Source organism: Lissotriton vulgaris, chromosome 10 (genome assembly GCF_964263255.1).
Source record: "Lissotriton vulgaris chromosome 10, aLisVul1.2, whole genome shotgun sequence".
Lineage (NCBI taxonomy): Eukaryota > Metazoa > Chordata > Amphibia > Caudata > Salamandridae > Lissotriton > Lissotriton vulgaris.
The window spans coordinates 434,618,226-434,690,314 of NC_141698.1; positions in this window are offsets into that span (position 1 = coordinate 434,618,226).

The window sequence follows — 72,089 nt, forward strand, 5'->3', positions numbered from 1 at the left end:
GCGGCCACGCCCCTCCCGTTTAGGAGGATATAAACAGCCTACCCGTCTGGCGCAGCGGGACGCGCGCGGGACGAAGCTCGGGGCGAAACCCGGGCAAAGGGCGGGCCCTCTGAGGCCCTCGTAGGCCAGTGTAGGCCGGGCTGGGCCCACTTTCTTTCGCCTACAATATTGGGACTGTACCCAGTGTTAAGGGTGGTGGATATAGCATTGATGCCTGCTGAGGGCTGCATTGGGAAGGTGGGGGGTACACGAAACGGGACCTTGGATAATTACTTCTCAAAGGCCTTGGTTGATAGTGAGAGGGAAACCTCCTTGGCTGAGCGTAGAGCAGAACGTCGGCGCTCAATCGAGAATATGAAAAATAGGCCACTCACTGATACCTTTCTTACCCCTGCCCCTCAGGAGGGTGGCTCTATCAACACTTGTGAGGTTCTAGCATCACTGGAGGATGTTCCGCTCTTACTGCGGGACTGTACCCCTCCTTCCACATGTTTACCAACTGAACAGGCTGCCCCCCCCCCCCATTAGCCCCATTGGCACCTCAGTGGATTTAATAACCCAGCCCTCCTCTGCAGCGAAACCAAGGAAGCCTAGGCCGAAACAGAAAGTTGCAATTGAGACGCATGGTCCCCCCAAGCAAGAAGAGAAGGAAACTGAAGGGTGGGCAGGGTAAAGCTAGAATACCCCATTCCGACTTTGGGAAAGTTATCAAGCCCCATTCCACTTCCGGTATGCTAACCATGGAGGTCACAGAAATTCCTCCACCCCTGACACCATCGCAAGCAGTGACTCCCTCTGTTTCGGGCCCAAACACAACAGATCATGACACCCATCCCACCGCCACTTCACTGGGGAATCTAGAATTCCTACTTAGATCTTTACTCCTTCCCATAAATGAGAGTATCAAAAAAGTGGAGATTAGGCTTACCATCTTGGAGACGGCTATAAGCAGCATGGTTACTTTAGCCAAGGCCCAAGCGACAGGGGTCACTCAACCATCAACCTCTTTTAAGCAACCTCCTAATAATGTTTCTATAGTGCAAAATCAGCTCCCCAAACCTAACCCCCAGCCCCCTGGCAGGGTCCCCGCCGATCATCAAAGACCGCCTCGCCAAAAGCCACAAAACACCCCAGCCCCAGCTCCAGTTGGCGACTCACAGAAGGGACCGACAGGGACACCCATAGGGAACACACGGGAGGACCAGGGTAGCGGCAAACCTTCTAGAGCTCCTGTTACCAAAAGGCCGCAAGTGGAGATCCCACCACAAGCAGTCCCCTTTGTGGTCGTTTTGACTGGGGTCCCTCCTCTACCTGAAAACAAGAGAGAGGGATATGCTCAGCTGAAAAACAAAATAATGCACTGGCTGCGCACTTATAGGCCCATTGCATACAATATCGATGGAGAAATAGTGCACGTCAGGCGGCTCAATTGGTTGGGTAACAGACGTAAGGATATTGAGGGAAACCTGGTGGTGGTTAACTTTAGAGACCCACGGGCAGTGGATTATATATTAAATTGGCCCACTGGAAATGGAGACACTTGCATTACCCCGAGGGCTTTGACATACTTTTACCCTAGAACTGGGATGTTTCCGCCATCCTACACTAACGGTCTGCTACCTCCCCATCCCAACCCCCCGCCTTCACATAATATCAGGTATGCCCCTTATGGACAATACCCCGCACAGGCGGCTGACTTCTCGGGCTGGTCCTCGGTACCCCAGAGAAGCATCAGGAATGCCGATAGAAGAATGGAGCACCTGAGGCCCTTCACCCCCTTGGAGATGGGTAACAGGTTCTCCATGCTATCGGGTCTAGAAGACTGCGACTGAAGTCTACAGTCAATGGGGGAGAAGGGTGGTTGCATAAGTAGTGTCCTCTCACAGGGTATTGTGTTTGAAGAACAAAAGGAGGCAAGAGGAAATGACAATAGTCAGGCGGGGAACAGTAATTTACCACCGACACCACATGGCTATGTGGACGCCCCTGCCACCACTAACGAGGGGGAAAGGAGAGGGAGCAAGGGTATTTCGGTATTGACCTCCATAGACCATAGAGATATCCACCTGATATCCTGGAATGTGGCTGGTTTAAAAAGGAAGATGGAGCTCCCGGAATGGCACACATTCATCGAGAAGTTCGATGTCTGCCTATTCCAGGAAACTTGGAGTCTCCACCCTTTATACAAATCAGGATATACTACATATTCTGCCCCTGCAGTAAGCGGTGGGAAGGGTAGACCAGCGGGAGGACTACTGGTTTGGATCAAAATTGATCTGAACTGGGATATTGCCATAAATAACTCTGTATGTAGGGACCTCCTTCACCTATCTTGCTGGGGATCGGCTGGGGGGATTAGGTTGGAACTTTTCAATGTTTATGCTAGAGGGACACCGGGGGACACATCCTCAGAAACACTAACTAGTCTGGACTTAGTACTAGCGAGGTGTCCACACTTGGCAAAAATCATTGTAGGTGGGGATTTCAATTGTACATTTGAGCCCTTGAGTGGGGACGATCCCCTGGGTACCGAGGGAGAAGATTCTAGATGGTCCATTCCAGCCTTGTCGTTACCCCCTATCCGAAAATGGTCAGCAAGGGCAATCCAAATTAATGCCCTAACCAGGGAACATAAACTAAGAGCTCTTAATGGTAGGACCAACTCTGATAAGGATGGTGCGATGACATTCAATAGGCTCAGCGGCCCATCTAGAATAGATTATATCCTGTTAGACGTCAGACTATGGAAATACCTTCTAGATATGGAGGTGGTGGCTACACAGGATAGTGACCACAATCCCCTTTGCACACAGCTTTGGTGGGGCAACGTTAAGACGGGAGAGTTACGTGCTCCCCTGAGGCTGACCAAAGAGGTGGTCCCCTATAATAGTAATCGTATGCTGAAATGGGACAAGGCCCAATTAAATGAAGATCAACTAGGGAGTATAAAATCACTTGTGGAAGATCTGACCCTGGACCTGTCAGCACGGGAACAGGAACCTAGAAATGTACTAGAGTTACCAATCTCCTTAGAAATAGTTTACAAGAATACAATTGAGCAGGTGAGCCAATATTTTTTAAAAGGGATTAATTTTAAGGCCAGCAATATACCGCCCATCTCCACCAATCCCTGGTACAATGCCCAGTGCAAGGGTAAAAGGAAGGAGCTAGCAGCTGCCCTCCTCAAAAAAGATCTCTCACTAGTTAGAGCGGCTAGGAAGGATTATTCGAGGGTTGTAGCAGCTGCCAAACGAGAATGGGAAGAAAAACATTGGCAGGATCTTTATGGGGCGGTCTCCACGAGGAACTCAAGGCTGTTTTGGGACCTAATTAACAAATCTAGGCAACAGAGTTCACAACCATTAGCCACCCATATAACAAGTAAGCAATGGGTCGACCACTTTTCCGCAATATATGGCGGAAATGAAGCTGACCTTCCTTTAATGGTAGATACGGGGGAGAAGGGGGATATGCAAGGGAGCTTGAGGAGCCATTTCTGCCCTTGGAAGTATTAGCGGCAATTAGACGTCTGACCCCGAAGAAGGCGGCTGGCCCAGATGGGATTCCGGGGGACCTTCTGATAAAGGAACCCAAGGCTTGGGCAGAATTAATCGCCCTCATAATGAATTATATGTGCCGGACTCCTGGAAGGGCGCTGAGGTGGTCACGGTGTTTAAAAAAGGGGATAGAGAGGACCCTGCCAATTACAGACCTATCAGTCTGATAGATGTGATACAGAAAGTGGTTGGCAGGGTCATCATCTCAAGGGTTGGAGTCTGGATGGAAGAGGAACAAATCCTCTCCCACCTACAAGCAGGTTTTCGACAGAGGGTAGGGACGATGGACCAGGTCTTTCGCTTTTTTGGCATCTATTGGAAGTCAGTTACCATCAATAGAGGCAGTCTCTATATGGCTTTCATTCATCTCAGGATGGCTTTGGACCTGGTCCCTCGAGCAAGGCTGTGGGAGACATTAGAAAAGATGGGCGTTCCGGGGCCGCTTCTGAGCTTCATCGTAAGACTCCATGAGGGGAATTACGCGAGGATCAGATGGGGGACCCAGGGTCAACTAACTGAAAGGGTGCCCGTGAAGAGAGGAGTGCGACAGGGATGTGTCATAGCACCGACCCTCTTCTCCCTGTTCGTGAATGGGGTGGTAGAATACCTGAGAGGGTAGGAGGCCGACGCACCATCCCTGGCGGGAGAACGAATCCCCACCCTACTCTTCGCGGACGACACCCTATTGATCTCCAAATCCCCGGTGGGACTCCAAAGGCTTTTAAATTGCTTTAACATCTTTTGTATAGACAGGGGACTTACCATCAATACCTAAAAAACTAAACTCTTGGCCTTTTCACCCTCTAAAAGATTCAGGAACAATTTTACACTCAATGGGGCACCCTTGGAGCTGGTGGAATCCTTCGACTATTTGGGGGTAAGAGTCAATAGTCGGATGAGTTGGAAGGACCACCTGGCTAAAATGTTACTTAGCCATAAAAGAGTGGCAGGGGTGACACTGAGGGAGCACCGGGAATCAACAAGCAAACCCGTGGCCCCAGCTATGGCGATATATGAGGGCCAGATACTCCCGTCTGCACTATATGGCTCCGAGCTGTGGGGGTTTGAAAATGTGTCTGAGTTAGTAACTGCGGAAAATAAGTTCCTTAGGGAATTGATGGCTCTTCCCGTCTCCACTCCGTTAATCCCCCTGCGACTCGATCTAGGTAGGAGACCCATTAAAGATCTGGTGCGGTTGCGCCCTCTACTGTTTTGGGTGAGGCTGCGGAGGACTGAGGAGCTTGCCAATTATGCTGCCGTTCTGGATGAATTGATATTGTTAGACACCGGTAATAAAATCAGATGGTTGTATAATTTGAGGCAGCTGGTGATGCAACTGGGCCTAAGGGATGTATGGGAGAGCCAAATGCCACCTCCCAAATCAGTGATTAAGAAGATATATTGGGAGTGGGCACAGGCTGAGTTAATATGCAGTGGGGCTGGGGGTCCACTTACCGAGCGGTTTTTAAAGATTAAATGGTTCGGGAAGTTGGAACCTTTCCTCGACCTTATAACCAAGCCTTTAGATAGAACCCTTTATTTAAAGTTAAGGTACGGGACCCTCCCGGTACATGATTATACATCGGGGTGGTCTACTGTTGTTGGCCCTGCACGCAAATGCCCGGGGTGCGCGGCCCCGAAGGAGACTGTGGCGCACCTACTGTTTGCCTGCCCCGCATATAAAATTGCTAGGAGGATATGGCTGAAACCAGTATGCAAGGGGTTGGGTTTGAGGTGCCATCGAATGGCTTTAAGAGTTCTCACCACTGACCCTACTTCAACTGCCATGGTGTGCGGGGTGGCTAAATTTTTGGGCAGCGCTTGGCTGACCCGCATCAGGAGGTTAAAACAGCAAACCCCGCTCTGAATAATAGACCACAACCGCTGCCCTTTGGTCCTATGCAAACCCGAGTTAGTATAGCCTGTTGTATTCTCAGCACATTGCTAACACTGTACTGTTGAGAAATTTGACCAATAGTAACATCTGATGTACAGTAATTATGTAATGGTTCCATTTTAATCTTGAATATAACTGTGTAGGTTTTAACTATTGCTTTTACCTTTTTAATGGATTGTATGTATAATTGTTGGAAATGTTACTCTTTTATGGTGAATGTTTTACCGAATAAAGATATTCATTCATTCATTCAATAAAAATATGAACCATAACCAATTGATAACATTGGACACCGATGACCGATTTCAAGATGCAGCTGGGAAAGTAAAATTGCCAAGTGCAATATCCACTAAGGTTAGCTGCACTAAATTCTTGCACATCCTGTTCAGGGATATCCTGTCCAGCATATCAGCATTGCCAAGGCAATATCTTAATCAGAATCGTAGTCTTTCAGTTTGGATAGCTAAGAGTGTGACACAAGCGAACCTCTTTGTTTTCAGGTTGGGAGACGCATAGAGATACCCTGTTGGCATAGGGCGGAAATGTAATGGTTTATCACTGCAAATACCTTGTTTTCACATTGCTGCTGAGAGTTGGTCACAATGCATAACCGAGGCATGCCTAGCTATAGAATCATTGGACATGAGGCAGAGCTGAAGACTCTGACGAATATTGTCCGACAAGCAAATATAATGTGCCAAGAGGCAAAGCAACCAAGCACTCCAATGAGAATGGCATAACATACACTTCATTCTATACACTGCCATAGATTCTTAGCATTAATATTAATTCCACTGATCAGCCTGCATTGATTCCATGGTTCGATAAGGCAAAGAGTTTCAATAAAACAATTTTGATTATCAGATTTATTAGACAAATTTAACTGTTCGAGATAAGAAAAGAAAATATGTGGCTGAGAGAAATGTCTGAGTGTTTGCTCAAGTTAGACCAAATATCTAAATTAAAAGCCAAACTGGTACGGAGACTATTTCCTCTGGCGCCATGAGTAGTATTTACTTTGAACAAGCCACAGCACAAAAGGTATTGGTACCTGAAATCTTGATGGTGTTGCTCTATGGCCCATATAAGCCCTTAGCTGCCAGGTGAATAAGTAAAGCATGAGCCGATAAGATATACCTGCCTTTTTAACCAACAACCTGTTATATTCCAGGACTTTTTTTATCGCTTTTGACATTATTCATGCAGCCACTTTCCAGCTATGACTCAGGATCACTGTTGGTATTGGAATGTTTCCACCATGTGGCCATCCTCAGTTGACACTCTTGAGCGGAGACCTTACTTGTCTCAGAGCTTACCAGATCGAAACTTTCCCGGTCCTAGGCCTCACATTTACAAATCATTACTTACAGGTACCACTTCAACGAGTTCAATCGAATTAAACCCGAATCACCTCTCCTAAAACGCAAAGATTTGACAAATGAAAATCCCAGACTTAGATCCAAGAAGCCCAGAAACAATGAGTCAGTTATCTGGTGACCCTATTTGTCTTCGCCAAGCAAGGGCACGTCTGCCGCCTTCACGATAGTGTATTACATGATTCCTAACTCACTGCACAAGTCAGGATTCCTTGCTTCTGATTCCGCTTCCGGCCCACACGCGGTTAATGCATCATCAGCTCGAGATATTTCCCTGCAAATGTGAAACTCATCTCTTGTGGCTCACGTTCCTTCCGTGTTAGGCCGTTGCTCCTGGTTCTCATTTCCTGTTAACCTTATTTGATTTTATTTGTCAGATTTTTGGAGTCTGAAGAAACGCGAGAACGTCTGGATTGTTTCACCTTTTCCCCTTTTTTGGTTACAGGTACATACACAGAGAGTTCGCTCCATATTATCTGACCAAACTAATATTTTTAGGTGTACTTAGGCCGAGTGAAACTTTGGGCCTTCGAAATATCCTCATTCAGTACTGCTGTGGTATTCTTATTGATATCCCATTTGTCCTTGCCTTTTCCCTTTATCCATATTTTCTCGTCACTGTCGGATTGCGCGTTATTGTTTCCTGGCACCTTGCACAAGCTGATAAAATATTGGAAACTGACTCCTGATGTTCATACTATAGACTTTTTCTAGTGATCACTGCATTTCCAGTCATGTATGCATTGCATATCACATTTTGGCGACGAAACCAGTAAACTTCAGCGTGCTCGCTGGTAATTCTTTTGCTGTCAGAATTGCTGAGAATGTTGTGCGGCCCTAAGCTCAGACAAGTCATCTGCAGGGCCGGCTCTAGGCTCATGGTGGCCCTGTGCATGGAGCGTAGGTGGGGGCCCCGGAAGAGGGGGTCCGGACGGGGCGGAGCTCAGGAAGGTGTTTTAATAATACGTCCAGAAATGTCATTAGATTGACCAGTACCTGCGGCTGCTCCGACCCTTCCGAATTCGTCTCAGAACGATACAATTTAGGAGGAGGAGGGCATTGTGACACATGACATGAGGGACTGGGCGCATCTGTGACCTGCATGGTGCATGCTTCACTTTGCAGCTGGGACATCACATTTAACTCTGTCTCTTTATACTTTGTATGAGTGACTGAGGCCGGCTTGTAACTAATCTGCACACAGATCTCGCCAGTCGCCAGCAAGTGTATTCACCACCAAAGTTATCTTACAGCTACAATGCTTTGGAATTTATTGGGTAAACACAGATCTAGGTGTCTACAGTCTAATCCCCTGCAATAAACTATTTTAAAGTGAAGCCTGCTCAAGAGAAAACAAAGTATAATTTGAGGAGGTATAATACAGCAATATATGGTAGACACTCGAGCACAAACTTTACGCTTGTAGGCAAAGGCAATGGTGGCACTTGTGCAAGTATCAAAGCAAACAAAATGCCATTACCACGCAGTCCCCGGCAACACTCACTCGAAAGATCTGCCAAGGTGCCCTTTTTGTCAACTGGAGAGCATCATTATATTCCCACCCAGCCAGGTAGATTTGTCCACACACGCCCACTGCATTAATCTGAAGAGTATCAAGTGCACAAAATCTGATAGTCTTCAGAGCATCACCCCTATTGGTCACACCATGCCATGCAAGGCGTAGATGGCAAGGGGTCCTCTCTGAGGGGGGGACTCTATGCAGGCAGTAGAAGGCAAGGCGTCTTCTTTTCTGGGAAGTGCTGTGCCGAGAGTAGAAGGCAGACAGAGGTCATCTCTGGATGGCTGGACAATAATAGACCATGGAAAGGGTAAATAACAGGGCAATACATAAGGAAATCATACTACTTCGAACAGGGTAATAATACTGCCTCAGAGGGGGCGTTAAGAGGGCATCAGGGGGCGTAACATGGCATCAGCAAAGACAATGATAGGGCCTCAGGTGTCAATAACAGAGCATCAGTGGCAGGAATAACAGCCAACTACATAAAACAATAATGGGCACCCGAGAGAATAAAGGTGGTGCTTCAGATTGGGTAGTAATAGCGCATCGAGAGGGCAGAGGAGCGAATCAGATGGGCTATAATGTCATCACAGAGGCTAATAAGGCCTAAAAGAGAACAATGGCAAGGCGTCTGTGAGGGTAACCAGACACGACAAAAATATGGCACCACCAGCGAGGGCAATAAACAGTTAATGGGCATCATAGTGTGCAATAATGGAGCATAAGGGAAATGGAGCACCAGGACCAGAAATATCGACATGATACCTACTTGGGCCACTGCCTGGTCGCAGATTAGTCCTAAGGTTTGTGTGTTCGGAGGCTGCAGATGGGTGGCACTTCTAGGCAGCACCCCACTCCGGCCTGCTAGGGCTGGCTGCAGCACTGCAGGCTGCGGCAGGCTGAGCTCAGGTGAGGCTGTGATTCCAGGACTAATTGCCACCCAGCCCATGGCCCCCACACAGTGATTGTGCTGCCCCTGTCCTGAAGTTCAGTGAGGGGACACCCAGTGATACTCTCCTGGCGGCCCCATGGCCCTGAAATTCCCGGTTCACTTCTCCGAATAGGCTGCATTCAGTACTACGCAGGAATAAAATTAATAACAGCTGACGGGGATTCAGCAGAAGGTGTTTTTTATTATTTGTGAAAACACATCACCTGTAAAACTAAAGTAATCGGTTCCAGCAATGGCTGCAACCACTTACAAATAGAAAGAAAGAACGAGCCTCTGCACTGACTGCAAGAAATAAAAGTGAAACCAAACTAACTGAACACTTAGGGGACCCTGCACCACAACTTCAAGACAACAGCTTCAAAAAGCAATACTCTATTATTAAAGAAAACATGTTTCCTACCTTAGAACTCGAACCAGCTTAAAACTTTCGGAAAAGGAGGCCCTGCACTTTGAGGAAAACAAAGCTGAGAGTGTCACACCTCTGTGCTACACCATCCTGCTGCCGTGGCTGCCCTTAAGAGTCGGTCACTGGGAGGACACAATCAAACTTCCGCAGATGGCAGCAGCTCCTGGGGCCCAGGAGCTGTCAATTGGCAGGAAATTAGGGGGAAAAAACCATAGTGATTGATGCCTGAGGAAATTAAGATGCGTGATACTTGGCAGTCCTGCTCGTGGTGGCCCCTGGGGTTTGGTGGCCCTGTGCAGGTGCACACTTTGCACATGCCTAGGGCCGGCCCTGTCATCTGCAACTAGAGAGTGCAAAAGACAGCATCAAGGAAACTGCATTGATAAAAAAGAAAACTGCATGGTTTGTGACAGCACTTTCTGACCCAAAAGGGTTTCTAGTCTGCCTCGCGCAACTGTCTGTCAGCAGCTGCCCAAACTGGGAGGCAAAAGCATGAACAGGGCTTTCCTTTGAAGGACTGGAATCCGCAGCCGCACCTACTGCTGCGTGGAACTTTGCCATGCTGCAGAGAGTACAAGGAAGACTAGACCTAAGACTTGTTTGGGGAATATGGGGGACATCACATATAATACATCTTGGGACTTTTGCCTTACAAAACTAAACCTCACGATACAAACGATTTACTTACATTAAACTACCCCCCACCCATAAAATGCCCACCTCCCACAAACCTAAACCTTCAAAAGTCTACCTCCTCCTGGGCTAAACTTCCTGATTCGAGACCTTCAACCTTCCCTACAGTTTTAATGCAAATATTAACCTCTAACTAAGTTAACTTGTTAATGAACCTTAAACTTCCTGCCTAGGTCAGGAGTGTTCTTGCCTACCCTTTCCCTTCCAGCCTGGATTGCTCATGTCAACAACAATTAACTTGGCTAACACATGCCAACTTCTCGGACAACCGTCGCAGCACCTGCTTCAAAGCGACAACGTACAAAATCCATAATCCCTGCAAACCTGTTCACACAAAGCTGGGCCATAAAAGCCAAAATGACTTAAGTAAAAACCCTAAAATCCCACGCTTAGGTATGGGAGGGTGGGATAAAACCTGCACTAGGTAATGCCAGTCACCAAGCACCATTAATAAAATGGTGGTTGGCCAACTAAAATGGCCTGCTTTATATGCCAGCAGCCCACAGGAGCCCAAATGTAGCTCAACTAGCCCAAAAAGCTTGCTCAGAGGCTGAGTTGCACCATTCCCCAAAATTGCCTGGGGGCAGGCCTCCCGGTGGTCAGCTGCTCCCCAATCTCCTCCTTGGGGACTAGGAGGGGCAGCACAAACCCCTGACACCGAGCTTGTGTGAAAAAGGCTGCTTTTTTGAAATAGGTGCACATCACATATAATTAACCCTGGGCCTTTTGGCTTACAAAACGAAACCTTACTATACAAACGATTTACCTACATTAAACGATTCCACACATCTGAAATGTCCACCCCCCACAAACTTAAACCTTCAATTTTCTATCTACTCCTGTCCTAAACTTCCTGACTTGAGGCATTCAACCTACCGTACAATTTTAATAAAACTATTAACTGCAAACTATGTCAATGAACCTTAAACTTCCTGCCTTGTCCAATCGTGCGTTTACCTACCCGTTCCCTTTAATCCTGGATTGCCACTGTCAACAACAATAAACTTGGCTAACCCATGCCAACTAATCAGCCAACCACCACCCAGAAAAAGGCCCTTCCTTGACTTTTTCTGCCCCTGAAGTATCCTGTAACCTCCAACGCAGGCTGAAAATCTGAGACGCAATCCCACACACTTGCAAAAAATATAGCTCCATGCCAAAAAAAGAAAGACGCACTCCATCTCCACGGAAAACATCCAAGGCATCATACCCCAAATCCTTGTGCTCCATTCTAGTAATACTTCACGCTCTACAAAAAGTCCTCATCTCCCTGTTAATTGTCCTCCTTGTCTTTCCAATGGCAGCTGGTTTAGAGGCACAGCACCAAACTCTTCTTAATATAAACTATGTCCACATTTTGTGGCAACCTGCCCACTGCCTTTAAATTTCCGCCAAATCATCTTTCATCGCTTGTAATAGAGCTACCCCCTTTTGAACCACCTGTTCATTTTTGCCTAAATGTATCAACAATATGTCCAGGCAGGTCCCCCATCTTCAGCCTATTCAACAAGGGAGCAGTTCTAACCACCTAATTCTCCTTTTTCCATGCCATAACACATTCAATATGGAGGGGTCAAAGCTCAAATTCACGCCACGTCTGAAAATGTCCCACTATCTACAGCGACAAATCCGGTGCCTCTTGGCCTGGAACCAAACTTGGAAATTAAAAAACCAATTGGAAACGTAAGTATGGCCTAACAAATCACCTCCCCCTGCACATTTTGCTGATAGCAATTAGAAGTCCATCTACCCAAAGTCAAAATATTCTGTGTGCTCCGGAAACAGCATTTACATTGCATGCTTTACATCGCATTGTTACGTCGGGAACAAGTACATTGCATGTCGTTACAACGACTTGCTGTAGGGGGCAGAAGGTGTTGAATTTACAATCCAACGCCTTCCCTGCTGTTGCACAAACTGGAGAAGGAATTGAAAATGATACTATTCCTAAGTCCAGCGCGCCCCCTACAGCACATCGTTGTAACAACTAACGATGTAATGGTTCGCAATGTAACAACGTGGTTGTTCTAATGACCACGTTGTAATGCATGCAATGTGAAGCATGCATAGTAAAGACATATATTTGTGTGCTCCAACCCTGCCTGCCTGCCTCCATCACCATTGCTATAGAAAATTAATGTGTCCCAAATCCCTTTGAATCGAGTCCTGCTTGCTTTAACACCTTACGCAGAACAGACGGTAACTGGAAGGCAGACACCCGTCTACCATCCAAATGCCTGAAAACCTTACCCGCTCAGCCTGGAAACGTCTGGAGCAAAGATACAGCCCATTTAACTGGGCAGAAGCGGCTAATCTGGGTACCTGCTCAATGGACCCAATCTACCTCGCCCCATTCGATCTGTCTTTGACCTGTTTAGACACACTGTTCAAACTCGCATCACACTGTCACACTTCTGCCCATAGCACTCCTCTACTCCCCTCTACTCCCCAAGAGCTCAGAAACTCTAAATGCCCCAAAACACATCCACAACATTAGAGTGGAAAACAAGACCTCATCTTCACTTGTGCATATCACTCTTAAGTCATCAGTACTGCAAAAAAAAAAATCTCCCAGGAAAGTGGTCTTCTTTTCAAGCTGGCTTATCCAGCTTCTCTGGCCCACCCTTCAAGTATCCTTTTTCCTAGCTTCCTTGCTATTGGGGTATAACCTCACAATAGATTACCCATAAAAGCAAAGCCCAATGGTTTACCTGCATTAGTAATGCTAGACTGCCATTTTTCTATCAATGACAGCAAAAACTGGGCCGCATCTTCTGCCCATTCCCAAACCTCCTCCATCCATTGTGCCTCACTGCTACAGAATTCTACCCAAGCCTGTGTAAGCTATTCTCATCAACACAGCCAGAGATTCTACCACCAGTTGTAGCATCCTCTGTTTCCTACTGTCCACAACTCCTGTGGCATCCTACATCTGTCTGTGTCCACCTCCACCCCATAGAATTTCTCCCACTGTGAACGAGACAAAGCATCCGCAATGCCATTGTCCACTCCTAGTACATGTTGTGCTGTAAATAAGAGATCAAAATGTAGACACTTCAGGACAAAAACCCACAGCAACTTAAAGACCTGCACCTCCTTTGTAGAGTGCCTATTCACTACCGGTACCACCGTTATGTTGTCAATATGAAACAGAACCTTCATATGTGCCAACTGCTCCCCACAGGGTGTTACTGTTACCACTAGAGGAAATAATTCCAAAAACGCTATACTCCTCTCCCCATGCTTCGACACTGCTCCCCACTCCTCTACACACCACTGTCCCTGCCAATAGAGTTCAAACCCTATCCCTCCAGCTGCGTCGAAAAACACCTGAGCATCCAACTTAAATTCATTCATAACCACTATCGGCACTTCATTAAAAAAGTCCAAAAAGAAGCACCACATCTTCAAATCCTCATTTGTGCCTGCTGACAGCTTAATATGGCGGTGCAGCAATAGCAAGCCCATCAATGCCAACCCCAACCTCCAACAAAACAGTTCTCTCCGCTCAAAAGCACCTGAACCTCCCAAACCGTACTTTTGTCTCGTGAATATTGCATCCAACAGTAGCTGCATCATTATTTTCTTGTCCTCTGGTAACTGGGCTTCCATTTCCCCCAAATCAATTTCAATGCCTAAGAAAGACAGAACTGTTCTGGGTCTGACGGTCTTTTCTGGCGATAACGGTACTCGCAACTCCCCCATGATTTCCTGAAAAACCAGAAGCATCCTCTGACAATCCAGTGCCCCATAATCCCCCATGAAGAATAAGTTGTCAAGATAATGTGTGACGTGTGTGTAACCTGTGCACCATGAAAAATCCCATTGCAAAAATGTACTGAACTGTTCAAATAACGCACATGAGATGGAGCACCCCATCAATAACGCCTTATCCACTAATCATTAGCCCTTAAATTGGATGCACAGCAGCTGAAAGTCCTCCGAGTGAACTGGGAGCAAACAAAAAGCCAACCTAATGTCACACTTTGCCATGCTCGCCCCCACCCTAACTTCTCCACGATGGCCATAGCCACATCTACTGAGGAATATGTGACTGCAGACTGGTCTTCTGGGATGAGGTTGTTATTGGAGTTGCCCTACGGCCAGGATAAGTGTTGAATAATGCCAGCCATCGGATACCAATAATAAAGTGGTGGCTAGTGAACTAATATGGCCAGCATCATAACAGCCTGGGTGATGAGGGCTGAAAGCCCGAAATCGGTCCTAGGATGCTTGTTTCCAGTCCAGGGAGGACCTGGACTGGCTGTTCGAGCTGGACTGTTCCCATGGGGAATAGGGTCAAGACTGATTTGCATATGGCTGGGTTCAAACTGGAAGGGCATGCTGAGCAAAAATACAATGGATTTAGGCCCAGATCTCTGTACTGGGGCGAATGTATGACATTGTTCTACATCCTGTCCATCAACTGTTGTTTTTGCATTTGTCACCTGAGTCGGACAGGTATTCTTAGATGTGAGTCCCGTGCTCTCCATGCCACTGAAATCAAGCTATCCTAGCTGATGAGGGCTGAAAGCCCGAAACCGGTCCTAGGATGCTTGTTTCCAGTCCAGGGAGGACCTGGCTTGGCAGTTCCGGCTGGATTGTTCCCATGGGGCACAGGGTCAAGACTGATGGCATATGGCTGGGTTCAAACTGGAATGGCATGGTGAGCAAAAAAACGATGGATTTAAGCCCACATTTCTGTACTGGGGTGAATGTATGACATTGTTCTGCATTCTGTCCATCAACTGTTGTTTTTGCATTTGTCACCCCGAGTGGGACGGGTATGCTCTGATGTGAGTCCCTTGCTCTCCATGCCACTGGAATCAAGCTATCCTGGCTCATGAGGGCTGAAAGCCAGAAACCTGTCCTAGGATGCTTGTTTCCAGTCCAGGGAGGACCTGGCTTGGCAGTTCGGGCTGGACTGTTCCCATGGGTCACAGGGTCAAGACTGTTTTGCATATGGCTGGGTACAGACTAGAATGGCATGGTGAGCAAAAAAAACAATGGATTTAAGCCCAGATCTCTGTACTGGGGTGAATGTATGACATTGTTCTGCATTCTTTCCATCAACTGTTGTTTTGGCAGCTTTATATGCCAGTAGCCAGCAGGAGCCCAAATGTAGCCCAACGAGCCCAAAAAACTTGCTGAGCCCATTCCCCAAATATGCCTACGGAGCAGACCTCCCAGTGGTTTTAAGAAATGATTTACCCTCAAATGCACAAAGAAGTGAAGTCGCACAAAATTTGGTGCTCTAAGTTGCTGAATCATCTGCATTGGAATACACACTGCCTAAATGCTGGGCACAAGATACTGTGACAAAGGAACCACATTTGCATAGAACCAGTACAGAATATAAACATCCGATAGAGAACAAAGCTTTGCTTTGTAAGTGCCTTGGTATTGATTGCTGGAGTCTATTTGACTAAATACCCCAAACAGAGAACGATGAGGAGGAAAAGGGATATGATGTGTATACTGAAGCAAAGAACCAAACAGAAACACATTTCAACACAACAATTAACATTATAGTGGAGAGACCTTATTTCTTAAAGGTGCGACCTATTGGCTATCCAAATAAATATTTTTCAATGAAGGCTTATTGTTGTGCTTTCTTTCAACACTTGTTCATTCTAAATAAAACAGAAAGTCAGCACTGAGGTTGAACTTGGTCAAGGCGTACACCATTCTTATGTTCATAAAGCTGTATTTCTATATTTTCTACTAACAAAATACTACCTTTCATTTTTCGTCTTTGTTAAAGGCTATTTTTCTGTCCTTTGCAGTCATGAAAAGATGTGTTTTAATGCAACATTGCTTTATATGTTGCGTATTCCAAAACTGCCTTTAGAAACCTTACTTTCAATTTTCCTGTAAAGAGAAAATGACATCTCTGCTACCTGAGGTATCTTAGCATTTTCTCATTCCATTCTGTTGCGGTACGCCAAGATAAAGGTGACCCGCGGTCAAAATATTCAACTTTGTTGGGGGTCGAAGATCACAATTTCTATCATGTTTGTAACAATGACATACCTCAGTATGATCAGGAAGATTGAATTCTCCCACATGGTACTGGTATTCATGGCAGGTCCTCTGAAAGAGGAGGACTTTATCCTGTGTAAAGCATGGACAGGGTGCAAGGGATGGAATCCAATTAGTGAGATTCTTGGCAAGGCTGTTGGACTCATGATGAATGCAACAATTGGGTCTCCTAGAAAGCACAGGTACAATTACATAGGACACATGGGGCACAATAATGTCATTTTTTTAGAGTTTTATATAGCACAAACTTGACCCGAATCCGGTATCAGAGCTCTTTACATAGCACAAGTTACGTTACATGAGTATGCACATTCATTTTTGTTAGGCACAGGGAGATTAAGTGATTTGCCCAGAATCACAGGATGTTCAGCGTCATTGCCGATACTCGAACCCAGTTCCCCAGATTCGAGGTCGATCGCTCTAGCCGTTAGGCCAACTCCTCTCCCCAAATAAGAACCCATCGCCAAGGCCACCCAAGTGATGGCTACATGGCTGTAATCTATAAAGTAAGCAATCAGTTTCCCTCGTATCCTTAACCCCTTCCATGCTGGTGATGGAACCGCTCCGTCACCAGCTTTGGTTGCGCTATGCTGGTGACAGAGTGGTTCCGTCCCGGCCCGATCGAGGGCCTGCGCGGTGCTGATTTGGCGCCTGCGTGGCGCGATCTATTGAGCGGGCGGGGCCATGACGGAACCGCTCCGTCACAAGCACAGCGCACCAGAGGCTCGTGACGGAGCGATCATTTTCTCGCCCTATTACCTAGCTGTCGCTAACACCAGTTAGCGACAGCTAGTAGGAGATAGCGATCATCTTGGGGCCCACTTTGCATGTCAGCGATAATTATCGCTAATGACATGCAAAGTGGGCGAGCCAAGATGTTAGCGACTGGAAACACTCGCTAACATCGCTATCTCCTATTACCTACTTTTGGAAATATTCGCGCTAAGCGCGAATATCTCCAAAAGCTAACGCCTGCCCAGGGCAGTTCTTAGCCATGTTATCCAATGGTAGGTGGATAACATGCCTAAGAGCATTAGCTCGGTAATGCATGAATATCGCAGACTTTTCAGCGATATTCATGCATTTCGGCCGATTTTTATCGCTTAGGAGATAAACCTTGATAATAGCAAGGTTTCTAAGCGATAAAAATAGGCGAAGCACGGCGATAAAATTATAGCCGCTAACCAAGCTTAGCGATAATTATCGCTTATTCTTGGTAATATGCCCCATAGTTTTCTCCAGTAGGTTTCCAATTGGGCCAGGGGGAGTCTTGGAGGCCAAAAGACCATGAAATGTATTCACCAAAGTGGTAGTGGTGGAAATGACATTACACACTGCTCAACTCCATTGACATTACAGGCTAGTTAGTCCCTCCCCTACACCTTCAACAGCATCCTATGTGCAAAGGGATTATGGATCGATAAGGAGCGCATACTAAATAAAGAAGTATCTATGGCCTTTTTTGTTTCTCCACTAGCCCAGAGCCGTTTTGACACATAGGCGGCATGGGCAATTCTCCAGGGCCATCAGCTTCCAGAGGCCCCCATATTAAAGTGATTAGGACAATCAGAAGACCCAACTTAATATATTGTGGAAGAAATTGATTATTTTTAATTTGGCCCCAACTACTCTTGTGTTGGAGCTTATCTCTCTCTCTACCGGACCAATGACTGAATGCCAGCCCTTTTATCTCACTTCTATGTCAATTCTACTCTGTGACTATCTATATGTCACCTCTCTCTTCCACCTTGTAACTTACTTTCTCTGCCTCATCAACCTTTCTGCCTCAGGTCTGCTTTACTGCATCTCACATCTTAGGGGTCTGGTGGCTCAGTGGGCGCATGCATCCATTGGGGTGATCTGTTTTTGACCTCATTATCACAGGTTTGAATCCTGGCTGGTCCACTTAGATTACCACCCTTCTGAAGTTGATAGAATTAGTTCTACGGAGTTGGATAACAAAAAATATCTGTCATTTCAGCACCAAGACACCCTTCTGGGTGAATGTGCACTTTACAAATACACGTCATTTTCCCACTCTTACCGGTTCCTCTTTACTGCTACCTATCTCTACATCACTGTATACCTCCCCCTTCTCTCTCTACCTTAACCTTTTCCTTCTCACCCTTCTCACTGCACCTTACTACTCGTTTCCATTTCACTTACTTGTATCTGTCCTCAATCTGCTTAACCTTTCAACCTCATCTCTCTTCACTTTACCTCTCTATACCCAGATCTCTCTAGCACCATCGCTCACTCACCCTTCACTTTCTAACTCATATCTCACTAACACAGTCCCCAACCTCAGATTCCTAGCTATCTCATCTCTATCTCAACACTCTTTATCTCTCACAACCTAACATCTCAATTAACCATTTGTTTGCTACCTCAATTCTTCTTCTCTCCCTCTTTCTACTTCTGTTCCCTGTATCTCACCCTACTCACTATATTACGTCTTTCTTGTTACCGCTCGTTCACTTCTTTTTAGGTCTCGCCTGCTAATGCACTTGCGCATTGCTGGTGATGGAGCGAGATGTTGAATGAAATTTCGTTCAAGCTCGCAAAGTTAAACTTCCATAATAAATGTAACAGTACTAATAGCATGTGTTGAAATAATTAACCAATCTAATTTAAAATTGCATACATTACATGCGGGACTAATGTGCTTTTATGTTGCATTTGCAAGTGTGTGATAAATAATAAACTAATCTTGTCTTTTGTTATTGTCAGTATTAAATGCAGCTGTTTTATTAATGGCATATGCTATATTGGTGTGCATATGTTTTGTCGTGTTTTTTCTGTGGCAAAGACTCGTGGAGAATCCTTGTGGCCTGAAAGAAGAAGGTTATTATACATGCTGCTTTATGTGCTTTGCTAGGTAACATAATTAATGAGTTGATATTTAGCAAAGGGGAGGGTAACAGATTGGGTCTCAATTCTCTAATTAATTACTGTCTTGTGTTTGTTTAAATAATAGTTTCGGTGAGAGGCCTTTTGGGGCCTACAAAAGATGGCGTTTTTGAAACCTGTCCAGAGAAGAGCCTTACACAACACGAGAAGTGGAAAGTTTTATCACGTTGACAATTTTGTCAGAAATTACTGTTGAATAAAGACGTGCATAATATGCTCATGGAGTTTTATCCAAGGACAGGAAGCGGCAGGATTGCCAAAGCAAGGAATCTGAGAATTGTAACTCGAATGAACTAATTTTGAAACATTTTCGAGGAAACTAAATGACACGAACAATAGGGCTAAAGAAGAGCCCGTTCTTGGTTTGAAAGCGGAGATGACATTGAATGGTCGGACATAAGCCAGCCAATGGGAACCCTGAATGGCAGAAAATATGAACATTTTGAGAAGATTAGCTAGTTAGAAAGGTATAAAATCTGGCCCTACAGGCAGGAGGGGCTCGTGCTTCCTGATTCCTGAATGACGTGCTGTTGGACTTCTGGTGCACGTAAGGACAGCTGTCTTTATTAAATATTCTTAGGTGAAGAGAGTTTTAGACAGGGGAAATAGAATTTAGGGAATGGAAACTTTTATTTTGCTTTAATTCATGCTAAATGGTTTACCTAAAAAATGTCAGACTAATACGCCTTTCCTTGAATGACGCTTTCAATTTGCTAATAAAATAATGATTTATGGATAAAAATGCTCTTTTCTTGAAATAAATGAAGCTAATAAATTAGATTTTTGAAATGACAAGCTGGTCTTGTTCATTCATGGTCTAGTTATTATTATTAGATCCATTCGCCTTAGTGACTTAATTAAATGTCGTATGATCAAAAACCATGGTAAGAAATGATAAACTGCAGTTGTATATATTTTTATAAATAGTTTATGTATAGAGTGTTTAATTAGGTCACATGATTCAGTTGCTCAAAAATTGTCTCATTAGTTTATGGGCCTTAGTAGTGATTCATGATTAATGGTGAGTATTGTAGAGATGAGTAGGGTTTTTGAGACAGTTTTTCATTAGGAGTGCTGGATAAATTACTTGGTAGCAGAGTTACGGTTACTATGGTAACTGACATGTTACATGATAATTACATAGGATACATGTCTAAAACTTGTTAAGTTTGTTCAGTTGTTACATGTAGTCGAAAGGTCTTTTCCAGTAGTGTGAAAATTCCTAGTTGTTCTGGCCAGAGCAGAGTAGTGTGACAAGTGAGGTTACACAGTGCATTTGTTCTGTTTCAAATAGTGGTATTGTTATATATCACTAGTGTTGTGGACGTACAGCACAAGTTTAGGGATATTAGGTATGTTAGGTAGAATGTATAGTGAGGATTGTCTGTGAAATTGTAGCTTTTGAGTATAGGGACAACTGTCCTGTTTTTAAAACTCACTGTGAAAAAAGTAGTAGAATCTATCCATGCTTGAGTGAAGGGTAAGGAGGCGTTGTCTATTCTTACTGACAAGTGAGGATTTTTTATGGCAGGTTAAAGTCCTAATGAAATTTCATGTATGAATGGTTAGGGATTCTTTTGTATGAATGCGCGTGAAATATTTTGTGAAAATAGCGTCGTATATTTCACGTAAAAGAATACTCGAATGATTGAAAAGCTATCACTTTATTTTAGCGAAACAGACAAATGGTTTGTTTTTGTGAAGGTACTAACTGAATTCCATTGAAAGATTTGTAAAAATATGGCCGGATGATGGGTCATTTAACATTAAGGTGTTGAAAAACTTGAGAGAAAAAATGATGTCTCTTGTACCAAAACCCACACCTACACAATCTGAGGCTTTAGCTGAATGGGAGGATGAGATGTTTGATTTAGAACGGGAGAACAGAGGTATAACAAGAGGCACTAGAATGAATATTAATAGAGAAACTCATGAAGATAGAATATGTCGTTGGAGACATGCAGATATGTGTAATGGTTTATATCCAGCAAGATTTAGTGAGGAAACAGGTCAAAAAGGTGTTGTTAGGAAAAATAATGTTGGTGAAGATAGTGAATTAGAAGATTCAGTTTTATTAGAGATGTATTTAACAAAACGAAAACCGCCACCTTATCAACCAGTTTGCTCATGGTCTACCCCGAGAATTCCTCAAGGCACTTCATCGAATGCTCCTCCTAGAGAAATTAATGATGAAACTCCATTTAGATCAAATCAAAATAATGCAAAATTTCCTGAGAGAGTAGAAACAAGAACTAATTCTAGTACATCTTGAGAAAGTAGAAATTATACTGAAACCCCAGTTCAGAGAAATGATATCCCAAGAGATATAATAAGAACAGAAATACCAAATACAGAATACATTCGATCAAAAGAAGAATTAATACAGCAGTTAACTAAAGGCATGGAAGCAGTAACGGTTCCAGTAACAATTGGACCTGTTGTTCCAGTTTTTGATAAAAAAGAAATCAGACATTCAGCTCTGACTGTCCCTTTAAATGCAGAAATTCAGAAAGTGGCTGAAAATTTTTATTCAGATTTAACAGAAATCCACCGAGAGAAAAAGATGCCAGACTTAACTTTTAATCACAGTTTTTCAAATGGTCAGACTCCATCTGTTGCAGAATCTGATTCTGGAACACCAGAAAGGAGCATAAATAAAATAGATTTAACACAGACACCACAGCCCACAGAATTTAAATTACTTGATGTTGCTAAGTTGAAAGCGGATTTGGAGGAATTGATTATTGGCACTATTGGACCTGACAGTTAAAAGTTATATCCGGATGATGAATTGTTGTTCATTTGTAAAAGCATACAATGGAAAACGATAACCAAATATGATCAGCTAGAACAAATGGCTGCTGAATTAGAAAAAGATTTGAGTAGACAGAAGAATTTGCAGAAACATTACAGAGTAGATTTCTCTGAAAAAGATATTGAAAACATGAACACCACAGGAAGAATAATTCATATAAAAGAATTAATAGTGTTTCTAAAAAGATTAGGTGAATTAAGCAAATTGAGAGTGAAATGGACAAAGAAAAGAGAGGAAGACAAAAGAGAAAGAGGAGAAATAGCAACTGAATATCCAATGAGAGAAATAGCTGGTGGAGGGTATGTTCATGTTCCATGGACAAGACAGGACATTTTACTGTTTACAAATGATTTTCCAAGACTAAGAGAAAAACCTGTGGAATGGTATCAACAGGTAGAGAGATTTGTTAAGGTCTCAAAAGTTCTGTGGATTGATCTTGATGGATTCTTTGATATTGTTGTTCCTTCAGATCTTTGGACAGAATGTAAAATTTCTATAGATTGGCCTAAAGAAGAACCTATTTGAGATAAAGTAACAGGTGCACCTTCTCCTGATGTTATAAAGCTGTATGATAAAGTGATTGTGTGGCTGAAGAACAAGATTCCCCCAAAAGAAGTAGATTGGGATAAAATTGACAGAACAAATCAAGAGCCAAAGGAGTCAGTACATTCGTTCTATGAAAGATTACTCCTAGTATTTAAACAATACAGTGGTTACGAGAAGCTGAGTGAAAAAGATATGAGCCATTTTATATACAGATTTGTATATGGCTTGAGACCTGAGACTGGTGAGATGATTAGATCAGGAATAGTTGGTTGGCAGTCACTCACAGTTGATGACATCCTGAGAAAGGCAAAATACTGCAGTGATGAGATAGATGCCAAACAAAAGAAGCTGAAAGAAAAAGCTATGTGGGCACAGGTAAAAGTGGCTGACCAACACATTGCAACATTAGAAAATAAAAATGTTCATCAGAATCAAGGGAAATTTAAGGGTAATTTTAATAAGCCAAAATGAATGGGTAATATTGAAGAATTAAAGCAGAATTTGCCATGTTTTATTGCGGCGAAATTGGACACTGGAAGCGTGAGTGTAAGAATCCGCCCAGAAGTTTAAAAAATACATCATTAAATCCACAGATGCAGAATGAGATAAATCAGCAGCAACAGCTACAGCGACAGTTAAATGAGTTTAATCAGCAGCAACAGCTACAGCGACAGGTAGTGAATTAGCAGATTCAGATTCCACAACCGCCACTTCCAAATTGTGTTAATGTGCAAAGATACAATACAGAAACAGGATTCTGCGGAGGTGAACAGGTAATCTGATCACCAAGAGAGAATGTGTCGAATGTTTCTCAACAGTATTGGTTGAAAGAGAATGATGGAAGTGAATCTGAGGATTACTTATGACGGTGCCTGAGAGAGGGGGGAGAGTGTGTGCTTGGAGCCACTCTTGAGGTAGATCAGTCTGGTCCATTTGTAAATGGTAAAGTGAATGATGTAGAAATCACTTTTCTAGTTGACACAGGTGCTACCCGTTATACTGGTAGATCAGTGGAAATGGAAAACCTGCCTCTCTCTGGTGACACCATCCAAGTAGTTGGCGTAGCTAATCAACAAATTAAAACAGACTTAACAGAGACAGTTAAAGTTGAAATTGGTAAATTTAAAGATAAACATAGATTTGTAGTTTGTGATAGCAGTCCTGTAAACCTATTAGGGAGGGACATCCTTTGCAAAATGAATTGCAAAAGATATTGCTCACCGAATGGTATTGAGCTTCAAACCCAAGAAAAAGAGGATGGCCTTTATAAATTAACAATGTTAATGGTTGAAGCAGAAGAAAGTAAATTATTTCCTGCTTTTGACAAAAATGATTTACCTGAAGAATTAAAAGAGACAGTCAATATTAAAATTTGGGACTTATCTGGAGACTAAATGGGTTCGATGAAACATGTAGACCCAGTACAAATTACAGTAAAACAAGGAGTAGATTATCCAAATATTCCTCAGTATAAAATGAAAGCGGAAACAAATGAGGGAGTAATTCCTGTAATTGAAAAATGTATAAAGCAAGGTGTTTTAAAAGAAATTGAGAGCAGTCCATGTAATTCAACGATTATGGGAATAAAAAAGCCAAACGGAACTTTCAGGATTGTTCAGGACCTGAGAAAGGTTAATCAAATAGTTGTTCCATGTTGCCCAGTTGTACCAAACCCAGCGGTAATTTTATATCAGATTCCGCATGATGTAGAATGGTATACAGTTATAGACCTTTGCAATGCATACTTTACTGTTCCATTGCATCCAACAAGCCAACACATTTTTGCGTTCAGATTCTAAGAGCTTATCTTAGCATGGTGTCATATCCCTCAGGGGTATACAGAAAGTCCATCAATTTTTGTCAGTTGCTAAAGAAATCTTTGGAAAATCTAGATTTGCCTGGAAAATCGACACTGGTGCAATACATTCATGATCTCCTTGTAGCTGCAAAAACACGAGATAACTGTGTGACAGATACTATTACTCTTTTGAATCATTTGGCAGATGAGGGACATAAAGTGTCACCTGCAAAATTACAGTTTTGTAAACAGAAAGTAAAATATTTTGGTCACAGGATTACAAAAGGAATTAGACAAGTGACAATTGAAAGAATAAAAATGATTCAAGCAATACAACCTCCAAAAACACAGAGACGGGTAAGAATGTTTCTAGGAATGGTAGGTTATTGTCATCAATGGATTAGTGGATTTTCAGTAATTGCAAAACCATTGCAGAGACTAACAAAAGCAGACATAAAAGACCCGATTACCCTGACAGAAACTGAGTTAGATGCTTTTGAGCAGTTAAAAAAGAGTTTGTGTGAAGCACCAGCATTGGGAATGCCAGACTATGAGAAGGAATTTGAGCTGTATTGCAGTGAAAGGGAAGGATGTGCTTTATCAGTTTTGATTCAGAGACATGGAAAACTGAGAAAGCCAATTGCTTATTTCTCAGCAGTTCTTGACCCTGTTGCGAAAGCATTACCGGGTTGCTTAAAAGCAGTAGCTGCAACAAGTGTAAGTCTAGAACAAAGTGATGGGATAATAATGGGGTTCCCTGTAAAAGTATATGTGCCCCATTCAGTTGAGATTCTCCTCACCAGAAGCAAAACTCAGCATTTAACTAGCAACAGATTAACAAAATATGAAAAAGTTATACTGGGATCAGATAACGTTTCGATTGCAAGATGTGTGAATTTGAATCCTTCAACATTATTGCCTGATTGTACTGTGACAGAAATCAGAAATGAGAATGACATTGACCATGAATGCCTGGATGTTTTAGAATATCGCACCAAACCTAGACAGAACATAAAAGATGTTCCGTTGCCTAAGTCTGATTTTGTATATTTTGTTGATGGCTCATGCTTGAGAACAGATCAAGGTGTTCTGAGTGCAGCATACTCTGTCTGTACAGTTGCAGATGTGGTTGAAGCTTCTTGTCTCAAAGGAATTCGTTCAGCTCAAATAGCAGAGTTGATTGCTTTGATTCATGCATGTGAAAAAGCAACAAGATTGAAAATTACCATAGTGACTGATAGTCAGTATGGGTATGGCGTAGTCCATGACTATGGCCAGCTTTGGTCTCAAAGAGGTTATTTAACTTCTGCGGGAACACCCATCTGAAATGCAAAATTGATCAAAAGGTTGATCGATGGCATTCAGCTGCCAGAGAAAATTGCTGTAGTAAAATGTACAGCACATAAAAAGGGGAATGATTATATGACCAAAGGAAACGCATATGCTGATGAGATTGCTAAATTCTGTGCTAAAAATAATATGTCCATTAATCGGGAAAAAGAAAATAAACATGTTTTGAACTCACTTATGCTAATATCTGTAGTTGAGACTTGGAAAGGAGTGAAAGATTTACAAGATGAGGCAGATGATGAGGAAAAAGACACATGGCTAAAAGCAGGTTGCAGGCAGGGAGAAGAAGATGACATTTGGGTTTACAAAGATGACAGACCAGTAATGCCAAACTGCATGATTGCTGACATGGCACGAATGTATCACGGTCCAGGTCATTTAGGCAGAGATTCAATGATTAGGTTGTTTAGGCAAAAAACACAGTTGATGGACAGAATGTAGAACAATGTCATACATTCACCCCAGTACAAGGATCTGGGCCTAAATCCATCATTCTTTTGCACTCAAAGTCAAAGTCAAATTTTTTTTATTTTGTTTCGGTACTCTTTTGAGGACCACAAATTTGATTAAAATATACATTTAGTTTTTCATACAAATTAATACATTTTCAATGACATTTTCAAAAACTTAAAAATTCTATAGCAAACATATTCATTAGGTGGCATTGTACATAAAGATATAAAATCTTTTGCATTGACAATCCTACAGGACCGATAGATGGGCTCAAGACATGTTAACCTTGCATTTACAACTTTGTTGTTTGGGCATATAAAAAGCAGGTGCTCAAGATTCTGTTTGCCCCCCTGACAAAGGTTACAAAGCGAAATACTGTCTAGTCTCCAGGAAGAGGTAAAGGTTAATACGGGAAGTATACCCAAACGCAACATCATGATTGCACGCCTTGCGCCATGTGTAAGAGTATATTCTAAATACGGCTGTTTTTGCTTATATTCCTGGGAGTCAGCATAAGTCTTGTACACAGATAGTTTAGTACAATGTAAATGATCAAGCTCATAACTCAATTTGGGGGTAAAGTTTTTTAGGAAAAGTTTGAGTTGTGCAGGTGTCCATGATGACAAAATTTCTAAGCTGACTTTTGCTAGCTGAAAAGCCTCTCTCATATTTTTGGAAAAGATAAGATGGGTGGAATCTTTATTGAATGTCTCGATTTTTAACAGACATCGTAGATTACCTTCTTTTGAATGGAGGAGGTTATAGGCCCACCTGATGATACTTGCTACGGCTGTGGCATATGCGCTGGTGATAGTACATTCCAGTCTTAGCGCCTGTACTGGTGTAGAAGTAGAAACTTTCAGTAGTTTTTTTAGTATTTTGCCTTCGTTTAAGTCCATATAGGTCCATTGTTTTAAGGGAATATATTCCGAGGCATATGACAGAACCGGGGGAATCTTAGCTCTTTAGACTTTTATTAATGCAGAAAAATGCCTATTTCCAGTGGCCGTGTACAGGCGTGACATGGCCCCAGCATGTAAATCACTTTTCCTTTTTAAATGGTTAATTTGTTTGATGTTACTCATGTTATGTGAGAAAATTCTACCAAGATAGGTATATTCCTTTGTCTGCTCTAGCCTCTCTCCTCCCAGCTTCCATTGGTACCTCACACCTTTTTTCTTTTTTGAAAATGCAACCACTTTAGTTTTGTTTATATTCGGGATTAAAAAAATTTCCTTAGAGTAGTTATATAAAATATCTAGAAGACTTTGAAGTCCAAAAGGCGTTAGGTCGAACATAACTATATTGTCCGCATACAGCAGGGCATGAATGCGCTGAGTGGCAATCTTCGGAGGTGTGCATAACCCTTGTTGTAATTGGGATGGTAAGTCACTTAAGTACAGAGAGAATAAAATCGGAGCCAAGAGACACCCTTGTTTTAAGCCGTTAGATGTCCGTATTATCTTTGACAAACCCTTATCTCTCCCCATTTGAACTCGGCACCAGGTGTTACTATGTAGATTCACTATTAGTTGTAGTAGTGGTTCCGGGATACCCATCTTTCTTAGTTTTGTCCACAGGGTCGGTCTATCCACTCGGTCAAAGGCGGTAGAGTAATCAATGAACGCTGCATATATGGATTGTGATTTCCCTGTTACATATTTATCTAGGATTGTCTGAAAGATTGCTATATTGTCTGTAACTGAATGATTCGGTCGGAATCCAGCCTGAAACATGGGAATTAGACCCAGCGTAAATACCCAAGATTTCAACCTGTCCAATATTTCTGCAGCAAAAATCTTCCCGGCAGCGTCCATAAGAGCTATTTGTCTGTAGTTTCCTGCTATATTTCTTTTTCCTTTTTTATGTATCGGGATTATTATGCTTCCCTTCCAGGAGTTTGGTATTTTCCCAGAATCAAATATATAATTGAATAGTGGCGAGAGCATCAGGCCCCACACTTTATGGTCAGCTTGGTAGACCTTAATAGGAATCTGATCAGGGCCGGATGCACCCGTACTTCTTGCCTTTCTGATATTCATGGCAATAGACACTGCCGAAGTCTTGGTGATTTTAGTATCTTTGATTTCCATATCTCGTTCAACAGCCTCTCTTACCGTAGTATTCAAATTGGGTTTGTATAAGTCACTTAGGTAGATGTCCCAGTCTTCCTCTGAAACGGGAGTTGCTTAACTTCTTTTTGGTTCCAGTCATTTTCGCAATCAAAGACCAATATTTGCGCTGGTTACATTGCTTGACTGCAAGTTGGATGTCAATCCAGTTAGAGTCCTGCTTCAGTTTTTCCTGTTTGGTTTTTTCTCTTCGTATTTGGTTCTTTAATCTGTTAATTTCCGTTTTATTTACTGACGAGAAACTCAAATACTGGGCTCGAATCAACCTATTAAGTTTTTTTACAATTGGTTGATTCCAGTTTTTATTCCTACTGGTGCATTTACTTTTTATCGGTCTATCCTGTTGTAATTTACTTTGTAAAGCATGCTTAAGTTTGTAAATTATATATTCGAAGTTCATTATGGGGTCGTCTGAATAAATAGTAGTCAACAATTGAGTTTGAGAAATTAGAATATTCAAATAGTCCAAATTTTCTGTACCCCAATAAATCCGACGCTGGACTATATTTACTTCCATTTTAGGTTTATAGAATATTGGCTGGTTCTGAAAAGTAGTCTGTGCCGACCAGAGAGTTGTTAAATGTAAGAGTGCATGATCACTTTCCTCATTAAATTTAATTGAGAGTTGAGTGATTTGTTCCTTTTCTTCAATCCCACATATGAAATAATCAAGAATAGAGGGAGTTCCATTTCCCTGCCTAGTATATGATGCCGGTTTATCTCCATTGGTATTACCGTTTAGTATTGTCCCGTTTATACTAGGAAGGAATGATAGTAATGAGCTTCCTCTCTTATCTGATTTAGCTCCTTTTGGAAATTGCGGGAGTGATATTTCCAAAGATTCCTCTTTAAATAATAGAGCCCATTTCTTAATTTCACTGTTTGAGATTTTGGCGTTTAAGTCACCCATTATGATATATGGCATGTGAAGTTGATCATCAAGGATGTGAGTAATGATCTCCAATAAGTGGTCGAATAATAAGTCGTATTTATTACTGGGGGGAGCCTAGATGTTAAAAAGTAGTATTTTTTTATGAGTAGCTGATGATTGTGTTTTGAATGACACCTTAATACATTGCAGGTTATCTGAGTATGTGTCAATTATTCCATGTGACCAAGAATATTCTTCTTTCAACAAGATTGCCAGACCTCCCTTCGCATGACCCCTTTTGGATTTTTTTGCAGGAGTTTCGTAGACATACTATCCTTTTTGCGTAAAGGTGTGGTAAAATCGATTACCTATACTTAATTTGCTATCAATAATCAATAAGAATAACTCAGAAAAATAAGAGGCAAAATCCGGGATATTGAGGTTAACTCAAAAGGGTTTTATTCCTGTAAAAGGAATTGGGTTATTGGCTCGAGCCAAGGTGGCATAACCATTCCATCACCACACAGGTTCAGGAAGGGCAGACAGACAACATATTGTTTACAGAAGTACATATATATAGTCAATGCATTACAATGTATGAGCATGTAGTAGGCGTAACAACTGGAAAAGAAGAGATAAAACATGGAAACGTCATCAAAAAGGCGGTACAATGGGCGTGCATGAAGGCGTGTACTAGAAACGTCATTAATCATGAGGTCACAAAATGGGTGGATACATAAGAGAATCTTGCAATGTCAGCAGAAATTCATGGCAGAGATGCGCGCGCAGCAGATTGACGTGAGTCTGACGTGTTACTGGAGGGTGAAGGGGACTTGACACTTAGCACTACAAGTGTAGACATAAGTCTGAGATGTCAGATCAACCTAATCCCAAATCAAGTCTGATATCATGTGTTTAAGGAACTGTAGTATCTGGAAGGGAAAAGGTCTCTCGGGCGGAGACTACTCTATACTGTCTGCATGTATGCGTCTACGTGTTGGCATGCAGGGTGAGGGGGCATAGGCCTACCATGGCAACGCAGTCTATGAATTACTTGCACGGAGACAGAAGAGCCGGGCCCTCTGCTCCTGCAGCTGGAAGGATGTTTACTTGAGCTACGAGACAGGAATGTGTTTTCGAGGAGTGGAGCAGATAATTCGAAGGTTGAATACAGTCTTGGCAGGCAGAGGTTAGGCTATGCGCCGGAGCCGCGCAAGGAGTAAGGTGGGGGCCACTGGCACAGAGGTAGCTTGGGCTGAGGCCCTCGGAGTCAGGAAGCAGGAGAAAGGCTCGAAAAAGCTCGATGGCATGATCTGGGCCTACTTCGCCAGAGCTGAAAAACGTGAAAAGTGTACCACAAAAAGACGGTGGCACAGCATACATAGGAACTGAATATACATTCCGTTCATGGCGGATCTGAAAGAGGACAAGTTAGAGATGGACGCAAATGTATTTGCGTCTTCGTAGCAGACACAGGAGGGGAAATAACATGCACTGCAAGCTAGTACATGGAGACGGTGGGGTACTCGCTGGGGAACACTACTCGATCAAAAATTATATTTCCTCATTCCCTCCTTGTTCCCCACGGACCCTTCATGATACATCGATTCTCATTAATTGATCGACTTGTTCACTTAACATCAATTGCTCTTCTTGCTTCTCGTGTTTTGAGTGGGAACTTGGACGTGGAATACATGAAGTGGCACACAGGCCGCAAATTGCCGGTCCACATTGGAGACACAGGCAACAACTGAGCACTACGAGAAAGCCAATACCTAGGAGGGATAGGATCTTCCACCCCCAGGCTGACAACGTTGTCCAGAACCAACCGGACCAAGTCCAGGTGCCTGGAGTCTGATGAATTAAACTTGCAATCTTATGGAGACGTGTAATAGCTTTGTACACGGTTGGCGCGTTATTAGGGATGAAAATACAGCAGCTTGACCCGATGACCTTACAAGCTCCACCCCTATCTGCCAAGATGACGTCAATAACAAGACGATTTTGAAGAACAACGACCCGCATGGCGGACTGCTCCTCCGTTAAGTTACCTAGGGCTGAGGTGGTCTCAAGTACCACAGCTTCGAGGGTTCTGGTTAATCTACGGATTAGCTTACTATTTGAAACAGTACCTAGGTAGGGGAAGAAACCTTTATTGAAATCTGTATATTGTTCCCATGTGGTTTCAGTATAATCGACAAGTGGGAGATCTCGTTGATAACGATGCTTAATCAGGTTAGTGTTTCTATGATAGTCAGGAGGGGCTAGGAAAACAGGTGGCAGAAGGAATGCGATATAACAGGTACCATCCCAATCTAGAGGCAAACGGACATATGCAGTATGACCACAAACAAAATAGGAATGACGTAAAGCCCTGAACGTGGATCTACCTTGATCAGTGAATTCGACTACAGTAGTACATTTACTATGACCTAAGTGTACAGAACCATTCTTGCGAACACATAGTTCACCAGTAACTGGCAAAACTGCCATAGCAGGTAGAACAGGAGCAGCTTCAGATTCGACAGATAAAATCATGAAAGTGACTGTGTAATTATCTAATCCATATACTTCATTTTCTAGATCGGTTCCAGTACTAACGGGGAGTCCCTCCTTGTCAGGGTAACATACTTTAAGCAAGGCTGAGTTCAGGTTTCCCCAAACCCAGTTACCTTCATAAATAGCAGCAGTAGAAACTAGGGCATTGAGCATTTTAAACCATGCGCCACATGTGCCATTGTGTGTGAACGGGTACGGAAAAAGGGGAAGAACTCCCTTGTTTTCTTGGTAGGGAGGGAGTCGACCACATATCCAACAGTTTGTAGCATTTGTAACCTGATGGGAGTGATGCAACATACTAATGAAAGTGTTGTTGCGCAGCGCAAGCCTATATGATAATTCATGTGGCGGTAATTCGCTAAAAGAATGTTCAGCAGTAGCATTATAAGCAGATTGTGCACGCTTGAATATAGGATAATAGATATGTAGAAGAATACCAGCAATGATAACCAGCAAACATAGAAAAAACATAACAAGTAATGTCACTATACAGCGACTACGAAGTGATTTGCAATACGCCTTTTTCTTATGTTGTCTTTGTCTATCTGTCTCTCTATCTCGATCTAGGGGATACATGTCAGAAACTAATTTAACCGATTCACCTAGGGGAGGACTTAAACAATTAAACTGTCTGACTTGCTAGATCGTAACTTTTGTCTGTAATTTTCTGAAGCAGTTTTCTCAACCAAAGGGAGTTTCGTATCAGTTTGTGGAGGAGGGCAGGGCTTAGTGTCCAAGTCCGAAGGAAGTCCAAAGAATTTTTTAATATGACTGGAATGCAGCCATCCCTTCCTGCCCTCTATCTTAACAGCTGTCCTCGTCGTGAGCAGAACCAACTTCGGCGATTGCCAGCGGGGCTCCAGCGGGCTCTTCCGATCAAAATTCCTGACGTAAACATAATCACCAGGAACCACCTCATGGGGCTTCGTCTCGGTGTTGTCGGGAAAGGCTGCAGCTACCTGTGAACGACAAGATTGTAGTGCAGACATCAAGGAGGCAAGGTAATCTGTCAGCATAAGACAATCAACATCAGTTATTTTACGTGGAATAGGCGTCCCCCACATATTCGGTGGCCTACCAAAGACCACTTCGTACGGGGATAGCCCAGAACGGGAATGGGCCACCATCCTCATATAGAAGAGGGCGACCGGCAAGGCGACTATCCAGTCTATACCTTTATCTCTACAGATCTTGGAAAGTCGGATTTTCAGTGTTTGATTATGACGCTCCACGAGACCTGCTGCCTCGGGATGCCGGACACAATGGAACTTCCACTGGTAACCTAACAGAAGTGTAATATGTTTCACAAGTTCGGATGAGAATGGCTGACCATTATCTGAGTACACGATACGGGGCAAACCATACCGCGGGAAGTATTCACGAACCAACTGTTTGGCAGTGGTCGGAGCAGTATAATCGGGAACTGGGTATGCCTCTATCCATCGGGAAAGAGCACACACGACTACGAGGACATACTTGAATCCTCGACACCGTTCCATTTGGATATAATCCATCTGGAGGACTTCAAAAGGGTGGTCGGGAGGCTGAAATCCACCTTGCTCTACGGGGATGCTTTTACCTGGATTGAACTGACCACAAATCATGCAAGTACGCACTTTCTGTTTGGCTGCTGCCCGTAAGTTTTTATTGGACCATATGTGTTGAATACTGTCTAGCATTGCCTTCTCTCCGAGGTGTGCGGGACTATGTATTGTGTTAATGATGACTTGTACCATAGAATCAGGGAGAAACCATGTAGATTTTCCCTTTGTCATCCATCCCTGGTCTGTTTGGACCCCTCCTAGTTTAGTCCATTCCTTAATTTCATCTGGTGTTGCATGTGACTGTATGTCAATTACATCATGTGCGGGATCCCTAACTGACATGCAGTGTGCTGGTACCGCTATTTGTGTCTGATCAGTTACATGAGTTCGGTTTTGAGCAGTTTGCTTTGCTGTTCGGTCTGCCAGGTCGTTACCCTGGGAAATGACATCAGTAACCTTGGTATGTGCCTTACATTTCATGATGGAGATTGCAGTTGGTAGATGTATTGCGTCTAGCAGAGCTTGAATGAGGGGACCATGCTGGATGTTGGCACCGTGAGAAGTTAAGTAACCTCTCTCTCGCCAGAGGACTCCAAAGTCGTGAACGACTCCGAATGCATAACGTGAATCAGTATATATGTTGACTTTCTTATTTCTGGCTTGAATACATGCTTGTGTCAGAGCAATAAGCTCTGCGGCTTGGGCTGACAAAGTGTCAATACAATTGGTTTCAATAACTTCAGTATCTGTCGTGACAGCATAGGCTGCCACTAATTCACCTGTCTTGGTTCTCATACATGAACCATCCACATAAAGTGTCAGGTCTGGATCTGGTAACGGAACATCTGTCAAGTCTTGTCTGGGTTTTGTTGTGATAGTAATAACTTCAATACAATCATGTGCTAATGGATCTACTCCATTTACTGGCAATAACGTGGCAGGATTTAATGTGCTGCAGCGTCTGATTTCAATGTGTGGCTGAAACAATGTCAATTCGTAACCTGTCAATCTTGCTATAGTCAGGTGTTGGGTCTGAGTTCGATTTAAAAGAACTTCCACAGAATGTGGAACCTGTACTGTCAATGGATGCCCTAACACAATAGAATCACTCTGTCTGATTGCTAAAGCTGTTGCTGCAACTGATTTCAAACATGCCGGAAGGGCCTGGGCTACTGGGTCTAATGTGCTAGAAAAGTAAGCACAAGGCTTGTGTGAACCTGCTTGTTCCTGGGTGAGGACTGACAAGGCAGTACCCTCACGTTCTGTGACGAAAAGTGTAAAAGGCTTACTGTAACATGGTGTTGCTAAGACAGGTGCTTGACATAAGGCTTTCTTTAAGTCTTCAAAAGCTTGTGTATGTTCCTGAGTCCAAGGGAGGACAGACGAAGACGCTGCCTCTTGTGTTGTTAACTGAATGAGTGGCTTTGCTAGAAATGCATATTGGGGAATCCATTGTCTGCAGTATGAGGTAAGGCCTATAAAGGCCCGCACTTCCTTTTGCGTTCTGGGTGGCGACATGTTAACAATTAACTGAATGCGATCAGGTGTGAGCTGTCTCCCCACTTTGGACAGCAAGTGACCCAGGTACACAACTTGCTGAACACAGAATTGCAGCTTCGAAGGAGACACCTTGTGTCCCTTGTCGGCCAGGAAGTTCAAAACAATCAGTGATGCATTTTCACAGTCGGGTTCGCTTCGAGCGGTGATCAGCAGATCATCGACATACTGAAGCAGAGCAGTGTGAACTGGCATGTGGATACAATCAAGTTGTTTTTTCAATGCTTGACTATAGATGCTGGGGCTTTCTGTGAATCCTTGAGGTGCACGGGCAAATTTGAAAGATCGTCCATTTAAACTGAATCCGAACAGATATTGGCTCTCTGGATCAATAGGGACACTGAAGAAGGCGTTCTTGAGGTCTATTACAGTAAAGAACGTCGCTTCTGAATCAATAGCAGTCAGCAATGAAGAGATATCTGGGACCACAGGGTACTGCGGTACAATGCATTTATTCAATTCGCGCAGATCAATAATTAATCGATAAACAGGTGGAGCATTTGGGTCAGTACGTTTAAGAACAGGAATGATAGGAGAATTACACACATTGGAGTCGGTTTCTACAACCACTCCTTGTGCAATGAGCTCGTCAATTATTCTCAGTAAAGCCACTACAGCATCTGGGGGCAGCTTGTATTGTCGGATTCGTGGTAATACCACTCCTGCCTTGAGTGTGACTCGATATGGGGTAATGTGCATGCAACCTACATCAGTGGGGCCCTGTGCCCACAAGTGTGCAGGGACGTTCTGTAGCCGGGGATCCATATCTCTCGATACATAATGGCCTTTGAAATCTCGCAAAAACAATCCTACTCCCTCGGGAGAACAGCAAATAATGGCTCCTAGAGCTTTCAGTGTTTTTATGCCTAATAGATTTTCTGGACATGACTTCGTGAGCAATAAATCTGTAGTCCGTGTCAGAGGACCTACTGCAAGAGGGAGGGGTTGTGATACTTCATTAACAATGGGTTTTCCTGAAAACCCAAGGGACACGTTCTGTGAGCCTGAGAGGGGTGCCCCTGGTACTTCACTGTGGCTTATCGTGGTTCTGCTTGCCCCTGTGTCAATGAGAAACTTTCTGTCTTTCCCTAATACTTGACTATGTACATAAGGACCATCTTGATCTACAGGAACTTCAATAAGGGGCAAGCGGAATTCACTCTCTAGGCTGTTTCATGTGTATCGTTGGTAATCAGGGTAATCGTTCTGTGCATACTGATACATTTGCTGTGTCGTGGTTTGTGTTGCAGTAATGGGCTGTTGTTGGGGTATCGCTACGGTCTGTGTAGATGCTGGCATGGGTGCAATATGTTGTATATTCTGGGGTACCTGTTGTGAGGTCTGATCTTGTCTAGGAGGGCGCGGTCTCTCTTTAGTCTTACCCGTGGCGATATTGTGTTTCAGAACTGCACAATCGTTTATATAATGACCTGGCTGTTTGCAATAATTACATACACCCTTTACAGGAACTGATGAATTACTAGATTGATTCGCACCCTTTTTCTGACCATCGGCGGGAGCTGACTGAGCAACTAACATTTTCATTTTTGTATCCTTCATACGTCTTTGTTCATGTTCTTGTTCTTCTCTAAGTCTATTCTGGTGATACTGTAACATTTGTAACATTTGCGAAGGAGTATTAGCTTGCCAAGTACTTTCTACTTTCAGTACTCTATTCTTGACCTGGGGTAAGGAATTCTCGACTAATTTCGTAACAAAAAGATGTGGATATGACTCGCTACTTGCTTTCAGACCGCTATTAATACCAAAACATTTCTCGAATCGTGTATAGAAATCACTAGTGTCTTCATCAGGTTTCTGTTTGCATGCTGAAATAGCACCCCAATCTTCCTTTTTCGTACTCAATAAACGTGGCAACACTTGTACTAATAAACCTGGTAATGCTTTAACTTTGTCTCCAAGCCCTAGGCCTGGCACTCGGGTATTCTCTTCATCTTGTAATGCAGCCCAATCAATCTTTGCGTCTCCCACCTCCCACTCTTTTTCTTTGAGTTTCTCGTATATGCCTGGAGGTAGTAGTACTTTCAGTATTTTCATAAGGTCGGGATAAGTGTAATCGCCCATTAATAACATATCTTTTATTTCGCGGTGAAAACCTGCAGGGTCTTTATCGTGACTGGGTACTAATTTCTTCATTTCCAACAATTCAATTTTAGTTACAGGTGTATACACGAATACGCGTCTAAGCGTGTGGTCTGCATTCTGTACGGGGTGCACTTCTCGTAACGGATTCTGTCTATCCATATAATACATGGTTTTTCGCTCCATAACGGGTGCTGAATTGATCTGCGGACATAGGAATGTACTATACTTGTGACGATGCTCTAGAATTACTTTAATTAGATCAGTACTTAGACCTTTCCATCTGTTCGTGACCAGTTCTATTAGTATATCGCGCAGGGGACCTGGATCAGAATGTTGGCTTTTATATAATACGAGCAGATGCTGTATCATGTACATACCAGCTAAACGCTGTTCACTCGGTGTCAAGTTCAGGAACGTATGCGCTAATACATCATCACCATATTTCTCAGAGTTGTCAGCCCATTGCACGGCTGACCTGGCTAATTCTTGTTCATCCATAGAGTCAAGTGCATGATACCCCATGCGCTCTTGAAGTACTCTGTCAGTGGCTTGGAATAAGTGTTCGGGAGTTCTAGGATTACACATGGCTTCCTGATATATTCTTTTACATTCTGGGCGCACTGGGCGCATCGAATTATTAAACGGTCTTCCTTTACCTACATACGCTATCATTTCTCTAACTGGCAACTGTGCTGGTGTCTCTGGTTCTTCCTCTGCCTCCTCCACTGTGAATTCTTGTTTATCTGCATCTATGTCTGGTGCGGCCTGTCTTTTCTCGTGCATCTTAGTTATTGAAGTTCTGATTCTTCGGTACATGTTATCTATACAAGCTTCTTTGTCATGCTGTCCATCGGCTATATGTCGGCCCCATTTGTGGAGTGCTTTCAAATCTTCCGGGTTCGCACCCGGCCTATCTGCTTCTCGAATAAAACAGTTTATAAGAAACCGTAATAACTTGGCTTTAGTATCCACTTTTTGATGAGCCATGGCCTCCATAATGCTTTCAGGCCCTACTCCTGTCTGCACAAACTTATATATTCGATCCATATGTTCTGTCATTTCAGGTAGTGTCATTAGGAAGTTCGTGACTCGTCGCAAACGTACTGATGCAAGTAACATATCCACGTCGTTCTTTTTACCAGGTACTGGATCATATCTACAATCTGCAAGGCGATCTCCATAAAATGTAATATCTGTTCTAGGTGTACGCTGTTGCGCTATTTCTCTAAGACTCAGGCGATGGGTTGGTGGCGGAGTCTGGTAACCTGCCCCTCCGGACGCGCCTCCTGAGGCACCGGCTCCGAAAGGGTTAGTCAGATCTGTATCAAGGGAAGTAGGAGGAGGTAGATCAGGAGGAGGATTCCGGGGAGGAGTAGCTTGTCGGGGAGGAAGGGCATAAGGATTCTGACCATTTGGCGCAGGCACTGGCGCAGGCAAGGGCGCAGGCAATGGGGTATTAACATAGGTGGGAGCAACATCATCTAAGTAGGAAGAAAGGAAAACGTCCTTTGCTGTCCTCTGGTGCGTTTTAGTCGGGAGCAATGGGGGTGGTAGGCCCTTCGGTACTTCTGGAGAGGCCTTTGGCAGGCCTTTTGACAGGATGGGGAACATGCCATTCATAAGTGTATTTCGCTGTCTGTCTACTTGTTCTAATTTTACTCTGATACCTTCCTCAACTAATGCGTCTTCTCGGGCCTTGTCAGACTCCTCCTTACTCTTTTCTTCTAATCTGTAAGCTTTCTCTGTGCGTCTATGCGACTCTTTACGCCATAACTCGATGGCATCTTTCTGTGACTGTCTGGCTTTCTTTTTCCATAATGCTTCTTCCACTCTCATGATGCAATCCGCATCCCATGTCCCAGCAGCGGGCCATCTCTGATTCTCTGACAGTTCTTTAGTGTAATCTACCCATAAGTCGAGAAATAAAACAGCATCTAGGCCGTGTTTATGGTACATAAAGTACCCTGGAGTGTCCCTAGGTGGAACGGGAACAGCTTCTTCTAGAACCCCTTTACGGGTTTTTATTTGTCTTAGTTTGGAAAACAACGGCATTCTGAAATCTGGCTACTTGGTTCTTACTTAGATATGAACACACTACACATTAAACACGTCTAAGCACAACAATGAAAATCGAACATTCACTCATACCACGACATTTGAATGACACATTAAAACATTTCAAGAACGAACCACATTAATTGAGTACAATGACGTGTAACAGGATGTACCGCTAAACGGCACAGATACACCTTGTGCGGGTGCAAACTAGATATACTGCTATACAGTACAGATGCACTGCTAAACAGTGCAGAACAGGCTCGTGTACCCGAACCCGACTTGACCGGCACAAACTAATGCGCACGTCAGGATGCGTCCCTAGCAACGGTACTCACCAGGAAGCACGGAAACAGAAGGCCTCGGAAACCCTGGACTGGACTCGACGCGGACTGGATTCGGACTCGACTCGCGACGTAGATACTTCGGAACTTCGGAATCTGGTGGGCCTCTGTATACCTCGGATCTTGCTCTCTCAGCTAGGCTCAGGTCGGGATCCTCCGCACTCCTCACCGCCTCGTCTGGGTGTCGATCGCAGCCTCAGTCACCTCCGTTGGCCTGAGGGAGATACAGGAAATCCTGCGGGTACGCGTAGTTGTCCGTCCGGCTGTGGCAGGGGGCTAGGCCTGCAACGCACCTCCGGCGCGTGGGGTGGGGGAGGGGTCCCTATTCGGGCGCCAGAACTGTGGTAAAATCGATTACCTATACTTAATTTGCTATCAATAATCAATAAGAATAACTCAGAAAAATAAGAGGCAAAATCCGGGATATTGAGGTTAACTCAAAAGGGTTTTATTCCTGTAAAAGGAATTGGGTTATTGGCTCGAGCCAAGGTGGCATAACCATTCCATCACCACACAGGTTCAGGAAGGGCAGACAGACAACATATTGTTTACAGAAGTACATATATATAGTCAATGCATTACAATGTATGAGCATGTAGTAGGCGTAACAACTGGAAAAGAAGAGATAAAACATGGAAACGTCATCAAAAAGGCGGTACAATGGGCGTGCATGAAGGCGTGTACTAGAAACGTCATTAATCATGAGGTCACAAAATGGGTGGATACATAAGAGAATCTTGCAATGTCAGCAGAAATTCATGGCAGAGATGCGCGCGCAGCAGATTGACGTGAGTCTGACGTGTTACTGGAGGGTGAAGGGGACTTGACACTTAGCACTACAAGTGTAGACATAAGTCTGAGATGTCAGATCAACCTAATCCCAAATCAAGTCTGATATCATGTGTTTAAGGAACTGTAGTATCTGGAAGGGAAAAGGTCTCTCGGGCGGAGACTACTCTATACTGTCTGCATGTATGCGTCTACGTGTTGGCATGCAGGGTGAGGGGGCATAGGCCTACCATGGCAACGCAGTCTATGAATTACTTGCACGGAGACAGAAGAGCCGGGCCCTCTGCTCCTGCAGCTGGAAGGATGTTTACTTGAGCTACGAGACAGGAATGTGTTTTCGAGGAGTGGAGCAGATAATTCGAAGGTTGAATACAGTCTTGGCAGGCAGAGGTTAGGCTATGCGCCGGAGCCGCGCAAGGAGTAAGGTGGGGGCCACTGGCACAGAGGTAGCTTGGGCTGAGGCCCTCGGAGTCAGGAAGCAGGAGAAAGGCTCGAAAAAGCTCGATGGCATGATCTGGGCCTACTTCGCCAGAGCTGAAAAACGTGAAAAGTGTACCACAAAAAGACGGTGGCACAGCATACATAGGAACTGAATATACATTCCGTTCATGGCGGATCTGAAAGAGGACAAGTTAGAGATGGACGCAAATGTATTTGCGTCTTCGTAGCAGACACAGGAGGGGAAATAACATGCACTGCAAGCTAGTACATGGAGACGGTGGGGTACTCGCTGGGGAACACTACTCGATCAAAAATTATATTTCCTCAAAGGGAACGGTTGACCATGTTTCCTGTAGAGCAAGAATATCTGGGAGATCTTTAGTTGCATCTTTCATTTTTATGGCAGTTTTCCCGGCCAGATTCCATGTCATTAGCGTCAAGCCTTTGCTAAACCAGATGTTGTTGAGGTTTATCCATTTTTTTGCTGTTTAAAGCTTCTGATAGCCATGCCCAAGATTTTACAGAATTCTCTGTATTACTTAGTCCTGTGTCCCGGGACCATACTGACCTTTCACCATGCGTTACTTGTATTTTTAGTGTGTCTTTTCTCATAGTATTTGGTACAGAGTCTCCCCATTTTGAACTGAAATTATCATTTCTTCTGTGAGATTGTCTAATTGAAACGTTATTTTGTATATTTGTTTTGAGTTCTGATACTGAGATTACATCATAGCCATTCTTGTGTAGAATTTCCTTCTCTCTTATAATTATTCCAGGGAGAACTGGGGAAAAGAATGACACTTGTACTAATTTGTCATTTTCTTTTTTCGGAAAGAGTACTAGGTCAATTTCTTTACTTGTAAGAGAGTTCAAAGATGGTATTTCTTGTAAGAGATTAATTATTCTACCACGGTTGAACGGCATATTGTCTGTGGGAAAGAGTTCTTCAATTATTATGTGTTTTGATGGAGTTCCTTCCCACTGCTGTAATTTCTTGTCTTGTAGTTCTTTTGTAACCATGGTCTTTTGCCCTGTTGTTCTTTTTACTGTGGTCGGACAGTATTCTTCTGCTTTTGGGTTCAAAGGTTTCACCAGCTGTGTTATTTGAATAGCTGGAGAGTTCACAAGGTTTGAGAAAGTATGTTTTTGAAATTTAAGCTTGTTCCCTTTTTTCTTCTGAATTCTTCTCAGAGGCATTCTTCTCTTTTTCTTTCCCCTTGCTTCTTCCCGGTCTTTATTATTTTTGGTCTTTCCCGTTTGATTTGGTTCCTGTCCAGCGATAACTCTTATTGAGTCTACTTTATTGTCCCGAGCTATCGGATCTGGATCAGTGTCCATTACTTTATTTGAAAAAATGGGATAGTGCTTAATGTTATTTTCGGTGGTATTTTCTAGATCTTCTCTGAACAGTTTCTTGAGAGAGTAGGTAATAGGAGATTATTTCTTTTTTCTTAATTCCTTAGTTTTAGTCTCAATTATTACCACGTCAGTCGTTTGTGAACTTGCTTCTTGTTTTTTTGGAGACCTAGTTCCATTTTTTTGGCCATCTTCGGATTGTGACGTTTTGACTGTTTCATGTTTTTTTGATGTAACATTAGTAAGGTCTTTTTTCTTTTTTTCTTCCACCAAGAATTTAAGTATACCTATTTGCACATCGAGGGTATCGTCAGGGTTAGCTAGGATTTGACCAAGGTGGGTAAGAACTGATTCCAGAATATCCTGCAAGGAAAAAAGTGCTTTTGACAGGGGAGAAACAGTGATTGCGGAAGTTAGATTTGGAAAATAGGGGTCAGTGAGGTTAGCTTGATTAGAATAGAGGTTGGGTGATTTTGCTGGGGAACTGGTAAGTGGCTGTTTTTGACTTAACGGAATTTCTAATTTTTCTTCTTCTGTCTTCGTAATGTTACTTGCAGAGACCTCCAGACATAGTTCACTATCCCGATGTTTTATAGGTGTTATTTGTGACGTCTCTAAGATCGATTTTTGGTGCTCTTCAGAGAAGGAGATCTTTGCCAAGTTGCTCTCTATGTTTGTTGATCCTTGTTTATGAATGCTTTGTTCAGAGGAAAGTAGCAACTGATGTTCAGTCTTGCTTATTGAAAGATTTAACTTATTTTCTTCTTCTGGTGTAAAAAGAAATGAATGTTTTTTCGTAGAAAGGGTAGAAAAATATTTATTTATAGCTGGAGTACAGGATATTTGTCCAGGTTTCATCGATTTGTCTGTGGATTTTCTGACGGCTGCGTCAGTACCCATGCGCCTCATATAGATTGTTCGTGAGCGTAGTTTTTTTAGTGCCATCATAAAGGGGCTAGAGATCAGTTGATGATATAAGTAATTACTACTGATTCTATGTAAATTTAATGTTTTTAGTTCAGTATCTGATATAAGAGATGTTTAGTATAGTTTAAGTGATTCTTAGGTGAAATGTGAGAGATATGGCTAGGCGAGTTCCTCAGCTTTAATCAACTCCTAGAGGTATGCGTATATTGGTATACAGTCTCACCTAGAAAGTATTACGTCCGAATCTTTTTTCTCATGTGTTCCAGTACTCCTAGACGAGATGAAAATGGGGTGGCCCGTCCCGTCCTCGGTCGTCCCCGGACGGCCACAGACGGCCCGCCCTTTGCCCGGGCTTCGCCCGGCGTCCCGCGAGTCGGGACGAGTGATGCTTTTAAGACTTTGTAGGCGGTGGGCGTGTCAGTGGGCGGTAGCACCGGGGGAAGAGGAACCAGCTGGTGATTCTGGGGAATGCTGGTCCTCGCAGTCCCCCGGCTTGCTGCAGGTGATTGTAAGGTGCCGAGCCTCGACCCGTGAGACTCGAGCTGGAAGAGTGTCACCAGCCCTGCCGATTGCAGGGCTCGCTCTCACCAGCGAGTCTTCGTAAAGGGGAGGCTTTGAGGCACAAGCAGGACGTGGCGCTGGATTCAAACAAACAGTCAGGTGCTCCACACTTGTAAACAGCGGTGAGTGGCGCCCGCGAAGCGGGGGTCACGAATATTTATCCACCGAGTAGGCGGTGGGCGTGTCAGTGGGCGGTAGCACCGGGGGAAGAGGAACCAGCTGGTGATACTGGGGAAAGCTTGTCCTCACAGTCCCCCGGCTTGCTGCAGGTGATTGTAAGGTGCCGAGCCTCGACCCGTGAGACTCGAGCTGGAAGCGTGTCACCAGCCCTGCCGATTGCAGGGCTCGCTCTCACCAGCGAGTCTTCGTAAAAGGGAGGCTTTGAGGCACAAGCAGGACGTGGCGCTGGATTCAAACAAACAGTCAGGTGCTCCACACTTGTAAACAGCGGTGAGTGGCGCCCACGAAGCGGGGGTCACGAATATTTATCCACCGAGTAGGCGGTGGGCGTGTCAGTGGGCGGTATCACCGGGGGAAGAGGAACCAGCTGGTGATACTGGGGAATGCTGGTCCTCGCAGTCCCCCGGCTTGCTGCAGGTGATTGTAAGGTGCCGAGCCTCGACCCGTGAGACTCGAGCTGGAAGCGTGTCACCAGCCCTGCCGATTGCAGGGCTCGCTCTCACCAGCGAGTCTTCGTAAAGGGGAGGCTTTGAGGCACAAGCAGGACGTGGCGCTGGATTCAAACAAACAGTCAGGTGCTCCACACTTGTAAACAGCGGTGAGTGGCGCCCGCGAAGCGGGGGTCACGAATATTTATCCACCAAGTAGGTGGTGGTCGTCTCAGTGGGCGGTAGCACCGGGGGAAGAGGAACCAGCTGGTGATACTGGGGAATGCTGGTCCTCGCAGTCCCCCGGCTTGCTGCAGGTGATTGTAAGGTGCCGAGCCTCGACCCGTGAGACTCGAGCTGGAAGCGTGTCACCAGCCCTGCCGATTGCAGGGCTCGCTCTCACCAGCGAGTCTTCGTAAAGGGGAGGCTTTGAGGCACAAGCAGGACGTGGCGCTGGATTCAAACAAACAGTCAGGTGCTCCACACTTGTAAACAGCGGTGAGTGGCGGTGAGTTTTTGCACTCCACACCACCCTGGGTTAGACACTGGCTATATGCAAATCAGCTCTGACCCTGTGCCTCATGGGAACAGTCCAGTCCGAACTACCAAGCCATGTCTTTCCCAGACCGGAATCAAGCATCCAAGGACCGGTTTCTGGCTATCAGCCTTCTTCAGCCTGGTTAGTTTGACTCCATTGGTGTGGGGAGCCTGGGACTCACGTCTGAGTATACCCAGAACACTCGGGGTGAAAATTGCAAAAAACACAGTTGATGGACAGAATGTAGAACAATGTCATACATTCACCCCAGTACAAGGATCTGGGCCTAAATCCATCGTTTTTTTGCACTCCACACCACCCTGGGTTAGACACTGGCTATATGCAAATCAGCTCTGACCCTGTGCCTCATGGAAACAGTACAGTCCGAACTACCAAGCCATGTCTTTCCCAGACCGGAATCAAGCATCCAAGGACCGGTTTCTGGCTATCAGCCTTCTTCAGCCTGGATAGCTTGACTCCAGTGGTGTGGAGAGCCTGGGACTCACGTCTGAGTATACCCAGCACACTCGGGGTGAAAATTGCAAAAAACACAGTTGATGGACAGAATGTAGAACAATGAACACGACCGGCCCTATCCAGCTCCCCTCCCTGCCGTCCAGCCCTCCCCGACCCCTACTTAATGGCGGCAACTGCGGGGACAGGCGAGCAAGACCACTGACTCATTGTCAGTGAAATTGCTCTCCCACCCTCGCAGCTCTACCATTAAGTGAGGTGCCCCTGCCCCTGCACTCTTCAGTGTTGGTGATCGAGGCCCTCCTCCACCCGCAGGTTTCCCTGCGCCTCATCCCTGGTGGTCCAGTGGACCTCTGTCTCCTTTCTTTCTTTCTGCTCCTTCACTCGTTTTTCTCCCTTTTCTATCTTTCACCTTTCTGCACCTCTGCTCTTTTGCGCCTTATTTCTGCCCATTCTCCCTTTCTCTCCCTCTGCTCCTTCACTCGTTTTCACTCGTTTTTTTCCCCTTTCTATATTTCACCTTTCTGCACCTCTGCTCATTTGTGCCTTATTTCTGCCCATTTTCCCTTTCTCTCCCTCTGCTCCTTCACTCGTTTTCACTTGTTTTTTTACCCTTTCTATCTTTCACCTTTCTGCTCTCTTCTGCATCTCTGCTCTTTTGTGCCTTATTTCTGCTTATTTTCCCTTTTTTCTTTATCCCTTCTTTCCTCCCTTTACCTTTCCCTGCCGCTGCTGCCCCCGCGGCCCCTCCCCCCCCAGCACGACCGGCCCAATCCAGCTCCCCTCCCCGCCGTCCAGCCCTCCCCGACCCCTACTTAATGGCGGCCACTGCGCAGCGGCCGCGGGCTGCGGGCGCGCCGCTGGTGCACCGAAGGCGCATCAAAGGCAAGCACGTCTGCGCCCGTCTGCGACCCGTCCGCAACCAGCACCAGGAACCCTGGACCTCCGCCCCACCAACGCTACGACCCAGCAGCACTCCACGCACTCAACCCAGGCTGCAACAACTGCAAGCTAGCATCACCAGCCGACACCCATGGACCCTTCAGCTGTCACCGCTGCCGGCACACCTGCAGCACCGCCAGGAACACGGATCCAGCACAACCCGCCCACAAGAACACAACCGAACCGAAGACCCTGCAATGCATCCTCCTCAACGTCCGATCCCTCCACAAACACGCAACAGAAATCTGGGACCTCCTCGACAGCACCACCCCAGACGTAGCATTCTTCACCGAAACCTGGACCAACACCACCTCGGGACCGGACATCGCCATCGCCATCCCCCAAGGATACAAGATCTCCAGGAAGGACCGCCCCATCCACCCAGGAGGAGGAATCGCCATCGTCCACAAATCCAGCCTCCGCCTGAGCACACTCCCTGACGAGTCCACAGAACTGATGGAACACCTTCACTTCAAGATACTGGCCAGCCCCACCGCCACCCTCCGAGGAACCCTCATCTACCGACTCCCTGGACCCCGCGGACCCTTCGCCAACTCCATCACGGACATTATCTCCCCGCAGGCCATCGCATCCACCAACTACACCCTGCTGGGAGACCTCAACTTCCACCTCGACAATCAACTGGACCCCAACACCACATCCCTCCTGGACAACCTCCACAACATTGGACTCCGCCAGATCGTGACCGAGCCCACGCACTCAGCAGGACACACCCTCGACCCCCTCTTCACTACAGGAAACTCCATCACCTTCAGCCACACCACCAAACTCCCATGGACCGACCATCGTTGCGTCCACTTCACCTTCAGAACACCCACCATCCACAGACACCAGCACCTGCTTCCACAAAGAAACTGGACCAAAATCACCGATGACCAGCTCACCTCCTCACTCAGCAACTCCACCCCAACCATCGCGGAAAACGACGACCCCAACACCGCAGCCCGAACCCTGCATAGATGGATCTCGAACAGCACCAACACCATAGCCCCCCTCAAGAAAAACAATGCCCGTGCCAAGAAAGCCAGATGGTTTACCACTGAACTTCGAGAGTCCAGGCGCACATGCCGCCGCCTTGAAAAGGCCTGGAGAAACACCAAATCCACAGAAGCCCACAACAACTTCAGAGCCGCCACCAACGCCCACCATCAACTCATCAGAGAAACGAGGAAAAAAGCGATTGAAGACAGAATCTCCACCCACGCACACAACAGCAAGGAACTCTTCAACATCATCAAGGAGTTCGCCCAACCCACCAGCGGGTCTACCGACATCCCTCCCTCACAAGACCTCTGCGACAAACTCAGCATCTTTTTCCACCACAAAATCAAGAGCATCTACGACAACTTCGACGAAGACAACCAATACACTGAACCCTCACCAACCACCCCCGACACCCGGAAACCAGCGATTGATGACTGGACAGCCCTCACCACCGAAGACACACTGAAGAAAATGAAGTCAATCCACTCAGGGGCCCCCACGGACCCCTGCCCCCACCACATCTTCAACAGAGCTGCCAACACCATCGCACCCATGCTCCGCCAAACCATCAACCGCTCCCTGGCGACCGCCTCGTTCCCCGACGACTGGAAACACGCCGAGGTCAACCCCCTCCTAAAGAAACCCTCAGCGGACCCCACTGACCTAAAAAACTACAGACCCATCTCCCTGCTCCCGTTCCCAGCGAAAGTCATCGAGAAAGCCATCAACAGCCAACTCGCCACATTCATTGAAGAACACAACATCCTCGACTCCTCCCAATCCGGCTTCAGAAAAAACCACAGTACGGAAACCGCCCTCCTCGCCCCAACAGACGACATCCACACCTTTCTGGACAAAGGAGAAACAGTAGCCCCCATCCTCCTCGACCTATCAGCGGCGTTCGACACAGTCTCCTACCGCACCCTAATACGCAGACTCTACGATGCAGGAATCCAGGACAAGGCCCTCGACTGGATCTGCTCCTTCCTCTCCGGCAGGACGCAGCGGGTCAGACTCCCCCCTTTCCTCTCGGACCCCACACCGATCACCTGCGGAGTCCCCCAGGGCTCCTCCCTCAGCCCAACGCTCTTCAACGTCTACATGGCTCCACTTGCCCCCATTGTCAGAACCTACGGACTCAACATCGTGTCATATGCAGACGACACCCAGCTCATCCTCTCCCTATCCAACGATTACTGTAACTCAGTGTACGCCGGGGCCAACAAGGGCTTGCTCCAGCGTCTACAGGTCATACAGAACGCTGCAGCGCGGTTTGCTCTCGCTTTGCCCTGGTTGTCATCTATGACCTTAGCGAGGAAGAACCTCCACTGGCTCCCCATTCCGTCAAGGATCACTTTCAAACTTCTTTGCCTCACATATAAGGCTCTAACTGCAGGCTCGGCTGATGCCCTTGGTTCATTACTTACCAGATATGTTCCGAGCAGATGTTTACGATCCAGCGAGCAACACCAACTGGTAATCCCCAGAGCCAAGAAGGCCAGATGGGGGTCCAAAGCTTTTTCCATACTGGCACCTCTGATGTGGAATTCACTCCCCCTTGAAATCAAACGACTTCCCTCCCTTGACCTCTTTAGGAAGTCATTGAAAACTTGGCTCTTTATTAAGGCATACCAGTAGGCTCTGTTTCTGTCTGCTAACAGCTTTATATTTTGGTGTAAGCGCCTTGACGCCCACTGGGCATAGCTGCGCGTTACAAATAAAATTTCATTCATTCATTCATTCAACGAGCCCAACACCGCCAGGCGCAACTTTCGAGAAGGCATGGAAGCCGTCGCCAAATGGATGAAAAACAGCTGCCTTCAACTAAACACCAACAAAACAGAAGTACTCATCATGGGCCCAAACCCCGACGCCTGGAGCGACACCTGGTGGCCCACCGCCCTCGGAAACCCGTCAACCCCCACAGACCACGCACGCAACCTGGGAATCATCCTGGACTCCGAGCTCAAAATGGACCGCCAGATCAACTCTGTCTCATCTTCCTGCTTCCACACCTTCCTAATCTAAAAGTTGTAAATAGCTTAAACAAAGTGAGACCTGCGAAACAGATGAGGGAATTTTTCTTAGTGACAGGTGAACTCAATTATGAGTATGCCTTTAAAAATAATTTAACATACAAGTTGAGAACGGAGGAAAAGACATTGTTAAATATGGTGGAAGAGAGAAGGGCAATATATAAGAGAAATATGATGACGAAACATGCCAAGTCTAAGTTTTGGCAGATGAGGACGAGAAACTTAATGGAAGAAATGAAAATGTTGCTAATAACATAGATAAACCTGTTAGTGGAAAGCTTTGCATAAGAAGAGATAATACACTATATGATAATTTCTTTGTGGGTGCAAGTCAATGTGAAGATACCTATTGTATTATAGGGGGTTGGGGATTTAAAGGAGGCAAAGATCTCATTTTTCCTGGAATGTATTTCATTTGTGGGAATAAAGCTTATTACAGTCTCCTAGACCACTGGTATGGGACCTGTTTTGTTGGTTTAGTTTTTCCAAAAATATTCCATGTAGATAGAAATTCAAAGGGTTCATTTGAAATTGGTGATCACCTGAGTAGGTTTAGAAGAGAAAGCTTTTCAGAAATTATAGGAGATATATTTGGTGCAATAATACCTATGGTGGGAATTACCCTGAATGCAAATAAAATCAGAAAAGTATCTACAATAGGTGACAGATTGTCAACAGACACTGCAAGTGGATTTCAATTAGTTGACACTGAACTTGCTGCCATGAGATCCATGGTAATGCAGAACTGTCTTGCTCTAGACATTCTGCTAGCTAGAGGAGTTTGTGGGATATTGCATCTCCAACACTGCTGTACTTTTATTCCAGATAAGAGTAGGGATATAGAAATGTATATAAAGAATTTAAAAGAATTACATGCTGAAATTGAACCTGTTGAAGATGAGAGTTTTACAGAGCACTTGGCTAAAAGATTCGCAACAATAAAACACTGGTTCCAAGAGATTGGTAGTTCAATTATTGGGAAAATACTTTATCCTGTAATAGTTATAGTCATAGTGATACTTTTGTTAAAAATTAGTTGCATGTTACACAAGAGAAAGAAATTTGTAAGGAAAAAGAAAAGAATTTATAAACTCAGAAAAGAACAGGAGAAGGAAATAGAACTAGAAGAGTTTTGTAGAGCTCAATAAGAGAGTAGTAGACAAACTGCTGAATCTAAGCTTTAGAAAAACTAATACAGTGGACGTTCAAAATATGTTCTGATAAATTAAAATTTTTGCTGAAAATTTTGGGTGTAGTTTGGTGATATAGAAATCACCAGATGAGGGAGTTGATGGAGCGAGATGTTGAATGAAATTTCGTTCAAGCTCGCAAAGTTAAACTTCTATAATAAATGTAACAGTACTAATAGCATGTGTTGAACTAATTACTAGAAGATCGGACGTTTGAGGTCTGGGAAGGCCACGAGAAGTCAACATCAGTTCCCCTCCAGTGTGGTGTGCCACAGGGCTCATCGTTGAGCCCCACACTATTTAATATCTATATGGTCCCACTGGAGAGTGTGGTACTGCCACTGGGTATCAAGATCATCAGCTATGCTGATGATACCCAGTTGGTGGTTGGGCTTCCCCAGCCGGCGAGCAGAACCCGACCTGCTGCACACATGTTTAGCCAGGGTCTTCACCTGGATGTGCAACTCAGCACTTAAACTTAACAGTTCAAAAACCGAACTGATGATGCTGGGGAACTCCCCTCCCTCCTTGTCCCCAAGTAGCTGGCCTAGCTGTCTGGGAGCGCCACCTACCCCAAAACAGGAGATTAAGAGCTTGGGGGTGTGGCTGGAGCAGGACCTATCCTTCAAGACACACGCAAAAAAGACCGCAGGCGTGTGTTTCGGCCTGCTCTGGTCAGCCGTGAAGATCCCACCCCTCCTCCCGATGGCCACTATGAGGTTACTAATCCAGGGTCTCATCATTTCACGGCTGGACTACAGCAATGCGCTGTTTCTGGGGGCTCCAGAATCAACTCTAAATAAATTGCAACAAGTGCAAAATGCTGCCGCCAGGCTTTTGACGGACCTTCCCAGGCGGCAGTCAGCCCGACCTGCGCTGAAGGCGCTCCACTGGCTCCCTGTGAGAGAGAGGGTGAAGTTTAAACCACTCTGCATGGCTCACAAAATCTTGCAGGGAAAAGGGCCCCCTATCCTGCGGAGTATGGTCCAACCTTATAAGGCCCCCGCGCCCTCCGCTCAGACCACCAACATCTCTTGCAAGTCGCGAAAGTAAAAAAAGCCAGGACTGGCGGTAGAAGATTTTCCGTCAACGTGGCAGCATTATGGAACTCCCTTCCGCATGCCCTTCGCTCCGAAACTGGCACCTTGCGATTTCGCAAACTTTTAAAGACTCATCTGTTCCCTGCTTAGTGCTCTGCTGTTTTGGCGGGTACTGTGGACGAGCGCTGGGATGCCCAAGGGTAACCACGCGCTATACAAGACTCAATAATAATAATAGTAATAATAATTACCAATCTAGTTTAAAATTGCATACATTACACGTGGGACTAATGTGCTTTTATGGTGCATTTGCAAGTGTGTGAAAAATAATAAACTAATCGTGTCTATTGTTATTATCAGTATTAAATGCGGCTGTTTTATTAATGGCATGTGCTATATTCGTGTGCATATGTTTTGTCGTGTCTTTTCTGAGGCAAAGACTCGTGGAGAATCCTTGTGCCTGAAAGAAGAAGGTTATTATACATGCTGCTTTATGTGCTTTGCTAGGTAACATAATTAATGAGTTAATATTTAGCAAAGGGGAGGGTAACAGATTGGGTCTCAATTCTCTAATTAATTACTGTCTTGTGTTTGTTTAAATAATTGTTTTGGTGAGAGGCCTTTTGGGGCCTACAAAAGATGGCGTTTTTGAAACCTGTCCAGAAAAGAGCCTTGCACAACACGAGAAGTGGAAAGTTTTACCACATTGACAATTTTCTCAGAAATTACTGTTGAATAAAGACGTGCATAATATGCTCATGGAGTTTTATCCAAGGACAGGAAGAGGCAGGATTGTCAAAGCAAGGAAACTGAGAATTGTAACTCGAATAAACTAACTTTGAAACATTTTTGAGGAAACGAAATGACACGAAAAATAGGGCTAAAGAAGAGCCCGTTCTTGGTTTGAAAGTGGTGATGACATGGAATGGTCTAACAGAAGCCAGCCGATGGGTACTCTGAATGGCAGAAAATATGAACATTTTGAGAAGATTAGCTAGTTAGAAAGGTATCAAATCTGGCCCTACAGGCAGGAGGGGGCTCTTGCTTCCTGATTCCTGAATGACGTGCTGTTGGACTTCTGGTGCACATAAGGACAGCTGTCTTTATTAAATATTCTTAGGTGAAGAGAGTTTTAGACAGAGGAAATAGAATTTAGGGAATGGAAACTTTTATTTTGCTTTAATTCATGCTAAATGGTTTATTTAAAAAATGTCAGACTAATAAGCCTTTCCTTGAATGACGCTTTCAATTTGCTAATAAAATAATGATTTATGAATAAAAATGCTCTTTTCTTGAAATAAATAAAGCTAATAAATTAGTTTTTTGAAATGACAAGCTGGTCTTGTTTATTCATGGTCCAGTTATCATTATTATATCCATTCGCCTTAGTGACTTAATTAAATGTCGTATTATCAAAAACCATGGTAAGAAATGATAAACTGCAGTTGTATATATTTATATAAATAGTTTATGTATGAAGTGTTTAATTAGGTCACATGATTCAGTCGCTCAAAAATTGTCTCATTAGTTTGTGGGCCTTAGTAGTGATTCATGATTAATGGTGAGTATTGTAGAGATGAGTAGGGTTTTTGAGACAGTTTTTCATTAGGAGCGCTGGATCACTGGCGAGTGATTTTGGGGCTTAACCAGAGCTTAACCATCGGGCGATTCCATGCAGTGCCTGTGAAAAGCGCGTGCACATCAAAGCCATCTGCCTCCCTCCCACAGGCATCCCCCAGCGTGCGCTCTGCCTCAGGCATTTCTCCTCCCCCAATTATTTGCTGCCCATGGCCGGCCAGCCATACTTTCACTTTCACGGCCGCCAGGCCGTGCGACAGAGACGCTCTTATCAAAATGTAACTTAAGTTCGGCATCCTGCTGCAACTGTGCTCCTTCATTCCCACAGCACTCCAGGCTTGTTTAATAGGAGTCCTTTTGTTTCTAACCATCCCCATTTTTTCAGCGGAGTTTAATGAGACATTGTTCGGCTTTTTATAGTACGTTGTTCCTGGTTTCCGTGGAGCCATGAGGCATCTCAGCCCCTCCCATTCCCCCTTGTGCCCGGTGCTCCTGCCATGTTCCTCACCTCTCCCGCCACATTACTTGCTTGTTGGGAGCACCCCGAGCTGGATTCAGGAGTGTGCAGCCACTCACATGCGTAAAATAAACATAAAGCAAACATGTTTGCTCATTTTTACAGCCTGCAGCACAGTAGTACTTCTGCTAGTGAACAGATACACAAAGCAAACTCTTTCACTTTCATGGCCACCAGGCCGTGCGACAGAGACGCTCTTATCAAAATGTAACTTAAGTTCGGCATCCTGCTGCTACTGCGCTCCTTCATTCTCGCAGCACTCCAGGCTTATTTAATAGGAGTTCTTTTGTTTCAAACCATCCCCATTTTTTCACCGGAGTTTAATTAGACATTGTTCGGCTTTTTATAGTACGTTGTTCCTGGTTTCCGTGGAGCCATGAGGCATCTCAGCCCCTCCCACTCCCCCTTGTGCCCGGTGCTACTGCCCTGTTCCTCACCCCTCCCGCCACATTACTTGCTTGGTGGGAGCCCCCCGAGCTGGATTCAGGATTGTGCAGCCACTCACATGCGTAATAAACATAAAGAAAACATGTTTGCTCATTTTTACAGCATGCAGCACAGTAGTACTTCTGCTAGTGAACAGACACACAAAGCAAACTCTTTCACTTTTACGCCCGCCAGGCGTGCGACAGAGACGCTCTTATCAAAATGTAACTTAAGTTCGGCATCCTGCTGCTACTGTCCTCCTTCATTCCCGCAGCACTCCAGGCTTGTTTAATAGGAGTCCTTTTGTTTCTAACTATCCCCATTTTTTCACCGGGGTTTAATTAGACATTGTTTGGCTTTTTATAGTACGTTGTTCCTGGTTTCCGTGGAGCCATGAGGCATCTCAGCCCCTCCCACTCCCCCTTGTGCCCGGTGCTCCTGCCCTGTTCCTCACCCCTTCCGCCACATTACTTGCTTGGTGGGAGCCCCCCGTTCTGGATTCAGGAGTGTGCAGCCACTCACATGCGTACAATAAACATAAAGCAAACATGTTTGCTCATTTTTACAGCATGCAGCACAGTAGTACTTCTGCTAGTGAACAGACACACAAAGAAAACTCGTGCTATCATGGCGCCTTACACAATTCCCCACGGCAGCGCTTGCAGCCATGTCTGCTTCATGGGTTACAACCAGCGGCCTTCGGGTTTACTACAGATCTCTGCAGTAATGCCCGCTTCCTGTGACCGCTGTAACAGAGCGTCCCATGCAGCTTCAGTGCAGCCAAGTAGTTTATTCCTGTGTGCCTTTGTGCCTCTGTGTTTTGCATGTGTCGAGACTGTGAGCCTGCCGCTTTTGTCCCCAAGTACTTGGAGAAGGTCTTCAGAAATGCACTCTCCTTCACCTGGTATTTGACCTATGCTTACGTGACTATCTGTGAAAACTCACAAGAACTTTGCGCTATACAAACGTCAGGCTTGTACATCTTCCTCCCGGTTGATGATCTGACACGTCAGCAGCATAGATGCCTAATCCTTAATGGAGTTTCCTAATGGAAGAGGGGAGAGTTCCTGCGGCAAGTTCCTGTGGTGAAGCCAGCGCAAGAGCCTGCTACAACAGCAGTGATGGGTTTTCTGGGCTTCGGTTTAAGCTATCTTGGTGACGCCTTAGGATTTGATGACGCTGAAGCTACACTGATTATAGGTCACTTAGATATTTCAGGATAGAGGTCAATCAAGACTACATCTGTCATGTTAGTCGAAGGCACATTTTGTGGTTTGGTCTGATGGCTGAGTTTTTTTAAAATCATAGACTCGTTTTTTGTGCCTTTGTGCCCTCTGTTAGACTCGGTTTTTGTGCCTTTCTGCCCTCTGTTAGACTCGTTTTTTGTGCCTTTCAACCCTCTGTTAGACTTGTATTTCCCTTGTTTTTCTTCCCTTCTGCCCTCTGTTAGACTAGTTTTTTGTGCTTTTCTGCCCACTGCATCACCAGAGGGCAGAAAGGTTGACGCTACCCCAGCATCACTCAGCACCACCACATTATCACTCAACACCACCACATTATCACACAGCACCACCACAGCACCAACCAGCGCCAACACAGCACCTCCCAGCGCCACCCCAGCATCATCTAGCGCCACCCCAGCATCACTCAGCGCCACTCCAGCATCACTCAGCGCCAATACAGCATCACTCAGCAACACCGCAGCTTCACTCAGCACCACCACAGCATCACTCAGCACCACCACAGCATCACTCAGCAGCACCACATTATCACTCAGCACCACCACAGCACCACTCAACACCACCACAGCACCACTCAGCACCACCACAGCATCACTCAGCATAACTACAGCATCACTCAGTGCCACCCCAGCATCACTCAGTGCCACCCCAGCATCACTCAGCACCACCACAGCACCACTCAGCACCACCACAGCACCACTTAGTACCACCACAGCACCACTCAGCACCACCCCAGCATCACTCAGCGCCAACACAGCATCACTCAGCGCCACCACAGCACCACTCAGCGCTACCCCAGCATCACTCAGCACCACCACATTATCACTCAGCACCACCACATTATCACTCAGCACCACAACAGCACCACTCAGCACCACCACAGCACCACTCGGCACCAACACAGCACCACTCAGCACCACCACAGCACCACTCAGCACCACCACATTATCACTCAGCACCACCACAGCACCACTCAGCACCACCACAGCACCATTCAGCACCACAACAGCATTACTCAGCACCACCACAGCATCACTCAGCACCACTACAACACCACTCAGCACCACCACAGCATCACTCAGTGCCACCCCAGCATCACTCAGCACCACCACAGCACCACTCAGCACCACCACATCACCACTCAGCACCACCACAGCATCACTCAGCACCACCACAGCACCACTCAGCGCTACCCCAGCATCACTCAGCACCACCACATTATCACTCAGCACCACCACATTATCACTCAGCACCACCACATTATCACTCAGCACCACCGCATTATCACTCAGCACCACCACAGCACTACTCAGCACCACCACAGCACCACTCAGCACCAACACAGCACCACTCAGCACCACCATATTATCCCCCAGCACCACCACATTATCACTCAGCACCACCACAGCACCACTCAGCACCACCACAGCATCACTCAGCACAACCCCAGGTTATAGGTGTCACATTTGCGAAAGTTATAACTATCGGCATTGTAAATGACAAAGCTATTAATTTAGCTATTTTCAAAACCAACACATAAATAAAAAAATTGTCGTTTACAAGAACAATAGCACAAACTTTCCTAATGCGAGACCTATTGCATTGCAAATGCTTGTTTTACATATTATTACCTTCTTCTTGTTTTTTCTCTATCATAACCTCCTTGATCTCAGTACATCCTTCTCTATTTCAACTTACTCTGTCTACCTCAGCTCCCTACATCTCATTACATCTATGCATCTACCACCTCCTCTCTACCTCAGCTCTATTGCCCATCCCTCTTCACCCCACTGCTAACTTTCAATCACACATCACTGTATATCCCTTCAATCTGCTTCACCTCTCTCTCAACCTTGTCGCGCTTAGCCTTACCTTTCTCCATCTCTTTATCTCTCACCTACCTCTACCCTCCTCTCATACCTCTCTCTAACTCACCTCGCCCTTCCTCACCTCATTTCCTTCCGTACCTCACATCTGTCTGACTGACGCATCTATACCTAACATCTTTTTATCTTTCACATCCAAATATCTCAACATACCTCACCATTCAATTGGTACCACACCCCACCCCACCTCTTCTCTCCCCTTCCCTGTCTCTTCTCTCTCTGGCTGCAACCCTTTTTTTGCTGTGCTTCATCTCTTCACTATCTTACTTATTTCTCACTACCTGTCTACCTTTTCGTAAGTGTCTTTCCAAAGTTTCTCTCGTAGGCCTGCTTCATCTGGAGGGGGTGTGGGTGGAGGGGCGACGATTTAATTCTTCCAGGACAGGCAGGTGAGTCTGGTACCAAAGGTAAGTGAAGCATTGGAGAGGCACATGCTTCGGGACGTTTTTACAAAGAAGTGAGAGCTTATTTACTTGTGTGATTAGGACCAGTAGTTGCAAAATCATCTCTGACTGTAGCTGCAAATTCAAGAAGCTCTGGTTGTGGGTAAAGGCAGGTGTGGCGGCTGTAATAATGCTCATGTCAATGGGGCTAAATTCATGTTAAGATAACAGTGGCTTGATTCCAACATTGTTGACCAAAGTCACTATATTTCGAGTAACACAAAGGATTGAGGCAGAATTTCAGTTGCTTCTAAGTCAATTATATCGCTGAATCTTTCAACTCCTCAGTTAAATAAGACAGGTGCCAACAAAGCCAATTGGTGTGTGGCTATGGCAGCAGGAGGATGCACTTCACTTATCAAAATGGAGAGAACTGGAGGCAATGGGGCAGATCGGCCAATCATATCAATAACATGGTTAGTCCACAAATAGGTATTTCCCATGGCTGCCAGGGTAAATTTGAAAAAATAACACACTACAGAACCCTCTGGTCTAAACTATAAACAAAAGCAAGAGAGACTGTCCCAAGAAAGCCGTAAGCGTCCCTTGGGGAGTCTCTTTATTAGGACAAAAGCCCTCGCCCACCATAGGTGGCATGCTTCATCATTGGGATTCTCCTCATGATGGGAAGCCGAGTCCCACCACAGGCTACAACCCCCTCTCTGAGGAGTTCAGGGGTGTTTTTTATTCCTAGTTAAGGATAAAATAAATTCAACAATTATGAATAGCAAACTAGGTTAGGTGAGATATGCAGTGCAAATTGGTATGGTGATAGTGAAAAAACAAATTAAAACCTGCTGCCAGGTACGTAATTTATCTTTATTAACACGTCCTGGGGCCTGGATTAAAAACACAGCACTGACAGGGGTAACATATACCTGTGAGTTAGTAATGACAAAAGGTCTACCTGTTTCAGCCTATTGACCCTCAAAAGAGGTGTTGTGGCTTTCGTCAGGACCAACAGGTGCTGCTGCTTAATATGATCATTTTTCACAATATTTGTGTAGAGTTGTAATCTATAGACATACAAAAATGTTCAAATCAATGGAGAAACAGTGAAGAGGAAAACAAAAACAGTGATCTTATCTTTTTCTTCTCTGAAGAATCACTGGTGGTACCCTTGTGTTGCGGGAAAATAACCTCACCTTAACTTGGCATGCAGCTCGGGGAGGGGGTGATGGAGCAAGGATTCGCACGTAAAGCGACTTGCTCTGATTCAAGAACCTCGCCTAACTTGTAATCATATTAATTCAACCTGTCCGTCATTTATTTAGCATTTTCCCCCAACACGCGGGTGTCCCCAGGAGGCTTGCCTGTGCGTCTTTTCATCCTAACAATGCTTGCACTACGGAAATGGCTGCTTCGCAGAAATCCAGTCTGCGCATGCGTCAGTCATACCCATGTGATGTGACGCACTCGCATTTTGGAGGGATATTGTTGCACATGCGCATTGTTGCAAACATGGCCGCTTGTCTCTAACCATGCTCTCTGCTTGCCACTGCTGCTTCTGCATATCTGTCTTTTTGCACTAAACCTTAATGCCATAGATATTATAAAGTAAAGGGGTGCAGTGAAGCTTTTAATGGTGTACAGTGTAATCATTTTTACGTGTGATTCTAATTTGTTCTCGCTTACTTTTCATGTACCGCGTATCTATGGGCCGGGGAACGGGGAGCCGCTCCATATTGAAGCTCTTCTAAACCCTGTCACGTGACATGGGAGAAACCCCACTGCGCAGAAGCTGAAACAAGCCAGCTGGCTCCCGAAGCACGATGCGCCTGGGAACCCACCTCGAAGAAGCTGCAGTCCACCTTGACTGCGCAACATTGTTGCTATATACTGTACACTTTCATTGTTTTCTATATTCCTATGCCTGGGAACGTGAACTCCAAGGGGCGGGTATGAAAAATTACATATTAATGATGAGAACAGTGAATTATAGGTGGTGACAATGACAAAGTAACCTCTCCTGACCAATCATAATGTGGGAATTTGTCACTTGCAACATTTGTGGGTGGTCTAGGGGTCCCAAAACAGTATAAGTAGCTTAGTGTAGCTTAGAGAAATTGTCCGACTTGTCCGAGTAGCAGACCTGTCACTGACCCTACGAACAAGATAGGTGATTGATGCAGAGTGCTGCGGAGCACTCTGTCCATACTTTCCACAAGCTCCTAGGGGTGGAAATAGTCTTAAGTGCTGGCGAAGCACTTTGCTGGGGAAATTCAAAAACCCAATCGGGGTTACTGGCGGATTACTTGCAGAGAGGGGGTAACGCAGGCGTTGCATCCGAAGCTGTAGGTGTTGGTCGTACCTTGGTGAGCCCAGCCCTGACCCAAATCCTGAGGGGTATCCTGTCCTGACTGTCCGTGAACTGTACCTGCTCGCATTCTGGTATTCCAATCCTTGAGGGTCCTTGTCCCCGTCTTTCCAAACTGACCCGTGGCCAGGGTTAGTCCTCATTTTTGCCTAGGTAATTATTAACTGTGGGTGTACGTCTCTCTATCACTCTTTCTTCTTCTCTTAATAAAGCACTCTTGCCTGTGATATTGCCCTATCACCTTTGAAGGAGTACAAGGGGAGCTTGGCCCTAGTGGACAATTCACTTTGTTGTAGGTAGTTCCATTCCCTTGGACCCCTCTACAATCTGCACTGCCATACGTTCAATGATTTAGCCTCCTTCAAATAGCGGTAGGTCCTTTATGCTGAGTGTCACTACACAGGGAGACTTTGTCCCTTTCTTTAAGATACTCATACATTGTTTTTTTTGATAACTTCACAGACAGAAAAACCATGCCCTGAAGAGAATCCGGAAAGTAATTCCCAGGATTCGAAACGCGTCGGCTAATGTGAAAAGACAATTCATACACCAGCTACCACTGGTGTCATAAGATTCTCGAATTCAATTTTCGCGTCTCTTCCTTTAACTTCTTTCCTTTCTTCTCCATTTTTTCATTTTGCTTCAATCAAATGTCAAAATCTATTCACTATTTAGTGTGATGTATGTTTAAATGTCACTGTCTGTTTTTTCATACATTGTTTTTTCATACATTGTTTTTTATACATTGTTTGTTTGTTAAATTGTGCTTACACTGTAGTGTATTCAAAAGTCTTATTTTGGTTTGAACTTATGTTTAACACAGGTCTTGTCTGCATTTAATATGTTTTGTTCGACAAATGAAATATAAGTGTTTAATTGAATGGTATAAATAAAAGTACCTTGTTGGAAATGACAGTTTGCGTTTTCAATGTCCCATGAATAGGGGTGTCACTGAGTTGTGGAGAGGCACTCCTTTTTCTGATTCTATCACCTTTGAAAGCAAATTATATGAAATTGTTTATTAGAAATGTTCCACTTCTCTCCCTACCTGTAGGATATTATTAAATTGTCATATTATTTTAGTGTGTTCCATTTTTCCCTTTCCTTTAGCATGGTTGCAGTGAACTTAGTAAGAATAACATAAATAGCCTAGTTTAAGTGCGTATTTTAGGTCCTGCTCATGTCCCATGCCCTAGTTTAAACTTGTGGTGAATAGCTTGTTCCTTAATACTCTTACCCTGTAGTGTTCCCAATTACACTAATGGTACTTGCCCTAATCCATAGTTACATTGTGGCATTTATCTTAATAATTGATGTGTTGATTTGTATTTGCCTCATTATCTTGGCATATTCATTCTGAAATTTCTTTTATAAACTTTAAAAACTCATCAGGTGTCTGTGGTCATTTTACAGTATAACGTGTGGATAAATGTACTAAGAGTATAAGAGTTCTACTCCCTTTAGGAATCTTGTCACCTGTCCACTGCTAGCTCCTGATCCATCAGGAGTAATGTGCCTGTGGTAAGTCAGGTACATGAATAGTAAGTGGTGTAAGAGTCACCCCCCGAATTACTCATAGTAGCGTGGAAAGGTTTCTCACCCGGTTCATGCAAAGCATTTGTCATCGTAGACACGCCAGGGCCCAGTGCGTGGAAATTTGGTAAACTCAGTGACCCGGGTGACATGCGCGCTCTATCAGTAATTTTCTGGTAGCAGTAGTATGGTTAGGACTAGTTAAGATAGGTAGGCAAGATAGTTAATAAACAAACCGTGAAAATAAATGTGCTGCTGTTCTATTGATTGCATTGATTCAAATATTGCGCAAATGTTTTAAAGGATTTATATGTATATGTAAACGATTTTTGCATTGCTGCTATAAGTATTATATGTGATATTAACCAAAATTGTTTGTAAGTGTTCAGTGTAGTCCGAAACCCCGGGGAAGTATATAGCTAACGGTGAGCAGAATCCGGTTAGCTGGTAAGGTCACTTGTCGTGAGTCATTAGTGCAGGGTTAGGAATACCTGGAAGCACTAATTAGGATCTTCTTGCATCTGAATAAATGATAGCTACGAGTCCTTTTGTATAACAATTCCATTGTGATATCACCTAGTAAGGGTCACATGCGGAAGGAGTAATAGGGTCTCCGAGGCTTGAATGGTAAGTAAAATAGTCCGCTGGTGAAAGCCTGACTTAGTATATATCCCAGAAAGAAGTGGATGAGTCAGAGGGGTAGCAGGTTCTATATTGCTCGTGTGGGAGGTTAGGCAGAGAAGTCTATCCGGAGTGAATGAAAAGTAGACAGAAGTGGTTTACTTGTAGTGAGAGAACATTTTTCTATCTATTTAGAACACTCAGACACATTGGCAAACGTTGTGTGTTGTTAACTAAAATTTGCACTCGCACTTTAGGAAAAGTTAAAAGTTTCCGTTACCTTGTGAAGGAGGGAGTCGGTCGGAAGACTGCTCTGACGTCACTCCGTGCCGCGCTGGTATTGGTAGAGACAGCGGGTGTGTAGTGAAGCTGAAATTGTAAGGGAGGGGTGAGTGCCGGAGCGTGAGACCTCGTCTCGCGAAAAGGCCGCGCACCCATTGGACAAGGATTTTTGTAGTCACAGTGTTGATTGGTTACTGCGAAATAGAAGTCGCGTTAGCATTGGAAGCCCAAAGGTAAACAAAATTAATCAACAGGAGCTTGAGAGGGGTCTGGAAAGGTGTATGTGGTATCCTGAGTTCTTACCTAATCCACAAATCTTAGGCTTCTATAAGGAACAGATTCTACGAGGTAGACCGCACATAATGTATGGAGTAAAAAGAAAAATGTCATTTGCCGATAAAATAAAGAACTTTTTTAAAACGGACAAGCCCATTAGAACGAGGGAGGGTGTGATCATCCCTCCACCAAATACTCCTGCCTCCTTCATGATGTTTGAGAAAGGGTATCATACCTGTGTATGGTTAGAAAACTGGGTAAAGTATACTGCAGATGACGGAGTCCTAGCATTCCCTATTGATGGTACGTTTAACGGCAGAATCCTGTTTAACTTGAGGACCCGCATGAACGAATTACATCCCAGACCCAGATTAACCCAGTACGAAGCCCTAGAAGAATGGGAAATTGAGGCTCTGGAAAGAGATAGACCCCGGATGGACAAGGGAGTAAGCAAATGGTATCCGAGGGTCCATAGAGAAACCAAAGAGCAGAAAATGAAACAGTGGAGACAGAATATGATGGTTGAGGGATTGTTTCCAATGATGGGGGTACTAGAACAAGGGAAAGGGAAACGTACAGAGAAAACCCACCACTTAATGGCCGTGGGAGACTCTGAAGATGAACACCTAGAGGATTTGTTGATGAAAAACCCCCCTCCCTATGTTGCAGAGTCAGAGCCTCTGAGTTCACCGAACCCGTTTTCTAAATATCCTAGATGTCGGAGGGATAGTGAGACAGATGGAACAGGTACAGATAGTAAAACCAGTGACGGGGATGGGTTTTGCAGACCTAGTTCTACGGTCCCGAATTACCGTCCGTTTGGAGAAGACCCACCTCGGTTGGTTGCTCCGACAGCCCCAAGTATTTACCCACCCTTGGTACCCCAAGTATTGCATGACAATTCCGCAGAAAAGGCTTTACGTGAGCGAGAGAAGGAAGCTCTAGCTAGACAGCGAGATGATTTAGTTCGGACCATAGCCCAGATACATCCCCATCCAGATTCACTGACTATCCCAGTAACTAATGGTCCAGCTATTCCTCTTTACGGGGATAGACTGGCAAGTCCTCGTCCTCCTGTTATAACCCCAATTATGCCAACCCCAAGTATTCCACCCTCAAGAAAGGAGACACTCATAGTCGATGATCAAGAAAGTGACTGTGAGTCAGTAGTCTTAATGGATATGCCCATAAGGGAACCTAGAACAAGCATGCCAGGGGCAAGAAGTCAGAGTAGGGCAAAAGAGGTTCTGATTGAAAGCACATCTGGGGTTAGGAGTGCCACAGTAGTATCTCCAGAAGAATTGGACAGATGGACCAAAGAATTAGAGAAAGAGACCACACCCCAACCGAAACCCTTAGAAATCTATAAACTAAGGATAGAAATAGAGGAACTAATGGCTGGTAATGTAGGATTAGACCGGTTAAACTCCTTTAATGAAGAAGAGTTACTGTTTATCAGCAAAAACCTTACCCGGAACGCTAGATTGCTCCATGAGAGATTAATGGACACTGCCGCAGACATGGGAATCGTTGTCAGTCGTTCCAAAGTCCTTCAGAAACCCTACAGAGCAGATTTTTCCGACAAAGACTTAGAGAGCTTGAATGTAGTAGGAAAACAAATCCAGATAAAAGAATTACTGAAACTCCTACAGAAATGGGGGGGTGTAGAAAAATGGAAAACCCGGTGGGCAAAGAAAAAGGAAGACAGCAGGGCTAAATCCCAAACTTCAGAATACGTGCTTAAAGAAGTAGGTCCCGCAGAAAAATTGTGTCCCATGAGAGAGGTCCCTGGGGGAAAATATGTCCATGTCCCTTGGTCCCGACAAGATATTGTGTCCTTTACTAATGACTTCCCAAAACTACGAGAGAAGCCAGTCGACTGGTACAGACAGGTCGAACGCTTCATAAAAGTTCAGAAATGTCTCCTGAAAGACCTGGATGGGTTTTTCGACATTGTGGTACCTGTAGATTTGTGGACCGAGTGCAAAATTGAAATTGATTGGCCCAATGACGAATATGCGAGAGATGACAAAACCGGAGCTCCCTCACCCGAGGTAATGAGGAAGTATGATCAAGTCATACAATACCTCAAGAAAAAGGTGCCCGCAAAGGAAACCGATTGGACCCGGATAGATGGAACTACCCAAGAGCGCGATGAAACCGTCCACTCCTTTTATGAAAGGTTGCTGCAAGTGTTCAAAACTTACAGTGGAATCGATAATGTGGACATGAAGGACATGACCCATTTCAGTTACAGATTTGTGCTAGGATTAAGGCCCGAAATATCCCAATGGATTCGAGATAATAAAATCAGTTGGCAGGGAAAGCCCATAGATGATGTCCTCAAGTACGCCAAGTACTGCGAGGATGAGATAGAAAACAAGAAGAAAGCCCTCAAGGAGAAAGTTATGTGGGCACAAGTGAAATTGGCTGAACAGCAAGGAAAACAGTTAAGTAAATTGAATTCTAATAATAATGCCCAGAATACCAATGCTAGGGGAGGAGGGAAGCCCCGGGTAAAAATGAGTCAGGAGGAGGCTATGAAGAAGTTCCCCTGCCATGGGTGCGGTCAGATAGGGCATTGGAGAGACGAGTGTCCACACCTACAGGCCGGTAATGCCCCTGTAAATGGTTTAAATCCACAGGTGCAGAAAGAGGGGACAAGAAAGAACCAGCAACAGGTAAAGCTACCTCCAGTACCTCGCGCTCCTAGACAGAATTATAAGAATCAGGGTCAGCAGAATGAATGGGCGGAGGTATGGGAAGGAGAGAATGAGAGAAATGCAGCAATTCCGCAGTACTTGTTAAATGATTCTTTCCTCTGTGATGATCAAGATTGACGGGGCCTGAGGGGGGAGGACAAGGAGTGCGTACTTGGCGCCTCCTTACCGGTAGACCAGACTGGACCATACATTGAAGGAAAGGTTGAGGGAAAAGACGTCACCTTTCTGTTGGACACTGGTGCTACCCGGTCCACTGTGAGAACAGTGGATGTTCCTAACCTACCCCTCTCGGGAGAAGCAATCCAAGTAGTGGGTGTCTCCAATCAGATAATCAGTACTCCAGTAACTGTACCTATGGAAATTTCCATAGGAAATTTCAAAGAAATGCACAAATTTGTGGTCTGTGATTCCAGTCCGGTGAACCTGTTAGGACGTGATTTGTTGTGCAAAATGAACTGTACCATCTTTTGCACACCAAATGGTGTCGAAATTCAGACCCCCGATGAAGATGGCCTGTACAAATTGATGTTAGTGAGACCTGACACTGAAATCAGACCCTTGTCTGTTGAAGACTTGCCTGAAGAGCTCCAGTTAAGAGTGGTACCCGAAGTATGGGATTTCACGGGAAGAGATGTAGGCTTAATGGCAAATGTGGACCCAGTTAAAATAGCAATAAAAACAAATGCTGTATACCCCAGAACAAGACAATACAAAATGAGTGCAGAAGTAAAGGCAGGAGTCGCAATTGAAATTAACAGGTTGCTTGAAGCAGACATCATACAGGAAGTAATGAGCAGTCCCTGCAATTCGCCCATCATTGGGATTAAAAAGCCTAGTGGAAAGTACCGGGTAGTGCAGGACCTGCGCAAGGTAAACCAAATTGTTGTACCTTGCTGTCCCATTGTGCCCAACCCTGCAGTGATACTATATCAGATTCCTTGGAATGCGGAATGGTTCACTGTCATTGACCTGTGCCATGCATTCTTTTCCATCCCATTGCATCCAGAAAGCAAGTTCCTTTTTAGTTTTGAATTTGACAGCCATATCTATGTCTGGAATCGTGTCCCCCAAGGGTACACTGAAAGTCCATCGATTTTCAACCAGATCCTAAAGAAATGTCTTGAATCTTTAGTACTGCCAAGAGAGTCCGTTTTGGTGCAGTACATAGACGACCTTTTAGTGGCATCTAAAACTCAAACTGACTGTGTCAAGGACACCATTGCCTTGCTGAATCACCTAGGAAAGGGAGGACACAAAGTATCACCAGAAAAATTACAGTTCTATAGAAACTCAGTAAAATATCTGGGGCACCAGATAGAGAAAGGGATCCGAAAAGTCACTACAGAGAGGATCAAGATAATTCAAACAATGGACCTACCCCGAACACAGAAAGAAGTAAGAATGTTCCTAGGAGTAGTGGGGTACTGCAGGCAATGGATTGTAGGATTCGCAGCTCTAGCCAAACCTTTGATAAAAATGACCAAGAAAGGAGTGGAAGACCCAGTCAGTTGGGACAGTGAAAGCATGTCCGCTTGGGTAAAATTGCGAAATTGTCTATGTACCGCTCCTGCATTAGGTATGCCTGATTATTCCAAGAACTTCGAACTGTTCTGTGACACAAGAGAAAACTGTGCACTCTCAGTCCTGACCCAGGAGCATGGGCTGGTCAGGCGTCCCGTGGCCTATTTTTCGGCCACTTTAAATCCAGTGGCTGCTGGATTACCCGGATGCCTGAAGGCAGTAGCTGCTACTTGCGTCAGTCTAGAACAGAGTGAGAATATTGTCATGGGACATCCTGTCACTGTATATGTTCCACATTCTGTTGTAATCCTACTGACGAGAACCAAGACCCAGTATCTCACACCTAGTCGGCTGACTAAGTATGAGAGAATTTTAATTGGTGCTGAGAATGTAATAATTTCCCGGTGCAATGTCTTAAACCCTGCAACACTGTTACCTGTTCCTCTGGATGTAGAAGCAGAGGATGAAATGGAGCATAACTGCATCGATTTAACAGAATTTAGCACTAAGCCACGTCCTGACATCAGAGAAATAGCTTTACTTGATGGGGATCTTACAATCTTTGTGGATGGCTCGTGTTTAAGACATGAGAATGGAGGTCTGAGTGCTGCCTATGCTGTAGTCACATTGACGACAACCCTGGAAGCGTCTTACCTATGCGAAGTAAAGTCTGCCCAAGTAGCAGAACTAATCGCATTGACAAGAGCTTGTAAGCGGGGTAAGAACAAAAGAATAACTGTTTATACCGACAGCCAGTACTGTTATGGGGTTGTTCATGACTTCGGCCATTTATGGTTACAAAGAGAATTCATGACTTCCTCAGGTACCCCTATCAGAAATGGAAAGGTGGTACAAAACTTACTGGAAGCTATTCAATTGCCCAAAGAATTGGCTGTGGTCAAATGTTCACAATGCTCACAGATCCGGAAATGATGATGTGACAGCCGGAAACAGATACGCTGACCAAATCGCCCAGTTTTGTGCCCGACACCAAATGTCCCTCCAAATTGGGTTATGGGGTGGTGGAAACAGCTGCCAACTGATGTTGTTTGAAAATGTGTCAACATGGGAGGAATTGAGAGACTAACAACAGGCAACAGACAGGGAAGAAAAAGGCAGATGGAGGGCGAACGAATGCAGAATAAGGAATGATGGTGTGGTGGTAATATCAACTGGGGTGCCTGTACTGCCCGACAGCCTGGTAGATTCCATGGTCAGAATGATACATGAACCAACACATATGGGAAGGGACGCCATGTGTCGTGTGTTTGACAAAGTGTTCTATAATTCAAAATTCAGGAACCAAGCAGAAAGGCTTTGCCAGAGGTGCCTAATGTGTCAGCAATTCAATGCCGGAAAGAGGACTGTAGTAGAACAGAGTACCATTGGAAAGGCAGTAGGTCCCTTTGTCAGGATGCAGGCGGACTTTATAACAATGCCCAGGTGCAAGGGATATAGATATGTCCTGGTCATAGTTTGCCTGTTTTCCAGGTGGGTGGTGGCCTACCCAGCAAAGAAAAATGATGCCTTGACTGTAGCCAAACTGTTACTCAGGGAGTTGATACCTAGGTATGGAATTCCTGAGACGATTGAAACAGACCAAGGTGGGCATTTTGCCAACGATGTCCTAAACGAACTCTGTACAGCATTTAAGATGGAGCAAAGGCTGCACTGTGCATACCGTCCAGAGGCTTCTGGAATAGTTGAACAGATAAATGGCACAATAAAGTCCAGACTGGCGAAAATGTGTGATTCCACCAAAATGAACTGGATAGAAGCTTTGCCCCTTGTGCTGATGAGTTTGAGAAGTATTCCGAACCGAAAAACAGGCCTGAGCCCCCATGAAGTGCTAATGGGGAGAGTGATGCGACAGGCATGGGTACCTGGACACAAACTGCTAAGTATTTCTGATGATTTGGTACTAGAATACTGCAAGCAGCTGGGTGACCAAGTGCGTTCTATCTCTCACCAGATTGGAGAGACAGCTGACGACTGGCCCAAGACTCCAGCACATAAACTGCAACCAGGTGATTGGGTGGTGTTAAAGAAACACACCCGGAAGAGTTGCCTTGGACCAAAGTGGGGAAAGCCTAGACAAGTGATCCTTGTCACCACAACTGCTGTAAAGTGTGCTGGTATACCGAAGTGGATCCATGCCAGCCACACGAAGCGGGTAACTGGAGAAAACGCGACTGAAGCTGAAGGTAGTCCAGCTGAGGAGACTCCCGAAGAGGGTCCGGATCTCGCTGACATCGAACTACCGAGCACAAGTCAAGACGTTGATTGGCTCCCTGCCGACGACCAGGTACTTGATCCAATACGAACCAGAAAATATTCCTACCTAGACAGTGAGTGGGATAGTGCAGGTGAGACAGAACTAGAGGACGAAGGTCAGGTCATCGAGACTCACATCAAACCTGATCAGGAAGTAGGCCAAGTAGGGACAGATCAAGTCATCGACACTCCTCCTGAAACTCCAGAAACTGGAAAGGGTCAGATAGTGATTAAAGCTGAGGTTCATGCGGAAGAAAATCAAGGGATCGAAGTGCATGAACAGGAACAGATAGATATAGACTAACGTGTTCAGGAAGCAGAAACCAAATCGCCTGAAAATAAAGAACAAATACAACTCCAACCTGAACAAGGCCAGCTTAGGGACCAGGCAGAAGAAATAGATGAAAGACCTGGAACTAGTTAGACAGGAAGGGAAATAGACTCTGCCAACACAAAAGTGCCACAACGAAGTGAAATCAAAAGAGTGCACGAGGAAGGCCAAGTTTCCTCGACCACTGAAAGCCACAGAAGCAAGGGTGAACCCCGATACATCAAAAGACTGAGACTCCGAATAAAGACAGTTGAAGAAAAACTAAAAGACCGAAAAAGGGCTGAAAGTGAAAGGAAAGAAGCCCGAGGCAAGTCTATCAGAAAAGGCGACAGAGTAAAGAAACAGAATAGGTTGTATCGGAGCCCTGAATGGACTTACTTGGTGTTGGAAGAAATTGATGAGCCCAACCACAGTGGCAAAAGTGACGAAGAGTCCATTGCTGATCAGAGTTCTGACGAAGACCCTCCTTGAGACAAACCCGAGTGAGCCTTTGGTGTAAAGAGACAAAGAGGGGTTGCAAAAGCCACCTGTAAGCTATAATGTCTGATTCAAATGTCAATGGAAGATCCAGATTTAGTTGTTGCAAAACCTGCTGTAAAATATGCTTATGTAGTATAGCTATGTTGATAGTGATATGGATAGGACTAACAGTCTTTATACCTTTTATGATAAGTAAAGATCCTAACTTGTCCCCTACTGAACCTGAGACGCAAGACACAGACGTTGTACCGACTGAAGAAACACCACGAAGTTTAGAAAAACGTGGCCATGCAGTTAGTCTGAGATACACACGACCTAAATTAGAAGCATCAGATGAGGGTGGACTACATTTCCACAAAATGAGAAACAGGACACATTTAAATGTTTTTGCGAACCTTTTAGTACACTATGTAGAAGCTATGGAAATAGAAGATTGTTATGTCTGCATGAAGCTACCCACTTCAGTAGCTGAAGGCGTGACATATCACCATTTACCCCTAACCTACGGAATTTCCTGTAGTATATTAGCCAGCTTATTCTATAGAAGCACTTTACAGTACTACTACTCAAACACGGACATAATCTTTTCAGAACTCCCTATTCGAGGAAACCTGAACCTTGTACATATTAGAAGTGAGGTGACCCGCTACATGGGAGAATATTTCTTGACCATAGGTGAAATAGACTTAAATGAAGCAAGACAAGCTAATCTGACCTGTTCCTTGCAAGAGCAGGAAAAGATGTTTATAAAAATGGCAGACAGAAGGAGGGAAAAGTTTCAGAAAAAGGCAAATGACGAAAAGGATAGAGTCCCTAGGTGGGCAGAACATATGGATAACACCTCACAAGGCGAAGCTAATCCTGCTTTGTTGCTGGATTTTGAACGAAAAGGGAAACTTTGTCTCCATAGAGAAAGGACAGAATAATATAACAATGTATTCATCGGTTCCAGCGAGTGTGAACATAATTACAAGGTAATTGGAGGTTGGGGTTTCAAAAATGGGTCAGAACCTGTGTTTCCAGGAATTTATTATATATGTGGGAACAAGGCTTATTTCAAATTGCCGGATCACTGGTATGGAAGCTGCTACTTTGGCATTGTCTTCCCAAAAATATACCATGTGAATAATGCTGCTGGAAGCAATGATGAGACTAATGGCTTAGCGCGTAGCAAACGTGAAAGTGTAGGAGAAATTATAGGTGATATTTTTAGTGCACTGATACCTGGAACGGGGGTAGTTCTGAATACTCACAGAATCTGCAAATTGTCTACAGTAGTGGATCGGTTATCAACTGACACTGCTGCCGGATTCCTACTGGTCAATACTGAAATGGTTGTGATCAGATCAATGGTTTTACAGAATCGCCTTGCTCTTGACACCTTATTGGCAAAAGAGGGCGGAGTCTGCAGGATGCTGAAGGCGCAACATTGTTGCACCTACATACCTGACAAAAGTATTGAACTTAAGAAATATGTAAGAAACATAACTAATTTGGAAAAAGAACTCAAACCATTAGAGGTTGACAGTGCCTGGACGAGACTGACTGGAGGTCTCTCCTCTATAGGTAGTTGGTTTTCTAACTTAGGTAAAAATCCTCTATGGAAGATACTGATGCCAATAGCTGGAATAGGTGTGGTTGCACTGATCATATTCATTTGCTGTAAATGTCAAAAATGCAAAAAGTACACGGTGAATAAGAGAGGAGTGAAAAGAAATATTGATGAGCTAGAATTAGAAGAATTGAGAAACAAGATTTATAAGAAAGCCAAGAATCACCACTCTCATAGAGAAGCCGAAAGAAAACTCAACAATAAGTCTGTTGAAATTGAGATGGATGATATGGAAGAATGAAAGTTGGCATCTGTTTCCTTTATAGTGATGATAGTAAATATCATCAAAGAGGGGATTGATGGAGCAAGGATTCGCACGTAAAGCGACTTGCTCTGATTCAAGAACCTCGCCTAACTTGTAATCATATTAATTCAACCTGTCCGTCATTTATTTAGCATTTTCCCCCAACACGCGGGTGTCCCCAGGAGGCTTGCCTGTGCGTCTTTTCATCCTAACAATGCTTGCACTACGGAAATGGCTGCTTCGCAGAAATCCAGTCTGCGCATGCGTCGGTCATACCCATGTGATGTGACGCACTCGCATTTTGGAGGGATATTGTTGCACATGCGCATTGTTGCAAACATGGCCGCTTGTCTCTAACCATGCTCTCTGCTTGCCACTGCTGCTTCTGCATA